Genomic DNA, 72,089 nt, shown 5'->3' on the forward strand with positions numbered 1-72,089 from the left:
TAAATCGAAATGCAGCTTGTAAACTCTAGAATCACTCATCTCCATCTCAGAGAGCCAACAGACAATTTAAACACGAAGGCGAAAAACAACAGCAAAACAAAAATCCTGCAGATCCTGGTCCAGCTACGCTTGGCCTCATTAACCAGGCCGACACACAAAAGACCCGGGGAATTTTCTTTGTAAACACGGTTAGTCATAACCACATACTATGTTGATTGCTGTATGTCCGCTAGCCAGGTGCATAACACAAAACCATTTGAATGTCAACGAATGTCAAGTCTATGTATAAATTTAATATAATGTCTGATTTTATTAAAGTTAATTCTCTTTAGGAGTGGGGAAAATTTACTTCTTGATTTCATTTGTTTAGATCCAACCAAGTTTACATCCAGCTTGATTTTAATTGGATTAAACTTGAGAAAGTCTTAAATAATTGGAAAAAACTATCTGTTAGCATTTCCATCTGAATGGCTGTTGCTTGGCTGGCACATGATCTGACTGCATTTTGCCATCTGTCAAACTCACATTCTAAAGAAATGTGAAATGTTCAATATTATAAAGATATTTTTGCATTTTTTTAAACTTATTAGTGGACAAAGCGTTTTGAAATAACAGTCATTGTAAAAAGATGCTTTGCACCCAAATAATTGCATAGTTACAGTACACCATCAACCTGTGGGGTCTTATCCTAACCAAACCATAAGCGTTTGTCACAGTTGGTAATGCCGAGATCATGGGTTCAACTTTTATTGAACAGAAATACTGATAAATGTATTCTTTGATTTAGTTGTAAATCGCTTTAGATAAAGCATCTGCAACATGGTTTCATTTCCTGTGTTTCCAATGCAGAAAATGTGGTTGTAATGAGGTGAATGGTTGCTTATTTATGGGTTCCAGGACATTCATTGCAGTCTTTTATTAACCTTTATTATTACACAGCACTCTGAAATGCTTGATTTTGATTGATTTCATTACCAAATGATTAAACTACATCTTGGCTTAAAGCCACTAGTGTAGGGTTTGCATCAATGTTTTGTGTCTATGCTTATGTGGCAAGAAGCTGTATAATAAGCAAGTTAATGTACAACTATATAGCTGTTTATCACAAATAAATCCTTTTAGAGCAATTCAGGGCCCCAATAATTTAAGTCAGGGTCCTCCCTGTTGGGATAACAAATGGCTGTCTGTACGTGTTCCTCTATTTAATCCTGTCAATGGCACCCAAAAATGTAAAGGTGAGGCAAAATAACCACTTTACACATGACCTTGCAAGGCCTTTTGTAGACATCTCTCAGGCAAAGCTTGTCTATTTTGATCATACAGCAAAAGTATGTAGTCTGTTGATTTTTAGTTAGAAGCTTGGTTGGCCTCACAGTTCTCGAAGTGCACAAATACTGTAGGTTCGCCAAGATGAATGACCATTTGCACAGGTTAATATAACAATACGCTATGCGAGCACCATCATAAAACATTTGCATAGCTTGTTTTAATGTGTTTGGGAAAATTTGCGGCCATGGTTTGAAAAAATGCCTCAACATGGAAACTTTTACCTAGGTGGTCCCATTCTGTTGATACCAATTGTTTACTAAGCCCTGCTAAGGATCACAGTGCAGGAAGATGGACAAAAAAGACAAAGTGTCTCATTGCATAACCGCACATCAGCATGAGTACGGTACCACACACGCTCGCCCATGATTACCGTCAAATCCTGAATCTGAAATACCACACACAAACACTTCCTCCAAATTGTCATATGGTTTAAAGTCTTCCACACCTAACCACAACTTTCTATCATTCTCATCCTGACATCTACCTGTCTCCTGCCAATCTTCAGTCCTTGCCCTTGGATAGGACTGGGTGTGTGTTTACATGACAGATTGGGCCCCAGTGGGAACCATAATTGCATCATTTTATGGATGCGAGTCAGGAGTGAAGATCCAAGACCTTGGAGAGAGTTTCTCTTCGAAGGAAATATGTCATATGCAATGTGTTAGAATGCTTGACAAATAGAGATTAGTTTAGTACAAGTGAATGTAAAGCATGAAAGAAATCATGGACTTGTTGAAATGTGGGGAATAACACAAACTTCCATTTTGGTTTAATTCTCAAGAACTTGTGGCCATGGAGAACAAATAAAATTGGAGAGCCGATGCACATTTGCTATGATTTTGAGGGTGCCTTATGATCCATAGCTTCTTCTGGGAGTCTCTGAGGGGAATCAGACTGCCTCCGACATGACCACACACACTTCGGCAGTAGTTCTCAATGACTCACATAAATATATGAGGTAACAGAATATGCTGCTAAAGCAGGGCTGTGATAAAAGTAGATGTGTGTTCTGTTAAATAGATTAAACATGGTTCCTGGAAATTCATCAATATGTATCCATATATACACTATATTATCTATTCTTGTCATTATGCTATCTTAACCCATTATCTGTCAGAATAAGTCTATTCTGTGTATGCAATATAATAAGTATGCTTTCCAGCTATCTGAGTTTCACAAATATTTAGTATACAGACTTCTCATGTTTATGCTGAGTGCCGGGTTACACTGTTTATGAAATATAGCCAGGCAAAAGCCCTTTGGGAAAGAGAAAGAAAACCATTCCAAATGAAAAGTAATGATTAATGCCACAGATAGTATATAAACTAAAATACACCGATTGGTTCTTAACAAGGCACGAGCAACTTAGTATTGCGTTACTCTAAGTACATTGAGGTGACTATAGTGATGTGGGTGGTCCTCATTCATTATAATAACGACCATTCAGGCTGATTGATGTTTGGAGGTGGAATATAATAACGTTATCAACCTTTGCTCGTTAAGCATCCAGTAAAGCTTTACAGAAGTCGGCATTAAACATTCTGTGTTGTTGTGGGGGTACCACGCAACGCCTTTATTTGCATGTTTGTAAGTCCATCTGAGAGCAGTACGTCAGAAGTGTTACTCTATGATGTTTGGACATTGGGAAATGCTGGGCTATGAGCCATGTTGACCTCCTTGGCATCTTCTTATTTTGGCATCTTTTTTTCTCTTTGACATATAATTATCCATTTCTGATCCTGATGAAAAAGGCGACACAAACATTATGTATCATCATGGTCACCTGTGTGAAATATAAATTTACCTGGCACTTTTAGATACAGACCCATTGATGTTAATAAAGATTCATGCAGGACTCTAATCTTCTATGAACAAGTCTACTATATATTCGTAAAAAGCATTCAATAATTATTCATACATATACACTACTGGTTTTGGAACACTCACTTGTTCTTTATTTATATTTTTTCACATTACAGAATAATAATAAACTCATCCAAACTATAGCATAACACAAATGTAACTGTGGGAATTATGTTGGTGAATAAGAGCATCCATAGTGCAAAAAATATGCAGCAGTTCAAACAACTTGGTTTTGCAAGTCAATTCAACCTACTATTTTAAGTTTTGTCTTAAAAAAGTTAACAATTTATAAATTCAAGTTAAAATTAACTTTTTTTTTATTAAAGTAACATAAAAATGTGTGTTGATTTGACAAAAATGCTGCAAAATTTGTACAGTGGCAAAAAAAAAAAAATCTGTTGTATGTTATCCTCTGAAGTGCAGTCACCCTTTGCCTAGAAATTGCAAAACCGTACCCGTGTCATTTTATCACGAAGCTTCTTGAAGTTTCATCAGTAGGATGAATTTTAAAGAATATTGAAGGAGTTCACATTTAATCTGCACTGTTAAAAAATCTTTGCTGCCTTAAATGTTTTATTGAATCAGATTTCCAAGTCATGTAAACTTACTATTATTTATCTTGACAAGAGATGAGTTGCTACAACAAAGTTGACTTTTTTTCAACTATATTTTATAAGTTATAACAACTCATCTCTAGTCAAGATAATAGTTGAAATGTCTTGGAAATCTGAGTTGATTCAACAAAAAAATTAAGGCAGCAAAGAATTTTTGCAGTGTTGGCTCTTATTGGCTGCTTCCCTTTCAATACTCCTCATCTATTTTAGTTTTCTAATAGCAGAAAGTAATCTGTTTGGCACATGTATATTTTTGTCTACAAAAGTAATTTTAAGCGTTTAACTATTCACTTTCAGATTAAATTATATTTAAGATCATAGTTAACAATTCAGTCAAGTGTTTCAAAACTTGTGACCAGCAGTATGATTTTAATGTGCATAAATGTGGAGTTTGCATGTTCTCCTTGTGTCAGCATGGGTTTACTTGTTTCCTCTCACAGCTCAAAAACATGCAAGTTTGTGTTAAGATCAACTTAAATAAATATAGGATGCTGGAATGGTGTTAATAAATGAATAAGAATTTTAACTAATAAAGGATGAGGATTAATCCCAGCTGAAAAGCAGCATGTCACACATAATCAATTTAGATCAGATTTGATAGAAATAAGGTAAAGGAGTCTTTTATTTAGTTTTCAATCATGCTATAGACTTTAATAAACATATTGATATTTCCGAGAAGAACCCAAGATAGCCCTACTTTTATTTACAATAAATGATCATATTTCTTCACATATAACAGTAAGAACATTGTAGACAACTTAAATAGCTTTACGGTGTTACTACTTAAATAATAAAAGAAAAGGGTTACTCTATTCACACGACACCTTCCCAGCAGCTCCAATGCAGATTTCACATTAAGTGCTAAAATTATTGAGTAGATTTACAGCATGAATTCCTTACACTTACTGTAAGAAAGAATGTTAAAAATGCACTGTAGAGAACGTAATAAACACATGGGGTTTGCTGTTGGTATACTTATCTTTGGGAGAAACAATTATACTAATAACACTGAATAAACCTAACTATTCTAGAGGTGACAGTAACACTTCAACATCAAATTACTCTTACAAGAAGCACACAAAAAAGGTTGAATTAAACAGAAATATTGATGACTTGGCTGGTTACAAATTAGCCTAAAGCTGATTGACATAATGTACTGTTTTATTTTAATTTCAGACATTTATATTCAGTAAATATAAAAACAGCTTATGATTCTATGAGGCAATATGATGAGTTATGTAAGTAAACAAAAATCGATGACAGCATCATAAAGTATCTTTAGTGACACTGTATTCATTCATGTGTTTTTGAAAAAATAGCCCTAAAATTATAGCTTTAGCATTTTAGAGAAAAGCAAAAGTTGGAAAGAAAAATCTATGTTTAAGTTTTTTTGTGTTTTTTTGATAGAAAGTGTACAACAAGTAGATTCTTATAGACGTCATATTTTCAATGGAACTGTGTTAAGCATGTGTACGTCTTTACGTACTTAATGCAAAATTGCTATTACTCTCCTCTCCCATATATTATTCCTTAAAAAAATAAACCTTCCTCTATCAAATAATGGCAAGTCTAATACGTATCTCAGTACAGTACTATATGAAATGTACACCAGTCACCAGCCTTGTTCCCTTTTTTAAATGACAAAACTGAATATAGTCTGGAGTTTATAAAAAACAAAGCAAAACTGTTGAATGGAACAACAGATCAAGCTTTTTCTTTGTGACAGACAAATCAACATTCAAAGTGATAAAAGATTGTTGCAGTTATTTGTTTAAAATCATCTTACAAGGATCTTTCACGTGAAAAAAAAAAGATTTCTGTGCTTGACATCACACAGATTACGAACTAGATATATAAACATTTTAAACTATAGTAAGATATACAATTCGCAAATGAAAGCAGCGTGCATGGACATGGACAACTATAAGAAAATAATATAGCTGTTACTGTAGCTTTAACCAGAGCAGTATCCTCTTTATGATTTCTCTGCAAACTAGTTCAAAATTTTCATCTCCAACATGTCATGTGTATTAAATTAATGCGATCAAAGTGACTGTGAGAACATTCTTAAAGATTTACATTTCACTTTATGTGATCTAAATGAAACATCAATGGGATACAACCAATATTCAGTTTAGACTTTGGCGGATCTCCATTGATTACTGTATTTCAGCTTTTATATCAAGAAGATCAATGGCATTTTAGCAGATCCGTTTTATAAACTGCATGCACTGTAAACTGGCATCAAGTCCCATCCAATGACTCTCCAGTTATACACAGACCTGCTAGATAGTAGTCTGTTGTGTGGTTTTGATTGCATTTACTAGTCTGGTGTTACCTCCCTTATTCTTTGAGCAACATGTGAATCCCAAGACAGTAACTTATTTATGGTACAATTCAGTTTGGTAACTGTCCATTTGACTTCCCTAAATGAGCTGTTTGTTGATCTTGATGTGCAGCAAGTCCCTAAAATCCCAATTTGTCTTCCGTTTTTAGAGTCCTGTAGTATGAACGGGTGCCCACGTGGGGTCGGACCAAGCGTTCAGGTTTGGTCTCATATGGGGCGTCCAGTCCTTTATGAGTCCTTTGACAGTTATTGTTGCTAGGACAATTGACTTTAAAGTAGACCAGACTTTAGACACCATACCAGCAGTAGAAACTGTGGGTTGCAGCTTGCAGGACAACCTCTATGATACTCTTGACTCCTGCGTGGTACCTCCAGCATGCGACCCCTTTCAGCTATGCGAGGTGAGGTTCTGTTGGCCACTCTGTTATTGTTTTCTATGTGTATTTGTGCATAGGGATGGGTAGTGCAGATGGTGTAGGGGAACTTGAAAATCAAAAGCCTGTGGCTCATGAAACAGAACAGTGGTGGGAGAGGAAGATCAGGTGAGGGGAGGTTGAAGATTCGGGATGGTGAAGGCAAACTCTGAAAGGCCCCCTTAACGTTCGGTCTGCCAACTGCAGAAGAGCGCTGTATCACCCTGAACTGCTCATTATACAATGTAACTGGTGAGGTCCAGCAGGTAAGAGGTCATGTCAATGATGTGCTCCAGTATGCTGTCTTTCTCACCATCTCCTCGTGTCCCACGCTCACCTTTCTCGCACTGTGCCCCAGAGAAACCTTCTTTGCAGAGACACTTGTTGGGCTCCACACAGACCCCACCGTTGCGACAGGCTGGTTCACACTTAGCTGAAAAGTAAAAGCAAAAACTAAAATCAGTTGGAAAACAGAACAAGATTTTGTGCACCCAGTATAATTTCTCTTGCAGGTATCAGCATTACACACATTTCAGATCTAAGACAACAGGAAAGTGTGTGGAGTACTGTTCTGTACCTCGTAAGCAGAAGGTGCCCTCCCAGCCCGGGATGCAGCAACACTTTCCGGTGGGTGTACAATGACCGTTCTTGCATTCACGAGAACAAGCGGTGCTAAGCATCTCTGGATCCTCTACTGGCCTTCTACACTCCTTGGGGACCTGTGGCCTGCGTTACACACATAACATTGATGGTCAATTGAGAGATTACTTACACTCAATGCTAATCGAACACAGCTCGGTCAGTTTAGATGCACCTGGTTGTTTGGGCTACAAATGTAATGCTACTTATAGGATTTATAAGCCCCCAAATCCTTATGAGACCAAAGCAATCAAAAATGTAAACTTTAAGGGTCACTCTGTCCTGTTTTTCCTTCATTCAAAATTTCCACTTTGCCCTTCAGCTAACAAATAAAACACTTGCCAAACATACAAACATGTATTAATCAGAGAAATATTTAGTTTTTGTCAAGATACACAAACATGCATACATATGGAAAACTTGTGTTTAGAAAGAAATTAAGCATCCTATGACAGGGTGACGTCATGCTGTTTTAGCATGGCAATGTCTGGAAACAATAACGCTTTTGTACGCAATGGATTTTGAATGCAAAACATTAGTGTCACACAAAGTGGCTTGTGATGAACCTGTCTGAGGTTCAGCTCTCCAAACATCCTTATACCTCACTAAGCTAAACATACTGCCTAATGAGCCAAACAAATCTCTTCAATGCTGTCTATTAGTGAGCAGCAGGGCTGTTGACATACCCAACAGGCCGGCACACACACATACAGGCACTCACACACACAAACACACTGTAATTGGACTCCAGTGAAGCAGTAACTGTATGGGAAACAGGCTGGAGAGCTCTTGGTGAGTTCACATCCTGTGTTTCTCACTAGACCTGGTGTATGGGAAAGTTAGGTGGCCAATGATTTTGTTTTAAGAGCTTGAGGGTTGTGGAAAGCATGGGGGTGGAAGCTTGCAAATCAGATCGCCGATGAATCTCAAAGTCTCAAACTGTGCTGAAATTGACACAAAAATCTACAAGAAAATAATAAGTCTAAGCCCAAACAGTTCTTCATCAAAATATCGAGGCTGTGCTGAGATACGGATATTCATTTTATAGCTGTTTATACAGTTACCATATGTCAACAATCGACTAATTGGTGTTTATTTTAATTTCTGATAAGAAATCTGTTGATACAGTGGAAGTTAACCATTTAACCATTTAATTATAGCCTTGGGCATGGTACAAAGTATTACTCCACTTGTCCCCATGCAATTACATTACTGACATACCTTCAGTTGCTATCTCATGCTAATATACAAGGCTACAGATACCATATGTCAAATAGTCACAATTAAGATATAACCGGGCATTCCATTATTGACTGATGTTATACAGGCAATACATGTGTGTAGTTCATGAAGGCCTAGGGTAGCAAACGTGTCTATGAGAAAAAGTGGGATGCTGAACCTCTGAGTTGCCCTGACAGCTTCAGTGACTGATGGCAGGGGTAGGGTGGTAACAAGGGAATTCTGGCAGGATGCTCTGGGGGGTCTAGTGGGGGAGCGGTTCCCATGCTCCCTTTTTCTGCTTTCAGCACCCATATCAGGTCTCCCCTTTCTCTTATCCACACTTTGGTTTTTTTTGTTGTTGTGACAGGCTGTTACGTTGTTAAAAAAGAGACAGAAAAGATGAGGGAGAGAAAGAAACAGAGATGGATAGTGGAAAAGAAAGAAAGGGAGGGAGGGAAAGAGACGCTCCCCAGAGGATTGGTTTAACACTGTTAATGATGCCGGGTCAGCGGCGCTACTAAACAGTTTGCATTACTTGCAGGGTGGCCGTGAAAACAACACCTGCTGCCGTGGCACTTGACAAAGACAGCTGGGTCAACAGGCACTGTGGGAATGTATCAACTCTGTGTGGCTACTTGCATAAAACACAGACTGATAAAGGATGCCCCAGCTTATTAGTTTAACACTGACTGTCCTGTGGCTTGCCTGTTTCTGCATGGGAGGTAGAACCTTGTCCAACCACTCTATTTGTGAACCGAAACAGTGTTTGACATAAAATCTTAGTTCTGATCAAATTTTCCCACGTTATTCTGCATTATCTATCTAGCCAGAAACAGATTTGATCACATACATTGGGTAACTGAGGCATCAAAGAGCTTCAGGTATATATCATGTAGTCATGGGCAGCCCTTGATGTTAATTTTTTTTGGGAAAATCTGTTGAATTCTATGGAATAGATTTAGACATGGTAAATTTCTGTAGATGTCCTGTGAAGTACGGTACGTACAGATTTTCTGTTGCTCATTGATAATGATTCTAGTAGTTGAGAGATTTTCTTAAAGAGACAGTTTAATATCTCTTGGCTTAACTCACTGATCGTAAGAAACATCTGAGTTATTTGATGCCAGAGAGAGCACAGGGACGAGTGGGAAGAGCTAAGGGGTGTTCAACTAGCCTGGCAAAAAAGCTTCATCAAGGCTCTCTGTGTGATTCCTCTGTGTTTTTGTCATCTCTCACTTTTGTTAGCAGCTCTTTGTGGTGACATTGTATCAAAAAATTTACTGTGTATTGTAGCAATAGGCTATTCAGAATGACTCCTAAGGGCCTTTGTTAAGGAAAGGAACACAGTTGTGAGTGGGAGATTTAGGACAGACCATGAAATAAAGGAGCCTTTGGGTGAGAGATACGGACTGTGCAACCAGGGATTGTGAGCACTTTATAAAGTGTTTGTACATAAAAGAACATTTCATTGCTCAAAGGTTGCCTTTCATACCTTTCGAGAGTTCTCAGATATGCTTTTTTAAGTATTATCAAATGGAAAACTGACAAAATGAGACAACTGTTGGCATACAGTAAGAATATGTCTAATATATAAACTAATAGTATAAAGCTATATTAATGATGTGGATGGGATATCTAAAAAAAATTGGCCTTAGAATCTCAATGGTTTTATAATTTATTAACTTTGCAAAATAACTTTCTGAGCAGTTTGTGACATTGTTGAGATCTCATTAGAAAATCTTGAGATGCTGTGAGTTTACTAAAGAGCAGGAGACTTCTAGAAGTAGTCTGTGCAAAGATATAACAATAAACACTATGAACAGGAAACAATGCAATGCTGAATATGGCCGCTCTGGTAACGGAAGTCCCGCCTTCCAGTTAAAAGAATCAATCATCATTCAATAAAGACTCACAATTTTCTAAAGGAGGGGCTCTGTACAGAGTTGCATGAGGGGCTTGCAAATCTGTGTGCATTTGCACACTCTAAATTCTGCTGGGTTATTTTTAACCCAGTGCCTGGTAAATATTGGACAGAACACATGTTGGGTTATAAATAAACCCAACCATGAGTTGAAACAACCCAGCACTGCATTGAAACAATTCAGCATAGTTTTATTTATTAGCCCAACATGTGTTCTGACCGATATTTACCCAGCATTGGGTTAAAAATAACCCAGTAGAATTTAGAGTGCAGTAGTTAAAGCAACCTGTTTTTAGTGCAATTTGAGATTTAGAAACCAAGATTGATACAGTTAATGCTAGGTTGAATTGTAGGTTAGAAATATGTTGTTTAAATGTGATTTTAGAGATATCTGTCTTTATTAAATGACCGTATTTTCCTGACTATAAGTCGCTTGGGAGTATAAGTCGCATCAATCAAAAATGCGCCATGAAGATGAAAAAACATATATAAGTCGCAGTGGACAGCAGTTTGTGACACTGACATACGCACACAGAACAGCAGGCTGAATAGGTGTCCATACGTTTACATAATACAAACAGTATATTTATAATAGCATCCTGAACATACCTGGAAGGCTGAATAGGCTAAATGAACAGAACAACCCAATGAGCATCAAGTTCACATGCTCGTCATTCCACATCACTGAATTCATTGAATTACATAAATACAGGAGCAGCATAATAGTGACTGCTGTAGACAGCTCTTGGTTCATATATGTCAAAATTAATTCATACTTACTTACAAGTTGCACCTGACTAGAAGTCGCAGAACCAGCCAAACTATGAAAAAAAGTACCGGAAGTTATGTGCGGACCACAACAGCCGCTTGTTTATGTTGTTACTGCTCAAACGGTCTATAGTCCGCAAAATACTGTACGTAGATATGACTTTCGTTTTGCATGACTGAAATAACTGCCCCAGAGGGATTGCAAACACTGCAATTTAGCTGCACAACCTCTCTAAAGAGACTTAGGTCTATGTTAGCTCTATATTAAATCTCATTGCTAAGGGAAACAACTTAGATATTAGTCACATCTGGATTGTGATTTTTCTGATATTTCCTAGTTTTGATATATCGATGGACCCCAGAAATAAAGATTTGGGGATAATTTGTAATACCACAGAAAAGGGCTCCTAAACCCAGCCAAAAACTCAATAAGTCATGGAAGATACAGGTATATGCCTTCTTTTTAATATATTTTCATGTTCCACTTCACAGGTTGATAAATCCTGTCTGTTTTTGCAGTTTAGCAGTCATTAAAGTAACATATAGAAACACTTTTCAGTGTAGACGCTACAAGAAATTATTTTCTCAGATGTGTTCCTCAAACTTTTATGTTGTCAACACACAGATATCCAAATATATTGTATATGAAACACTTTGCTAAGAAGGGTTAAAGGGTTAACCATTAAATGCATGAATGTTTCTGCAGTCATTATTACATATTCAGGTCTTTAGCGATCCAGAATGTATATCTAAATATATATACATATATATTATATATACATATATATTATAGTATATCTCCCACCCACCTTAAATATGGACTAATATTTTTGGCAAAGTAGCCAAAGAAGTCAAAAGTATTTTTCTTTTAAATAGTTCCTTCCTCTGATTGTTTGTTAATAGCCAATAAACAAAGCTACAGTTGCTCCCTTGTCCAATGTACACTTATACACATTTCAATGTTTTATCATGCCTTATTTATTATTCTGTGTTAGCAGATGCGATGTGCTCCACCTCAAAGTTCTATAAGCTGAAAACACAATGTGGTCAATCAAAATCAAAATATAGTGTGGCCATTTTAAAGTCCTCAGCTCCAGCCAGAACACAAGAGACATTGCAAATGCTACAAGGCGTAGAAGTGCAGGAAAGTTGTAAATGTAAGTCCATGAAATGTAAATGCTGGACCACCCTACTTGACAGTGCTAATCATCTCAGAATTGTCATATCACCTCCTTTATTTGGTAATTAGATCACAAAAACTGACAGGATGTGTAAAACAGTGAACCCAACACCGCAGGTCTGACAGACTAAACAACTCCAATCAATGTTGGAAAGAATTGTTCTTTGGAAAAATGCAGCAATGCCAAAAAACATAAATAAAGTAAGTTGGAGGGGCCTTGTTTAGGAACCTCATGGAAACATCTGTGGTAATTAATAGCATTAGACTTGGGTGGCACTGTCGTCACCTGGGTATACAGTGCCTTGCAAAAGTATTCAAACTCTCAAACAATTCTCTCTCAATTCTTACTGTGTTACAAATCTTACATTTAAATCTGGTTCCTGGCAATATTTACAAAGCAATCACATGCAAACTTAATGTCATTACAGTAAAAATACGTTTTTGACAATAAACTAGTCCTTAATTTTATATTTTCAAAAGCCACCTTTTGTAAGCAATCTTGGGCCTATTCTTCCAGAAATATTTGATCCAGGTTCTGCAGGTCACATGACACTATCAGCAGACTTTTTAAAATACTGCTTCATCTTCTCATTTGGTTTGAGAAAAGCACTTTGACTGTGCCATTGCGCACACTGAACCACTCCAGTCTTATTACACTATGTCCTTTAACCAAATGTTTTTTGGTTTAACCTACTCTGCTGGCCTAAACACTATCTGAATCACTGATTTTCATTTTAATATATTTTTCCATGAATGTGTATTAAATGAATCCCATAATAGTCTATAATCCTATTTTCATAGCTTTTATCTTGGTTGAGCTGCTTCAAGTAGTGTGTATTTATGATAGAGCAATTATCCAATCATATTTCAGCCAGTGGTTGCCAGGGTCAAAGAAATCTGCCTAGGCCTCAGTGGCGGCCGGTGACTTCTTTTTCGAGGGCGCACAATGAAGCTCGTCACAACATGCATGTAGACCATCATGTGTGTGGTTCGTCATCTTCAAAATATGTGTTTTGTGCGTCAAGTGAACCTATGTGCATCAGGTGTCATGTCAAAATGGGGGTTTAATAAAGGGTTTATGATAAAAGAGACGCTCACATTTGCCATATACTCGCATAATCTTATGCGTAATCAGAATTTGACGCGTGTGCAGCAGGCACTTATTTTGACAAGACACATGATGCACATGGTTCACATGATGCAACAAACACATATTTTGAAAACATGAGCAACACACATGACACTTCTAACACATATTTTGAATTCGTGCCCCTCAGAAGAGCAGTCACCAGCCGCCACTGCTGCGCCTTCAGAACGAACAGTGCGGGCGCCTTTAGCTTAAGATAAATGGCAACGCATTACGCATTGAGCTCGTTTACATGCACACCAATAATGCGATTATTTCCAATAATGCGAGTAAGGACTTAATCGCAGTAAGATGTTTACATGACTGGAGCTCACCTCTTCACTCCGGTTTACATGCAGTTTTTATTTTCGGATTATTTACACATAGCCCAATGCAGAGCACAAATGATGACCACAAATATATGGTCCACTGTTTTAATTTACTTATGTTAAATGACAAACACGTTGTTATGGATGAATTTCATTATCCGGTGCCGTGATGAAGAAATATTATGACAGTGCCTGTAAAGGGCGTTCATATTAAAACGATATAAATATATAGTTTCAAAATAGTTTTATATTAAAGATAATAGCAGAGTTCACACAACAACTATAACGATAGCGATTTTGGCACATGATGAACGATAAACCATTGATAGCCAATCAAATCTATTTTAACTTGAAGTGCACGCGCACTTAAATGCAGTAGAAAAGCTCATTCATTGCTGAGGTCTATAATATAAAATTACCTCAGTTATCCAATGCTGATGCAGTTGCTGTGAAATTCAATACTTAATGCTTTTTCTACCACACTGACTACACCAAAAGATAAGATATTATTTGACAAACTACTACATTCATTGTTTAGTTACGCAAAACGCAGCGAGTTGAGGACATCTGCTGGTTTACCGCTGTGTAAATGCAAAAACAGCATATTTACATATTCAGTGACATGTAAACAATTGCAAAAAAGTTGTTATTACAAGAAATATCCAATATTAGGTAATGCCGCGCTCGTTGAGCGAATTAGCATTAGCATTATGATGTGGTCACTAATATATTTATCGTTATAATGTCCCTTAAAGGTTTTATACACTGCTGTCGTGTTATTTGAGCTGTTTCTGAATGAAGGCAGACTGCTGACAGCGAGTTGTTTTGGCAGAGTTCATGTAAAACTTCCTAATGTAAAGTTTAAAACGAATTTGTGCTTAAGGTGCGTGACTAAAACACACGCGCACTTCAGTTGGTGTGGTATAAATGCAATTAAAGCGTTTACATGGACGCATACTGCGATTATAAACGGCGTATGCCACCTCTTTTAATGCGGTTATACTTACTGCGATTATGAGCTTAATCGCATTATGTTTATCGAATTATTGTGTTTACATGAGGTAAAGTATAATCGCAGTATTGCCAAAATCCCATTATAATCACATTATTTTTTAAGAACCATTTATGCAATTTCTTTTGTAAAAAAAAACCCTGTTTGCCTTCATTTCAAATACCATCCAAATAAGTTTCTGTATTTTATTCACTTTATATATTATATATTATGCATCTCGTTTTGTAGTGTTTTTTTAAATAAAATATAATTTTACTGTTATTCCTTGAGGTGTAAAATGCAGTAATTTCTATTTTACTTTACAATTTAACAGTTGACTTCTTTCTATTGCCCTGACATTATAATGACAGTATTACGAGATGAATTAATTGAAGTATGACAGCACTGAAGGCCTAGGTGTGAAATGCACAGCCCACCACTGTTCATTTGTTTTCATTGTAACAAGATGTCCAGTCTCTACTGCTAGAACATGACATCCCAGCAAATAACCAGCATAATTCACTGTAGGTATAGTGTACTTTGAGATGTGGGCAGTGTTAGATTTGCCACATATGCTGCTTTAAATCTTGGTTTTATCTGAACGCAATAGGTATTGTAAGTACTGTATACGTTATAGTATGTACCTTGTACATATATGGTAAATATGTTGTACTTACGGACACATGTATGGTACTTACTTTTGAGTACATGGTAATTAAATTGTATCATTACTGTACTTATGAGTGGTACATAATTGGTAGTTAGTATGTAACTCTAGATAAGTAATGAGTAATACCAGATACATACTTATATTGTAGGTATACTGTAACTAACAAGAAACACTACTGTACTTACAAATGAATGTACATTATAAGTATTTAGTACTGGATTAATTGTGTTTGTATACTGTAACTAACGAGAAACATTACTGTGCTACAGTAGTGTTTCTCATGAGTTACAGTATACATACACTATATGTACCAGTCATTAACTTACACTAGCCTCTATGTACTACACACATACCATGTACATACAATTTGTAAAAACAGTAGTGTTTCTTATTAGTTACAGTAAACATACATTATAAGTACCTGTTATTAAACTACACTTGCTGGTAAGTACTAAATACTTATATTGTACATTCATTTGTAAGTACAGTAGTGTTTCTGATTAGTTACACTATACATACACTATAAGTATGTATCTGATATTACCCATTTATTATCTAGAGTTACATAATAACTACCAAGTTACCACTGGTAAGTATAATAATGATACCATTTAATTAACATGTAGATACTCAAAAGTAAGTTCCACACATTTGTCTGTAAGTACAACATAAATACCATATACTGTACGTACAAGACACGTACTGTAAAATATTAAGCTACCCTTTATACTGAAGTTTCAAATCACTTCACCTTATAATTGAGGATAATTTATATAGTCCCTTTGTCTGCGAAGGTCCTATAAAAAGATATTGTATGGGGAAGAAAGAACGAAAACAAGTTTCATGAGCGATTGGTTTGAATTAAAATCTTGACAGATCTGCCCGTCTGTGCCTATTGTAGTGATTTTTATCTGATCTATTAAAAATGCAAGGATTTTTGCACATGTTATGTGAGAATTCCTATGCTCATTTCTAATAGATGATATTTCTTACATGCACTTGGCTTGGTGAGGGTGACATATTTTTAAGATGTACCGTAAAATGGCTTTTAGTGGTACAAAACATGCGGGTTAAATTACTCTGAAATAGGCTCACGAGCACTCATAAATGATGAAATCCTTTAAGCAACCTCATTCATGTGTTGAATTTCTCACCATGAACTCTATGAACACGTGCACTTGTATGTCAATGGAATAAATTCTGTTCTGCAGCAGATTCGCCAACATGTGAATGCACTCAAGGTTCTCAAGGAAAACATTTCCTCTGTTAAAGACAGGTGCGCAAGTCCTGTCAAAGCAAGAAAAACACACAACCGACCACACAGGCTCCCTAGTTAACCGGTGCTGTCCGAGCCACCTTGACTGTGTTGGTGTTAGAAACACGTTACACTAACATTTGGAAATGGTATGCTTACTCTCCAATTATGGTTGAGGTTTGTGTTGGCTAAGACAGGCAGTTGTGTGACGACTTGTTTAAGCTAGCGAAAGTCTTCGTGCATGTACGTGCGAGAGAAAGATAGAACCGTGTTCCAGCTCCGACTCTCTGAGAACCATCTTGTCTCTCTTGGTATGAACTGACCACAGATGTTCAAGTCATAGCACGTTAGGCGATCACCGCGGGGTTTGTAAAGCAGAATAAAAATGGAATTAATTATGTGAGTTTCAATATTAGCATTGCTTAGCGGTAACGTCATAAATTTCACATGAAAAGAGCAATGGAGACCGAACAACTGAGAGACAAGATGATTGTTGCATAAATCCTATTGTATACAATAATTTGTTCTGTATATATGGAGCTCAATGTACCTCTTGGGGTCCACCAACTTGTAGAGCTTTCCACTGTGTGATTGTGTTGCCATGCTTTTGCTTGATGCAAGAATGTAGACCTCACCTGCAGAGAAAAAAATACACATAGGTCTTTGAGGGATTTCATCCTCTCTAAACTTACTTCTTGTTGCACTTGACACTGGTGCATGAGAGGGTTTCATAAGGGGGTCATTAAAACCTCATGCAAGTAATTTAATGAGGAGCAAGCCTGCAGTACTGTGTGCAGATTGTAAACATGTGTCAGAAGACTGCCATGTGGGTCTCCAATGCAGCCTTCCAATGAATCCCTTTTACAAATCAGCAACAAATGCTATCTCTCCCTCACAGAGGCCCAATCTTGGCACGTTGCGAGATTTATTCCCTGTCTCACTTGACCTGGTGTTTGGGTTCGAGAGTTTATTTTCCCTGTGATGCACTGAGCTGTGGGGATATTACGTGGTTGCAGAGATTGTATCTTAGCAGTGAGTGGCATTACTTTGTCAGAGGGGTTGGCATGCAGTTTAAACAAACTAACCCATAACCATGCCAGTGAGCCAACAATCAGTTGTTACCAATGATAAGTATGTAAGTAGGGAAACAGAGAAGACTCTAGATATAAACTCTATGTGCTGACAAATTGAGCTAACCTTTGATATCCAGTCAGTGGTAAAATGGGGAAATAATTTGTCAGAAATATGGTTTCATGCTGAAATATTCCTTGGAGGAAAGATATTTTGGGAGTGGGAGTTGGTAAAGGAATTGATTTTCCATTTTGACCTTGGTGATCTTTTCTGTTCTCTATCATTCTGATGAATATTGAATTTGAGAGGCAATTTAGTTCTCCCTGTGACATCATGGTATGGTATATATTAGTAAAACGATCGTTTCAACATCAGATTATGTCTTAACCAAACAGATCGCTTGTTTTTTGCCAAAGTATTAGTTCTTATTGAGAAATCTGTGTATATCAATTCTTTTTGTGTCATATCAGTTTTAAACAAACTATGACAACGATACGAATAAAGCCTCTCTGAATTTGCTGTGAAATGAACACCATGGGTGTCTCACTAAAGTTTTTGGAGAGTTCACTAACCTAATTCATCTTCGCCAAACCCCAGGATGTGGCCTACCAGTGAGGAACCACAGGAACTGCTGCTACCAAGACAAAGAGGTTTCTCCTGCCACAACCTGTCTTCTGAAGGTCTCTGGAGAATTCTGAAGTTCCTGAAACAATCATGCAATCGGGATAAATACACCACGTTTCATATTGGTGACAATTTATTTGTGTCCTTCTTAACGACTTGAACAATGAATAATTAAAGAAAGAGAGGATGAATTTCCAACTTACGCAACATGTGAAAACACATACTGGGCCGGGTTTCCCAAAAACATCGTAAGGCTAAGTAGATCGTAAAAACGATCGTACGAATCATCTTAGAATTACGGGCTGTTTCCCAAAAGCTTCGTAACTTAAGTTGCACTTGAAAATCATCGTAGATCTACGAGTGCTCTGGAGTAATCGTTCATTCATAAGGGCATCGTAAGACAACAGAGTTACAAGGTCACCTACAGGACAACCAGCAAATTGCACTCCTGCAATGACGATAATGTAATGTTTTAAATGTTTATTTATTTATTGGGTTCTTCTTTGTTTATTTTATATTAAATACTGTATATAATATAATATATTTAAAATTCAAATGAGAAATCAAATTTAAATGACTAAACATAAATTAATAAAGAAGGAAAACGTATTTTGTTGTTAAAAGTTTTTTGTATTTTGGTAAAAGTTGGTATAGCAAATAGATAAATGGTTCATACCGATTGCTGCTATAATTCATCTAAACATTGTTTTGAAGGAAAATGGCATCTAATTAAAGAAACCAAAAAAAATTTACGGTACAATGCAATAATCCATAATAATAAATAAACATAGATAATAAACAACAAATTATAATAATAATCTAAACTATAATAGAAACGCATAAGGCATTTCGCAGTGGGACGAGTCCTAACTAAATACGGAAAAGAATATTTAATAAATTATTAAAACATTTAAAAAAGTCATTGAACAATAATGAAAATATATTATAAAAAATATAAGTGCACATCAGCTGAAGATCATTAGCCTAAACAAGCTTCTGCTACAAATTCGAGTCATTCAATTGGTGACATTTCAGCACTTGACAAACGGATAGCGACTCTTCACTAGCACTTAAAACCCAGCTGCGAGCGATCGTTTTATGTGCATTTTGGGAAACACACGTAAATGAACAACGAATGTTCGTTAGGTAGCTCGTAGAAAGCGCTTTTAAGTGCTAAGTTCAATCGTTATTGGGAAACCCAGCCCTGGCCTGTTGTGTATGGTGGACGTGTGTGTGTTGGCACAATCAAAACATAAGAAAGACTGTAGTTTCAATCAAATGGAAGCTAAATATCTAATTTTATGTTTCTTTGAAACAAAAGCTTTCTTTCTCTGACTGTGTTTAACTGAAGACAGTAATAAATGGCACAAAAGGAGGCATTTTTCAAGTAGTGTTTTGAAAATTAAATATCATATAACAATAAAGTTATAGAACATACCCATTTCTGTCTCCAAATACATAACTTCCATAAAGTCGTCTTGACTGACATCCCCTGTAGATGAAACCACCAACTGGTGTGGCACCTTCATTTGACCCCAGGTCAAACATAGATGGCTCATTTTCTATAAGGAAACAAACACACCATTAACTTACCAATAACTTAAAATCAAAAAACAATGTAACTCAGCTGGATCAGGTAAGCAAAGATGAACAAATCCTTTTATTATTTAGCATTATTATTTCATTGTAAAAATAATCCATTTGGTTTTAACTTAAAGATATTAAAAAATCAAAGTCCACATACGCCTGAGGTTGTTAATTTTACAGTACACGTTAATTTTTACAGTATGAATACTTAATTTAATAATTTAATGTTATGCGTTTGACAAACTGAATGCCTCTTTTATCACTTCAATCATCATCCTATAGTGCATGTGTTGTACAATGACGCAATGTTGATTTATCCCTATAATAACAATTCTCTTTGTTTGTGTAAGAGATATCCACAGTCTGTCAAGAGACCATTAGCTTTTCATACAGGGTGAGTTTAATTAGCTTCTCCCTAGACGGTTATAAACACTATGTAAACTTAACATGGAGGACCGTGTTCGTTTCACTAAATGTCCTCATTAACATTCCATTTGAGCGCTGTTAAAATCACATTATATCTTTTCAAATTAAGAAATGGACAAGAGTGAAATGGAGAAAGGGTGAGGTAATCCCACAATTACAAATGAGTGCATGTGTAAATGTGTGTAAGTTTGTATGTCTACAAAGATTACAATGGTTTAGAGAATGGCGAGTATTATAAAGTTACAGTCTAAGGCCCGTAAAACAATAAAATGTGATTTAATCAACTAACTCACTCACCGTGGTGTTGCTTTAACGTCTTAAATGGCCTGGTGTTTGGAGTAATTGGTAATTGTTTTGGGGTTTAAATGCATTGGCTGGGAGAGAGACATCTTTGTTTGCTGCCAATGTGTATGAGGGTGTATAAGAAAGCTAATTCATCACTAAGACCATAGAAAATTATATTTATTGACTTCTGGTAGTGATTTAGGGTCTCAGTTGTCACAGCTAAGCGACGGACTGCCATGATGGTCGTTTTGAGTTTCAATAATGCACTAAATGACCATATAAATACTCTTGGACAGTGCTAAATTTAACTTCCACTAAGAATAACAAGTTTATATGGGAGGATATTTTTTTGTAATAGTATGCCTAAATACAGCATTAAATGAAATGTAAAATGTTTTTTATTGTTGTTGTTCTGTTTTAGCCTAAAAGCTTAACATTAATTCATGATGCATACAGTAGACTGACATAATAATTTATGCTTTCTGAAATGCAATACAAGGACTCTTGAGTTGTTATCTGGCTGAAACAACTGCTTGGCTGGTTCAATAGCCTTTTTGCTTGTTCACTAATCCATCATGTTTTGAGTAATCTCCTAACAGACATACCATAGTCTTTCCCTTTGATAATCTGCAGGATCCTGCCTGTGGTTGTATTTTTGCCCACGGTATCCGTGCACAGGATCAGTAGACTTCCATTGATGTCCATGCGGAGCTTATCCACTGTACACCTACAACAGGAAGGAATTGAGCGGTTTTACAACGGAGTTTGGAAATGCAACTTGGAAATTTCATGATGATGAAAGTACTTTTAAAAAATGGGTCCCTACCTCCCTGGATCATGCAGTCCATGTGCAAATATTTCTGGGGGCTGGTTGGTGCTGTTAAAATAGGGATTGTTTCTGGGTATGGAGTAGGGAGTGTTACAGCAATCTGTATCAACGTCCACTCTAAGGGCAGAACCTGTGAAATCACTGAAACACAGAAAAACATTTCTTAAATACCTCTGACACCTAAATGTTAATTTAAATCAATTTCTGTATTGACCCATATCTTAAATTGCTGTGAAAAGCTTTAATTACTCTTTACTAGGCATGATCTTTTGTGATAGCCTTCCCCATGAATGTTGTTTTTACATTATATAAGGTAAGCAGTCACAAACCTGCATACCATAAATGCAAGGTATATATTTACAACATTTTAAAGATGTGATGACTGGAATTCACCTGCAATTTATATGAAAAAGTCTCTGTTTTCTGAATACAGTTCAACCATTTAGTTAAAATCTGCCTTAAATACTGTGTTGACCCTTGATTGAATGTATGATAGTGTGGTTGTGCTGTTTCCAATTTTATTGTACATTCAACAGTTAGTCAGTGCAAAAATGTGCTGATACTGGAACAGAAGTTTTGTTTGGAGGACAGAATACCCAAAATTTGAGGTGAATGGGCAAATGGTATGGGATTATTTGTGTGTCAATAAAAATGAATGCAAATCCTAAAGACATGAACAAAGATGTAAAATAAAAACGAATAAAAATAAAAACTCAAAGACATGGATTTTAAATAAACTGCATTCTTTCCATTTGTTTTTAACTGTTTAAGCATCTTTTTAGCAAATCAAGATTTATTCATTCATTGCCAAAGTTTTCATTTACAATTCGCAACTTTACGTTAAAGCAATAAGCCCCAAGAAGCAGTGGGTTACCAGTGCATTTTATAACAGCTAAGGGGCGTTGTTAGGCACGACGTGAAGCAGAATGCCTAAACCCCCTTAGCTGTTATAAAATGCACTGTTACCCCACTGCTTTGCGGAGGTTATTGCGTTTATAATATGGTTACTTCGTATGCATAACGTTAGCAGGATTTTATAAAATGAAACACAAATAAGTTGTAATTATATTAGTACAAATAAAATATATTAGTACAAACAAAGTATTTCCTCAGAATCAAGTGTGACTGAAACAGAGTGCAGTTCCCAACCAACACAGACGTAGCAAAGACACAATGAAAATATGATTTAAGACTGTGGTGTTTATTTTTATAAATCACCATTCATCTAATTTATACATTAACATTTATATTGTGGAACTGTTGAAGTGATGATCAAATATGCTTGGAAGCATGCTTAGCGTTAACTCTTTCCCCATCAGCTTTGCCACCCAGTTTTAGTTTAATGTCTTGCAGAAAAATTATCTTCTTTAACTCATTCACACATTGACGAGTTATCTCGTCATTTATGAGTTCATATTTAACTAATAAATATGCCTTTTTGGACGAATTTCAAAGTGAAAGTGTAATTATCCACTAGATGGCACCAGAACGAATTTATCAAAAACAGAAATTAAAAAGATTTAATGATTGATTTTAACTGCCTTTATGTTTGATAGTCATTCTGAGTCTGATCTCTAACATAAATTCCTTTACAAAAACGCAATTTTTAAAGCTTTTTGCTCAAAATGTTGTATTTTTGAAGAGAAATATCGATATTTCAGTGGTTAAATTAAGTAGAAAAAGTACATTTATAATGAAAGGTTTTTTCCCCATTTTGTTTGTTTTTTGTTTGTTTATTGTTTGTTTGAAAGGAGAGGGTGTGTTCTTTAATTTGATATAATTTGTATGTATATATATTTATAGAAAATGATTTTTCCTGCAAGGAATTTTGTGAAAATTTTGTTAAAATCACAAAAATGCAGGTGGGCAACTTTTCTCAAAAAGGCTGGCGGTGAATGAGTTAAATAAACATAAAATATCAAATGAAAGAAAAGACCATTCGCTTTAAAAACAAAAACAAAAAACAAACAAACAAAAAAACTTTTCATCCTACCTTCATTTGTTCTCTTATCACCTCTCCAATTTTTTAGCTAAAAGCGGAGATAATTCCATTTTTGTGAAGAACTTTTGTAAGAGATCAGATTCAGAGCCTGATCAAAACACGCTGTTTTTAGTGTTGAGTGAATGCGTCAGTGTTTAAGTTGGGTAAGATCGCCACCCAGTGGATAGCGGAAATATGAATTTGAGTATCTTAAGAATAAAAAGTAATTTGAATACATTGATAGTATTTAAATAAGGGGTATCAGAGCCAGCCAAAGTAGCGCATTTTAAAATAAAATTGACTTTAATCAAACCACGGATCCATGATAAGTTTTGTGATCCGTCTCGCCACTAGTGTAGTAGCACTGATCACTTTGAGGGGGGGATAAAATTGTAGAAAACAGGGAAAATACTGTATGCTCACAATGGGTTTAAAAAGAAAACTGGACATTTTTGTCACCCTTAGGTAAGGTAATGTAATTGAGATAATAAGTGCTAGAAGTGTTATTTCTGTACAGTATACAACAATGTTTTTGTTAAGTCAGTTTATTCCTCGCTGACCTGGTATTTCTTACAATAATCTATAATAGTAATTCATCATTTTATGTATTAGATATCATATTGCAATGTTGTTCCCAAAATGATTTCATCTTTATGATTGTCCATATAAAACAATGCCTAACAAAAATTATATAAAACACAGAATGAGTGTGAGGAGGATGATTTACCTTAAATCTTAATTACTAACTAATACACTAACTACATAAGTTACACAAACACAAAAACTATACAGAGAGCTGCATCCAGACCACTCTCCAAAATTCGTTTCACTAAAATCTAAACTTCCTGATCAGGGTGCTGTCAATACAAATCTCACTATCCAATAAGAGTAAGGTTAGGTCCCACCCACATGAGAGGGTCATGCCAGAATGGCGTAAACTTGTGAAGTGTAAATGAAAAGTCATGGCAGTTGAATGAAAATTCTGGCAGTAAATGAATACATTTTGATTAGCTAAAAAGTTGCTTAAAACATTTACATGAAGAATGCAGTTTAAAACATTTAAATGAAGAATGCAGTTTAAAATGTTGTATTTTTGCCTTTGAGTTTTTTTCTTATTTTATATCTTTGTTAGTTTCTTAAGTTTTCATTCATTTTTATTGGCACAAATTTAATCCCATAAAAGAGACATACAAAGGCACTGATAGAAAACAAAAAATTTTTCTACAGTTATTGGTAAAACTATCGCTGCTCTAATCAGTTGATCTATAGCATTTTCAGCCTTCAATCAATCATGTAATACTTGGTACTTTACCTCAGACCATCCATCTCTTCCATATCGTCCAAAGTGATCATACCATCGCCTAAAAAGATGTGCAGAAGCCCATCAGGCCCAAACAGGAGATGCCCACCCAGATGCTTCCGGTGGAGCTCCGCTACTTCCATTAAAACCCGGGCAGTCCTTGTGTCCACCAGGTTGGGATTTTTCCTAAAAGAAAACATTAAAATGTGTAACTTTTAATGATAAAATAGCTTACAAAAAACAAACAAAATTAGTGTTATAAGTGTAATTTACATTTGCTGTAATAATTAACTCCCAGATAACATCCGGAAGGCTAATACATTGTGTGATTAGGGCAAAATATATAGGCTATTTCAGTTTGTTTTGTCAATGCAGCCTGTTTTGAATTGCTGCTGGGAACTGAAACAAAATCAAAATGAATGTCAGCCTTTGTGGTAATTATATGTTTTGATTACATATCTCTATAAAACATCCATCATTGTCAGTAAAAGCATTGCATGAGGAGTTCAGATTCTTAAGACAGATCCAAAACCGCATTGAAAACAAACATTGTGCATGCATGTCCTTGTGTAGAATGTTTGATCCAGGGCCTTAACCACATACTGACATTGGGGGGACCAAATGCGTGGGTAGAGTGGGGTTTTGTCCCCACCAGAGAATTTCATTGCTCATTTCCATTCTTTTTTTTTTAATTCTACTGAGAACTATACATTTAAATCTTAATGACTTTTTATTCACATATTCATTGTAATTTAATCAAATTTAATGTTAATATGGCCTATAGCAGTTGTTTTCCCTAACTGTGTCTAGTCAAACTGATTTAGAAGTGTTGATATGCCCATTACCTGGACACTGTGTACTCTACCACGCGGAGAATGTGGTCGTGTGGTCCGATAGCCCAACGCTCCTGGCTGGTTGTGTAGGAGACGTAGAGCTTTCCGTTTTTCTTATAATTGGGGTGGAATCCAAGGCTTAGCAAGCCCCTTTCATCTCCGCCCTGCAAGTCAGATGGGAAGAACAAAGAATCTAGAAGTTTATTATGTCCCTTTTTTTTTGATTGGGATGGGCTGCAAAAAGTTAAAGACGGGCCTCCCCAAGTCTCCATTCCTGGCTTTCTTTTTCTATCTCAGTCTCTCTTCATATAGGGGCCAGTTACCACATGCCCTCTGCCCCCCTTGCTTTTTTACCTCCCCTCTCCTTGACTACTGCATTACAAATGATTATAAAACATTTGACTTCAAGCAAACCCCCTTCTACACCCACCTTTTCACCCACCCTGTCTTGGTTATAGGCGCTTGTATTTGGGGCCCGGCTCCTCTGGGATGCCCAGGGCCTCCTTACGGCCTCTATTGTGCAAGTGATTTGTGTGTGTAATCTTTGGGGGATATCCGTGAATGCAGTGCTGAGTGGCTGAAACAATTCATTAGCTCGCTCGCAGTTCATAGAGAGCACAAAAGTCCAGGAATCCTTCAGCCCCCCCCCCACCACAACCCTCTTTCCCTCTCTTTCTCTTTTAATTTTAAATCCGTGCTAAATTTTAGAGAGGCAAAAAAAGAATGGCCACAAAAAAAATCTAAACAAGGATTGATCTGCCAGCTCCCACTGTCTTGGCAACATGTTAGAAAACATTGAAATTGCATGTGTAATAGGTACAACCTCTCATCCCGGAGGCTACTACATGAGTTGTCACTACTCTGGTGGTCCACTCATCATAGTTCATGGTAATAAGCATCTATATCACTTTAGTTCCTGGGGAAAGTTGTAATGGTGGGCTTTAATCACTTTCATTTTTCCAACCTGGTTTTCTTTCTGGTAAAAGTAATGAAATTAATAGATTGCCAAGTGTATGGTTGAATAATCAAGAAAACAAATAAAAAGGTTTGAAACAAGTCCCTAAAAATTATTATGATTTAATGCTAAGAGATAAGACAATAAAGGCAAATTATTAACTACTCACATAAGCGATTAAGATAATAGTGGCTGTAAAATAAGTAAACAGTGTCCATGCTTTTAACTGGATGAACTATCTCTGCAACATTCTTTTTTAATATCTTGCAGACATTCAGCAACGAGTGGTCTTCTGTGGATTGCTCAAGTTAACGGTGTGGTACGACTCAGACAACAGGCCAAAACACACAGATCATAAATTGGTCAGAGCGGCTCTTTTGGGCTGTGCAGTAGTAACCCAGTTCGGATAGTCTGCAAGTGCTAGTGCTCCATCTCTGGAATGTTCTTTAGAAGTTTAACTGGATCTGCAGGAACACACATAATAACACCCAAGAGTCCCTTTGAGCAGACCACAAAGAGCAAAAGAGTTGGGAAAGTTACACATCTAGATTTGCCATGTTCACATGAGCAAAACTTTGTGGTGCCCATTAAATGCCTGTTCTGCAATAGTCAAACACAAAACAGTTCAGCTGATTTAACAACAGGTTGATATCATTTTTCCTTGCTCTGGATTTACAATAAGGTTTCGTATAAAGTACTTTCTCCCGTCAAACACTTATGTTGGACCCATATGTTGGACTGCTGATGCACTGACCTGAATCCCAAAACAAACACAGAAGCAGCAGGTCAAGTTAAGAATTCCACAGAATCGAATGATCACAGGTCAGAGACCACCAAGGAACAACTGTAAATGAACTGAAATATTAGCTTTTGCTAATGATCGTCCCTTCAGCAAGTAGACACACCCCTTAATTAATACACGGCTGTAGGAAGCAAACTTTATTTTTCCAACCCATTCCTCTGGGTGCTACCAAAAACATCAAGTAATTGAGAAAAGACAAACTCCATGATATCCCCCCTCAATCCATCATATTAGATATAGCGCTATGCTGTAGACCTACGCAGGCTTCCTCTGCTTAACTGCAATATAATTACACATTTCTTTATAGCAGTAAGCCCTACCCAACTCAGCCAAACTAATTACATTACACTTTTCATTGAAACATTCTTGGAGCCGGCTGATGTTTGAAACCACATATTTCTGCTACGACATTCTTCATATTCCTCTCTGCATTACCTGTTGCTTGGACAGCCCCCATCCTCTCTGAGAAAAGCAGAGAAAGATTAGGTTGCATATGCATCCGCAGACAGGAACAGAGAGCACTTTTGCCCCCACCTTGCTCCCCACCCCATCAGCAACTGCTTGCCTTACAGGCCTTGATGCATGGTCTGGCTTGAACATTGTTTCTGAGCACCTTTTGATTCTAATTGGCACGGGCAATCCTAAATAAAGAGGCATTCCAGCCGTGATGATTGGAGAAAAACTTCCTCAAAGCCAATCTGGAATGTTCACAGTCATTCAGAGCCCCATTTACTTCAACACAATGAATCCCAAGGTCCCAGTCAAATTCCCATCCTCCACCTGTTGATCCACATTAATCCTTTGACAGTTCCGGGGATCGCTTATTTTCAAACGGTGAAAAGAGCAGATCGAATCGTAAGATTACATTCACTCAATTCAGAGTCAGCTCTCTGGAGCAATCCACAAATCATCCGAATGGCTAAATCACAGGTGCTCCCAAAGTCTAAACCTTGGCCTGGAACTCAATACAGTGCAGGGGAAGCTATGTGAGATGACAGCAAAGGAGCTGTCGTTTCTCAAAGAGAACTGTTAAAAGAGTCACAGGAGAAGAGAGGAAAAGGTCCATTTGTCAAGGCTAGACCACTTAATTTTTGACAGAGTTGAGGGCCTTCCTGCTCGTCTACCAGAAACAGCTCAACAGCTGTGCGTGTCAAGTGACAGAATGCAAAACACGCTGTGATCAATTTTTTCAGCAAAAAATAGTTTTTTGCAGCTGGACCCCCTCGAGTTAGCTGATACACCACAATGGAACTGCGCTCACATTGCGTGCAGATGTCTTCATTGCTATGTCTAGCATGGACAACAACAGAGCCACACCATACTTGTGTACCCATTAGATCAACATGGATCAAATCAGAGCTTGATTTTTAATCTCTGTCTCTTTTACACAAATAGTTTATAAGATAAACACGTAAGGGCGCTGAAATCCTACGCTTTGGGATTTTGTTTGTCGCTGCACGCTCCAGACTTCATTCTGGCATCTGGAACATGTTCGCCAGTTTGCAAAACATCCCATAATAGTTAACTGGCAGTTAACTATTTAAGTATCTCCGCTGATAGTGTTATTATAGTACTTTGTCGAAACCAATACGTGGTCAGAAGCTGGGCCTGAAGACTAGGCCCACAGATGTGAGACTGTAATAAAGTAGTTTGCAATAAATCAACCAAAACCACAATTTAACATCTCGATTCCACAGCAGCTAGAGCAATCCACTTTGAGAGATCTAAGCCTCTATGATGTATGCTCAAAAGGTTAAGCCTTCTCCACCAGGCCAAAACAATGAAGAATAAGATTCGGGTGCTTGATCATAGATGTTGGTTATTTCATCAAAATGATAACACTTGTGATAAGATAAATGTCATAAAGGTGGGAAGGTTGAAAGTGGAGAGGAACAGAAAAGGTTCCTTCCAGAATTGCAGCGTGCAGATGAGCAAAGATGATGAGTTGAGGATTTAGAGCCTGTATTTGCATTTCATAAAACAAGACTTCTGGCAGGAACCTGAGAAGAGTAAGTCACAAAGAATATTTGATAATGTAACACGGGTGCGTGTGCACTGGTGGGTTTATGTGTATGTGCTGGGGGTGGTGAGTGAAGAGATAACGTTTCATCATAGAACACCCACAGTGCTCTGGGAGACTCCCTCAAGCAGACGCAGCATTGTTTCCAAGCAGTTTTGGTTAATTGACAGTGAGGGAATTGGGCTTAAAGGAAATACAGCACATTAGAATCAAAGTCATGATAAAACACTATCTTCCTCCTTCATGCCCAAGTTGGGTCCCAGAGAGCCTCAAATCCTTCCATGGGCACAAAGGTTACATGTCCTGTTGATACTTTAAGTAAACACTGCCAGGTTGGAATGATAACGGCCAAACTTGACAGAATGGCACTCTTGGGGCAGAGCTTAAGCTTACTCTAATTGTCATAATGATTGTTTTATCCACAGCCGATTATGTTTAATGATGATAAGGCACACTGGGGGCTTTCCTGTGGGGTTGTTGCATGCTGATTCCATAATGGGTCTTTCTCTCTTTTTAGAATAAAGCAACAAGAGGTATGCAACATATATAAACTTCCTCTTTAAAAGCAAGTCTCTTCTTCCATCTCCGGACGCTTCCTAAACTAAATGCTCTTGATAACAGAATGCCTCCGTTCTTGTGGGGGCAGATAAACATCTGTTGTGACACACGCCATAACTACTACTGACAGACATGCATTTAAGCAAATGCTACAGCTGACAACATTTCGCCCCTTTTGTACTGATCCTCAGCAACTGAACATAAGGTTTTATTTGCTGGCAGTCGAGCTGAGATCAAGCAAACCACACACATAGAAGCCCACATACAGAATACATTTGTATAATAAAATAATTGTTGTGCCAACACTTTTTCTGGCTTTGGCATCAACCTCCATTCAGGTTTTGATTTGTGGTGGGAGGCAAGGAAAAATGCAAGTAAATCCATAGAATTCGTTATTGTGCTTCCTTAAGATTCTATTCTGTAAGGGGGCTTCACCCCACAGTATTCGAGAAGGTGCCAAACCAGACCGATGAACAACAGATATTATAGGTTTCAGCAAGGCTTCTTAAATTATGTAAAACAGACTTCTCTGATGGTGAGAGATCAGGCTGCATGAATTTCAAATAGGTGCTATTTCCTCCTTGGTTGTACAGATATGCACGCTGCTTTTTTTCTAAAGGATCAGTGCCAGGTCTAGAAACTGGTCCAGGCTTAACCCAAAACTAATCATTTTGAGCATGTCTAACACTAAATACTTGTATTTTACTCAAACCAGATCAGCATTGTAGTCACCACCAGGAAAGAATAAGACCTAATTCTTCAATCACTGAAATATGTGTTCACATTAGAATGTACATTCGATGGTTTTAAAATTGTACTGTATTTCCGATGAATATGCTGCATTGTCTAATAAGAAATGCAGCACATTTAATAATATATCTTACATTAAATATATAAAAAGTTGCTTACTGACAATACAGCTATCTTAGCAAAATAGTGAATAAACTAAAATTAAAAAATGGAGTGATTCTTACCTTTATACCGCTTTGGACTAGCTTATGTATGTCCAAAAATGGCTCCTTTAGGAGCTCCAAGTCATGTGTTAAGATCCGGACAAAGCCCTCCTTCTCAAAAATAAAAAGACGCTGGGATCCATCTCCACAATGCACCACACCGACAGGCTGTCGAAGACCACTGAGGATCTCCTGAGTACAGTAGCAGTTGTGCTTATGTTTTCTGTATGTAATGGAAAGATCAGTAATTTAGTTAGATTAGTTTATGAATCACATTTTAGTATGCAACACTGTCTAGACAATAGTCCCAAGTGCTCCTTTAACCACAATTCACATTTGATGCTTGGAAACGCTAACGCACAATATGCTATAAGTAAAACACATGGGTGTGGGTGCTATCCTTTTCCATAGTTGTAATAGGGGTGGACTGAGACTAAATGTGTGTCTGATATTCATATACTGAATAACATCAGTCTGATATGGTTACTTTCCTCGATCAGATGTGCTGCTTTACTAGACCTTCGTGCTGGGAGGTCTGATTAAGAATTATGTTTCATTTAAAACAACTGTGGGCACAGTGCCCTTTCAAAACACACAGTGGATTCACAGTTCATAATTATTCAGCTCAGAAGGTCAAACAAATACACTGTAAAATCAAATAGTATACCTTATTATAAAAATGCTAGTATGTTTACTTATTTTTAACTAAAATGTTGAGTTTACTTAAAATTGCTAATTGTTGTTTAAATGTTAAAACATAAAGTTCACACAACTGAACCAATTTAAGTAAAATGACACAAAATATCCAAGACGATCTATTGAGCATACGCATTTGAGTGCAACTCCCCTTCTCCACACCTGTTTCTAATTTTTGATTTTGATGAGTCTTTTTTCTGGAGAAAGTAATACTAAAATGAAGAAGAAAGGCAAAATATTAAATATAACAGATGAATACAGCAAAATCCCACTGTTTAATTAACACGTAATCAAAAGTCAAATGGACATTTACCACAAAATGTATCACATTAAATGTCCAGTTTGTGTTTTTGTTATGGGTTCATTTGAAGTCACCATTTTCGTGATTACTGTTGCCTTTAGTTAGACATTTGTGCCTTGACTTTCTGTGAACTAATTCTCCTCTTATAGCAATTGTTACAGTGTTTTAATAAGACCTCTTGTTAATTGCTTGATATAGGAGATAAGCCTTTAAGATCATCTGGGGTTGTTAATAAATATTATATTGTGCTAAATTGTTAATATAGCATTTATTTATAAATAAATGGTAAAGAAAATAAAGCACATGAAAATGTTGCTCATATGGCACTTTCTGGAAAAAAACCTGCTGTAATGCTTTAGGTTTTTTTTATTGCTTAAGACAGATATCATGATTTTTGATACAAATCTCAATGATGGTGAAGGTAAATGGTAAGAAAGTTGCACAAAAAGACATCTTTCACTCTGTCCCATCACAAATGGTCAAATCTTTCTGGCTGTCACTGGCAGAGCTCATGCAGTATAAGCACTTCCTTTGTATTCTGAAAGCTGGATAAACTTGCTTTGGACACAAAGCTTTGGCTTAGAAAGGGGGGCAGTGGACCAGTCAGTGAGTACATGCAAGAATGTTGTGACACGAAAGATTAGTCAGGCGTATCTTGTCTGTAGTGACCTTGTTGAGACTGCCCTGATGACCTAGTCTAAGCAGGCCAGCCATACTGGGCATGACTGACAGGAAGTTTCTCTTACATGTCCAGTATGTCTGATGATGAATGTAATTACAGTACATGCAGAATTTAACCCAAGTTTCAGGACTTTTCAATAGTTCAAGTGAAAATGAAAAAAAAGTTCTTATTTTTATGACTTTTAAATGGAGCAGCATTTAAAATAAATGCAAGAGAAAACACGGAAAATGTATTTGTACTCCTATTCATGTGTGTGAAACCGAATCAAGTATACCTGTTTAACACTTCAATTTTTTCATCTGACAGGTAGTTGGAATCTCGGTGCAATTGTTTTCGATGGAAATCTGGAAAGCACAGGCCTCCGTCCTTCCTTCCATAGTATTGGCAGAACTCATCCACGTCAGCTTGGAACAGTTCTGAAAAACACAGACAGACATACAACTGGTCTCAGCCTGGGGTAGACACCACACAGGGTTGACAGGATGATGTAGTCACCTCCAAACCAACTAAATTCAAGCATGTCCTTAACCATCACATGCCTTATTGTGTGGGTGGTGGTATTTGGTGGTGATTCTGGGAGCAAGCCTCATTCCCATCTTGTATATCATTGCTGTTGGGTGGAAACCTTGTATGCCCAAAACTGCTACTTTTCAGGAGATGAAAAAACACTGTATTCTTTAAATAATTAAACCCTGTGTTGTCAAAGTGGATGCTGTGGCTTTATATATGGTCAGATACTTGCATGTGTTATTATACTGTACTATTATTATCATTTTACCAAAATCAAGCTGAAATGGATTTTCAAGGTTTTGCCAGAAATATGTGTTTTGTCTATGATTAGAATGGCCACATTTGCAGTAAGTTCACTGCTTTACGTTTTCGTCAGCTTACAAGTTATAAAGTTTATTGTAGCTATGTTGGCACACATTTGGCCAATATATACACTGTATTTATGCATACTCTTTGTTAAGTAAAGAAAGTTTAATATAAAATATATTAAATAAATAAAAATATCACAGAATAAGGATTTGCAAGGTTTCCGCTGGACAATGAGGATATTTTGCATTTATCAAGTTTCACAAGAACATGTTGGCTGAAGTAATTAAAACCGATCCAGACCCATTTGTGATAAACTGATAAACCATAACTTCTGGAATCAGAAAATATTTGATGGTTAAACAACAGTACGTTATTATAAACTGTTTCATACATTTGTGGCCCGTATGTGGACATTTTTAACAGCTACTTTATTTAAAACCAAAACGCCAACGTTTAACTTTTTTTTACAGGAGATGCAGGTCGAGTCCAAATAAATAATAAGCACACAACCAGACTGATTACACCCAAACACCCTTATTTATGTCTCCAAAAAACTCCAACACTATTCAGATATCCAAAGTAGAAATGCATCCAAAAACCTAAAAAATTAAGTGTGTGGCAGTGCTTAAATCACATTTGGTTTCTAGGAACAGTTGTCCTCCGCCTGAAATACAGATTGGTTGTTAAAACGATAGGGGAGAGAACAGTTCCTGGTTTGGCAGCCCCACCGTGACCTAAAAACAACTATGCTGATATGGTAACCCCCTCAGCTTAACCCTCTTATGGGGAAGAGAAGAGCAAACACAGCAGTGATAAAAATACAAACACACTCTCCTCGCTTTCATCTTCAACGAGCCCCTATGCTGCCTGAAGAAGGGGCCTGCGTGTGGAAGGGAGGTGGCCGGACCAACAACAGAGGTGATAGGATATCCCTAAACATCTAAACACAACAGTGAGATCAAACGCACACCCACCCACCTCCAATAACAACTGCCATGCCACCCAGACGCCAGCCATAATGGTTATCTTGGGCTATCTGCTGAGGTGAGATGCAATGATCTGGGAATTGTTGTCAATGGTAGCTGAATAATACTGTTAGAGGTCAGAATTCTCACAATAGGTCTGTGGGGTCACAAGAAGTACTGCATCATCTGGTATGTTGTGGGCTGTTCATATACACCAGTAACACAGTTAAAACTACGTTTTGGGGCTTTTGCATCTTTGCGCAATGTCTGTCAGCAACAGGCAGAGGTCCTGATTAAATTAAAATATTGAATTGAAAGTAGCTAAGTATATTTAAAGTCAATTTATATCTTCTTTTATTTTTTAGCTTTTAAAAAAACAATGAATAATGCAACTAAAAAAAAATTTATCCTAGGGATTAAACGTAAATGCCATGAGGGTATGTTTGCTTCAGTCTTGCAAAAGATTAAAAAAACATCTTGAATAGACAGGGATTGGAAGAAATGGATTGCATGTAATGGGATTATGTAATCAGGATACAAAATAAAGTAACTGTAATCCATTACATAGTAATTACATTACAGTTACATTTTATAAAAATTACTTTCAGGGTTACAAGGGTTTCACTTAAAATTAAAAAATATATATATTTTGGCAAATTAGCTATCATTTTTTATGCACTGTTTGACTGTACAGTAGTTCATGTTTTTGTTGTCTCGCGTGAGCCACCTGCTGATGCAGGCGCAAACAACACACGTCTACAATCTCCTCAGACAGACTGAATCGCAGCTAGTTGAGCCAATGCTCACCGCAGAGAAAATTATGTTAGCTAAAATGTTGTGTTTGTTAGTGCTTTAAAATTCTGTGGTTGGTATGATTGCAGTTGCAAGTTTTCTAGTGGTTACGGAAACTGTACAAATTAACAAGAGTAGTCTACTCACATGTCACTTTTCAATCACTTCTTGCAGAGATGTTAAAAAAAGATATTATCCGTATAGGTAGGAGAACTACCACCGCCAATGTGTGTGTGTGTGTGTGTGTGTGTGTGTGTGTGTGTGTGTGTGTGTGTGTGTGTGTGTGTGTGTGTGTGCGTGGGTGAGTGTGTGCGTGTGTTCGTGTGTGTGTGTGTGTGTGTGTGCGTGTGTGCGTGTGCGCGTGTGTGTGACCTTGTAGGAATCAAAAAGTAATCAGATTACATTACTTTTAGATTTTGATCCTTGAATTAAGTAACTGAATACTTTTTAATGAAGCAATTTGTAAGTGTAACAGAAAACATTTTAAAAATTACCCTCCCAAGTCTGAATATGGAAATGAGGCACCACAAAGGTACACAGTACTAAATTACTTAGCTGCAAATGTGCAAGTGTGTGCATATATAAGTGTGAATGTAGAGTAAAGATGTGTAAGTGTACATTATGTACAGTGTAATATAGTGTATGAATGTAAACATGGTTAAAATGTGCTGGCAGTGTATGCATATATATGTGTATACATATAAGATAGATACAAACATTTCCTACATATAAACCTAGTTTACATATAAAGTGTCTTAAGGCATATTTATTTAATCTTAATCATTCTCATATGTCTATGAGAATCATTTCTGTGTACTTCTGTAAGTGTCTAATTTGAACAATTTATAACTTCTCTAAACATGCCAAATCACTTTGTAGCCTGAAATACTGTGTCAGGCTCTCCACAATACGTTTTGGTTTTATTGTACTGGCTTATGAAAAACAATGACAGAGGGAGAACGAGAGAGAGAGAGAGAGGCAGAGAGAGAGAGAGAGAGAGAGAGAGAGAGAGAGAGAGAGCAGGAGTCCACATCCTCAGCACTATAGTTATGCTTCCATCTGGTTATCTTCCAAAGCAACCTGGGTGGCCACCCAAAGCACTTGACATCTTGATGCACTTCAGCAGTTTTACATATACACAACCTTTGTAGAAAAATAAATGTGTCATTCGTCACCACATATGCTGATTCGGGAGAAGGAGAGGGGAGAGGGAAAAGTCTGTTGGCCCCAGTTCCCATCCTCTTTGCAGAGCCTTTACCGCAATTGTTCTATCTTTCTTCTTTAAGCTTCTTCCCTCTATCAATAGCAGACTGCACACCCTTATTTATCTGTTTCACAGATGAAGACCGAGATGTAAATTGTATGTATACAGTGTCTAATTTGTTGGTCTGTTTGTATCTCCGTGTGTGTGTGTGTGTGTGTGTGTGTGTGTGGTGTATGTGCGTGTGGCTTGCGTTTACTGGAGTCCGTTCCCTGTTTGCATATCAGCCCCCATCTAATCTGTTATGGCTGTGTTGATAGGAAGAAAGTTTGGTCTGGCGGCCAGCATCTGCATACCATTCCATCTGATGGAATGCATCACGCAGTGAAACGCTACAACACTATACAGCCACACACCCAAGCACAACTATTGGATGCTAGCTCCTGATGTCATTCGTATTATGAAGAAAATACAATCCTCATGATGGCTTCAGAGCTTTTCAGGTCTTTGGACTCCTCCCCGCTACCATCTGTTTTCGCCCTTATGTTACAGAGGCCTTAATGTTTGTCTTTTCGATGAACGAAAGCTACCACCAAGAAAAACAAACTGATTATGTGTGCATTACCTCAAATGGGCCTTGTTTTACGCTGTTTCCTGTGAAGCGTTTGTATGTTCTGTCGGTGAGTCAGGATGCGCACACACACTCTCAAAGACAGACACACACAATTGCAAAAACACATCTTGGCAGGCCGTGCCGATGAAAAAAGATGCTCGCCAAAGAACAAAGTGTAAGAAGTGGGTCAAAAAAAATTTTATTTACATTTGAGGTTTTGTTTGGGGTGTGTGTCCACTAATGGATATGTTTACATGTGGGGTTAACAATTATAATAGAGATTGAAAAGTTTTTTCTGGATCTAAAAAATGAATGATTAAAACTTATATAGCTCTAATAATAATTGCTTCAAGGTCAGATTTTGTGCTTGAAATAATAAGGCGTGTTTTTGGATGTCTAATGAGTTACAATAATTTGCTTTTGGGTTAGTTTGTTTTCAACAAGCCTGTGCAACTACAATGATTGAACTAAAGGCAAATGTTTGCAGCAATCAAAACATTTTTGTTTTTAAAAAAGCCACAAATACCCACTATTATTATTTAATGCTTTTGGCAGATCTGAGCAAAAATAAAGAAACAGCAACAAGTTGCTACTAAATAGCTGTTGATGGGTCAATAAATGAATGGTCTAGCTGCGTCCCAATTTGCCTGTTAATACTATGCCCTAATACTATGTACTGCATTTGTCTTTAAAAACTACCTATTTTGAGTGCAAAACATCACAGTATGCACAAACTGGCACATACAGGGTATTAACGTGAAAGTGCCTGGACAAGCTCTGGAAATCAAACACCAGAATACAACTCTTCTTTGCATTTAAGCATCTTTTCATCCATTGATTATCATGTAATATTTACCCTGTCGTTTAATTTATTGATTCAGTGACGCATCTTTTTTTTATCTGTTAATTCTTCTGTGCAGCACAACTAAACTCGACCCTCTCTGATTTTCCCAGATCCACATCAACAGATATTTCAATTTATCTTACAATGACACTTTCCAGTCTGATTTGTAGTGTAATGGTCACTTGCTCATTAGTGCAAAAAAGTGCAAAGTTGTGAGTTATAATGTCTTTATATGCAAGACACTTGCATGTATCTCGTTTGTTACCTGGAACATGTCCCCGACAGGTGTAGTAGAATTCTTGGCAGTAGTCATGGCATAAACGGGGTAGGTCCTGTTCTCTGTGTGACACTTTGTCAAGTTTGGGTGAGTGGAAGAGCATCTGGGCATTTGGTGAACAATGGGCACACTTAATCTCCTCCAGCAGTATAGAACACTCTGTGTTATTGGTTGAAAAGATCTGAGGAGCAAAAGCAACCAGCAAAAGTTAAAACTGTGGAAATAATCACTAATTCAAATATGCAGGTTATGCCACAAAGTTGTTCTTATTTAAGAGACGCGTACATCTTCAAATGAAACTATGTGATTTGACATACATTTTTTGAATTGCTTTTGTTAATTGGAGGCCATTCACTGTCTAAAAATCTCTCGTAACAAACACCACACATCCATGTGGACTTGATTTTTCTTGATTTGTTTATTTGGACTCACAAACAGCTAAGCCAAAATTGCACCTCGCATGGCAGCTGAACTCATACTGAAACGAAATGAGGATATTCAAAATATTTCCTAAGTCACCAAACAAAAGTAAACAACAGATTAGGGCCGAGAAAATGAACAGACTTATTTATGTAACAAATTAGCTGTAATAAAACAACAATGTAATCTGCTCCCCTCTCCAGACATGCGCCTGTGCTGCAGCAGTCTGGTAAAACTCCCTCTCTCTGTGTGAGGTCCGTGTGTAAACACCAATTTACAGATAGACGGGCACATCATTCCTGAGCTGGTATCAACAAATTAGCAGTCTGTCCAAGTCAATTAAAACAGTACACCCAGCAGACAGTGTCGGCCGTCCACCTTCAACCCTAAATACTGCTCTGCATAAACCATTCGGACAGATATCTTTGATTCAGAGTCTTAGACATAAAGATGTTTCGAGTGAATCTAAAACATCCTTGTGCATGTAAGATAAAATGCAAAGATGAAAAAAAAATGAAATTTTGTATCAGCACTCCCCTCCCATGGTCCCCTATTTAGCATGTTGTTTTAAGTGAATCTTTAAGCTGTCTTTAGTCTTGCAGTGGTTGGTCTGTTACCCTGGTCTGTGAGTGGCAACTCTCCTGCTTTAAATTGCCCATTGATTTGGTGAGCCATGGACTGGCACATGGTCCATGGAGAGAAGCATTTGTGTGCGCTCAACCATGCACTCTTCCCATATGTTGCTGGGATGGGCTCCAATGTTGCCATCACCCAAACCAGTAACAAGAAGACCTTCGTTGTTTGTGTTCTTCAAAAATGCCAAAAGTTGTTTAAAGCTGAAAATCAGCCCGTGGTCTACATCATAGCCTTCTTAGGCCATACGCAACTACTGTTGAGATGTGCCAGTGCAAATAAGAGACACACAAGTCTAGGTCCAGGTCCAACTCTCCATTACTTAACAAAATTATTACAGTAGGAAGCTATTTGAATGTCCTTAGTGTAGTGTATACACCAAGTAAATTTTGAAAATTGTAATCTGCTATTAAAAAGCCACTGAAGTTTATAGTGCAATTTGAGCAGCTTTTAGGATTATGTAGCCTACACACTGAACAAACATCAACACATATTAGTTACTTACTGTATATTAATATCTTCAGTTATAATCTTACTGAGGTGTCAGAAACAATATAAGTCATATTGCATAATATCCAATAGAATGTGTAAAGGCTCACAAATGAATTATCTAAGATTTTAAAACATTTAGAGGATTAAAAAATGATCTCATGAAAGGATCACCTTACAAATCTTTCACACAATCCACAGTTTAACCCCCCAAAATAAAACCACAACTAAACCAACTCGCCCACAAAAACTGCAAGGTTCTATTAAACAGCTTAAGTGAAACAATTTTGACCCTCTGGGAATTGGTGTAAGTTTGTGAGGGGGTGGGGAGCAGGACAAATAATCTCTCAAAGGCATTAAAACTTGGACAGAGCAGAGGATTGGGGGAGAACGATGTTCTCCAGCTTCACCCATTAGTGAAACTAACAAACACAATGGTGTTGTTGTTATTCTTTTGCCATAAGCAAAAAGACTCCGTGTGTGGGCAGTGTAGTGGGGAGGAGGAGATGTCGACTCCTTTTTTTGTTCCATTCAGCCTTGCTCTTATTTGCATGACTTGAGCAAATTAAATGATGCAATATGGCTTTTTGTCACAAACCGAAGTGCGATGCCACCCAGCCGCATATGCGATCTGCGGAGGTTGTTTACATGAGAAAAGAAAGATATTTATCAGCAAAGAATGAGCTCATTCATAAAACTACGAAGCCAACTATTGAAATTAATTCCCCCTTTTGCCCATATAACTTAAATCCCCAGAAAGGTGCGATTAATTGCCGATCAAGATCAAATGACGGTTTTGCGTGCAAGAGACATTCGCTTTCCATTTGTTCTATGTAAATATCCATCACCACTAAAATCGCATGCTGTCACTGAAACATCACGTTCATTAATATTGTTTGAATATATCACTTCTACAGTACATACAAACAAAATGTTCGTAAGGAGTCAGGAATACATTCAAAAAGCGAGTTTGATATTGTAAACATTAATATAACAGCAGAAACCTTGCACGCGCTACTTGGCGACACAGGTTGTGCTTGCGTGATCCTGGTCAGCAGATCATCCCGATGGCAACACCGCAACCCGTTCACTAAGCCTGATACTACGTACATTCTCTCTTTAAATATCCATATGTTCATGAAATTCTCTCTCTTACCAAGCATAAATATACGACGCACATCTTAAACTCACTTGTTATAACAGGGCAAAGCTTCTAACAAGGACAAGGTATGCATTAGAATGAAGACATTGATTTGGTTATAGAAACTACACGAACATACCCGAGCATCTCTCCGGTGAAGTATCTGATACGGAGCCCTCCTGGACGGACAGCAAGACACACGCGGATAGAGCCTGTGACAAACCTCCCCTCCGCCGCTTCCCTCCAGTGACAGCTTTCGCTCCTTCTTCTTCAGGCGTTTCGGTAGACTTCCATCGTAACATCTCCTCCTCCTTGGACTTAATTCTCCTTTCTCGCCGAATTTCGCATCACCACATTCCCAAAAATTGGCCGCGATGGCCAACAAGAGCACAAATTTCAAATGCTTCATTTTACAGGGGATTAAACGAAAGGCGAAACGCGGCTGCTCTGAAATAACGGGGCTGCTGTAATACAGTCCCCACACGTCAATAAAAGTTTCCTTAAAATAATAAATTCAGATTGATTAAGCAATTATTCGCTAATAAAGTACTCTGAATTGAATGCTAGTAAAGATAAATATAAAAAACACTAATAAATTAAGACAAGTGCTGGTTATATTGTTATTACATTGGGGAAAAACATTTAGTATATGTATGCGAAATTAGGAAAAGTAAAAAAAACTACAAGTGATCAGGTTATATACAGAAATCGAAATTAGTTTCCTTGCTCAAAAGTTAAATCCCGTTGATGCGTGTGATCAAAAGTTGCACTAAGTTGTCTGTTGTATGCTCTTCAGTGCACTCACATGTTTCTCTAAGCTCTTTCCACCTTCTTTTTAACCAGCGCGCGAGAAGGGGAACGCGCACGATGACGTCTATGCAGTTGTGAACGCGCATTGTCTTTTGTGAGTTGAAATTGATTACTTTTAGGGAGTGAGAAGAATCAATAGTAAAATCCAGAATGTTGAAAAACCACATCTTTAATATTCCTGCTATAAAGTCAAACACAGCAGTGGCCGGTTGCATAAAACTTTAAGACTAGCTTTAAAAGTTAGACATGAATTTTTTTCTTCACGACTGATCATAACTGTTTTAAGTATGTTACATAGAAAGGTAGATTGGTCTAATTTAAATCCAAATAATAAGACTGATTAGCCCTAACTAATTGCTAGTTAGTCAGAATCATACTTAAGACGCAGTCTTAACGTCACGGCTATGTTTATGCAACCGGCCACTGTACTCACCTTAGATTTGGAGGCAGCATTAATGAATTACCTAAATGCAATAAATGTAATCTTTTTAATATTATCTCTTCTTCACTGTTTATTTTTTGTTTGTTTTCTATTAGTTGCCATCAGTTGGCTGGGACCATAAGGACAGTCCGTTGATTAGAATGTCCAACAGTGTTATGTTAACAGGGTTGTGAGAATGTCTGGCATTCTTACCCTTCAGAGGCTTTCTGATAAGACTGAGCCAAATGCAGGACAAGTCCTCTTTTCTTCTCATCTACAGAGAGATCTTTAGATTGAAAGTGCATGAGGGAATGTCCTCTCTGAACAGACCTCGGTTGCATTAGTTGCAATCAGCTGCATTACCGCACCTGTTCATCCCTGGGGGTCTAGCACTGACCAGAGCACTGCCTGATTATCAGCACAGATCAGCAGTTGTAGGAATCCACAGTGATTGAACTGTTGGGTAATTATGGAAATGGCCAAAAGCTCTAAACAGCCATATCCAGTAAGGGCTGTATTGAGAAGCAATCCCGACATATTTTATCTTCTCACATGATAAAAATGACAATGACACACAATGCAGTACAGCAGAGGCAAAGTTGAGGATTAGCGTGAGAGAAGGACTGGACTGGTTTGTGATCAGTCAGGTGAGGTCACATTGGCGAGTGACATGAAAACGTGGGATACAGCTGTGGTTTGGGTCCATGTACTTGGATTTATATAACTGTCCATTGTGTAGAGTTCCATTATTCATCCACTTGCATCCTTATAAAGCTTTGATATTATAGCTACTTATCCATTTCATATCAGAAGGCAACACACATTGACATATTTTGTAAAGGTTTTAAACATAGAATAACAACCTGTTGCAAATGTTCAGTCTATTTCTCTGTAAGAAATTACGAGCTCCATAAATATGCATTCAGCCTTCATTTTTAACACTGCTGTTTTAATAAACACACTCTGACTATTTATCAAATGTTAACCATTCTATTAAGACATTATGGGTGATTTGTAACCCTTTCCAGATTTAGTTTCAAACAAGCAACAGATGACGGTTTAAAAAACTCTTAAAATGTTGATTTCTAGGAAAACCGCAATTTCACATATGCTATGATTTAGTACTGAAGACATAAGAACAATATGCATTATTCCTTTGGTTTTATATGAAATTTTCTAACCATAACCTAATATACAGTCATCAATTGAGGTTGGAAATTGTAAAATATTTTTTTTGCTTTTTCATTTGGGAAAGTCCCTGCATGGGTAAGATCTGTTGTCTCACTCAGCAATAACAAGGCTCAACTATGGTTCAATAGCCCTCGAAGAAAAATACTCTATACCAAAGAGTGGACAGTCCCTGACCACACAGAATCCAGTAAGACCCTTGAAATCAAGGATCAGAAGTGGCAAACCACACTTAAGCAAGTATCTTAAGAGGCATAAGAAAAGGTGACAACAGACCTGTCTACACTGATTTGTCAGTGTGCTTAAAGGATTAGTTCACTTAAAAAATAAAATGACATAACCCTTTACTCACCTTTATGTTGTTCAAAACATATTCTTTATTCTTTTGAACAAAGAGAAAAAATAAGTAATATTCAGTAAAGCAAAGAAATACAATTCCTTTTAAAGCCTAAAAAGCACTGTCAGCAGGCTGCTCTGCAATCATTTCTTATATTTAATCAGTCATAATGTCAGATCTGTTTTAGTGAAAAATAAAATGATATTTAAGCAATTTCACAGTTAAACCAATTAGACTGACAGCAGTACTTTTGTTAGACAATTATTAGTTCTTCACACATGCTTTCTTGCTATTGTTGGGTGTTAAAGTGTGAAAAAGTACATCCATTGTACTGAATAAAGCAGATTTTCATCAAATCATATATATATGTTTTTAGTTAATATACATGACCATGTATATTATTTTTTATTTTTTAGTTAATATACATGACCATGACCTTGCTAATATGTAACTGCGAACATATTTTGTTGTTTATTTTTGCAAAAATAATTAAATTACATTTTCATCTTAAATTTCGATTTCATCAAATGTAAAAGTAATCCAACAGTACAAACTTGAATTATTGAGAATAATGCCCTTTTTCAACAGTTTGAACACTATGAAAATTAAATTAAATCAAATTAGAATAATATAAGTTCTCAATATAATGCAACAGTATTAGCAGCGGAACAGAAGTAACAAGTGTTACTTTAGTCCTGACAGAAGCCCCTGACATTTAAACCCGATTTACTTCTATTTTGCAAAAACTCTGAGAAGGCGAACTTCAGGATGTGTAACAGCACTAAATAACCTGTAGTCTGATCAGAATTGTAACACATAAAAGAGAAACACAACGTGTTATAAGAAAAAAATTATCGCTTTAGGAATTTACTTATCATGCTTTCTGGACCTAGACGCGCAAAAATGGTGAACAACGGAATATTTGTCAGCTCTGTCAAGAGTTGCGTGCTAAAGATGCTGTCATAGTTTGGAATGCTAATGTAGTCAAAAAATCGCTTTGTTACTTTCATCCTGCGTTACATTCACCCTGGTTCTCTCCTAAGGTAAATCAAGTTCACTGGGATATACAATCATATATGTCATTGTTACACATAATAGGAATACAGTATATCGATGCATACATTAAACCTATTGCCAACTAACAATATAAAGAATATTGCCCAAAAGAGTGCATGTTCTTTACACTGCGTCTGGTGTGACTCGATTTTGCAACACGCGATACTAATTTTTGGGTGTGTTTATCTACAGGCAGCACTGCGCAGACCAACTGGCATCTAACTTGAAGCAGCATGTTGGTTACACTTTGTCACAACATTGTGATGTAGTGTATAACATCAAAGTAACTCAAGAGCAACTTGAGAGCTTCTGCAGAGTGTCTGCACCAAAGCTTTGATGACAACAAAACTGCTTAGTTGTATTTATACAACTGATATATATTTATATATCATGATATTATATGTCCTAATAAGTTGTTCTTCATACAGCCTCTGATGGTCAAACTTTGATACATCACCAGTGTTGTTTCCTTGCATCATTTGGGGGTTTCGGGTTCAATACACACCCTCTTCCAGGCGGGCCGACCGAGGTTGGTCAAGCCTTGGCCTATGTCCAAGTGGCATTTTGCGTTCCCCACACGTCACCTCTTTTCAGCCATAGCCATCTTGATGCCCGTTCTGCAGCCTCCATGCTATTACTGTATAATGTAAATTACATAAAAAGTTATATATTATGTATCCTTTAGAAAGGAAAAAGAAAAAAAGCCATGTTTACTGTTTCTATTTTACAGTTCTACTGTTGCTCCTCTGGTTTTGCTGTTTGAATGAAGATGTTATTAATATTGCCACCTGCTGGTGTTATTGCACCCACACGCAGGCACAGAAAGCACATGCTCGTTGGCGTATCAGCAATTGAGTATTTATTTTAAATAATGTTAAATTGATTAATTTAGTATTTGATTTTGTACTTACCAATTTTTGATGCAAATGCGAGACAGCAACACACTTGCAGAGAGAGCTCCGACTTGATTTTTGATTGACTTTGTCTGGTTGGGAAACAGTGTTATTAATAAGCTATGTTCCTACTATAGCAATACTCTAGGCAGATTAAGTAACATTTTTATTGCAACAGTTTTGCTATAAACAGCAGTTAAAATATATATGGTAACTGTGATGATTTAAGACTGGTATAATTTTAAATATCACAGTAAAATTATGGTAAATGTTTATAAGTAAAGAAGAAAAAACGAGACACTGCGACATCCCTGCGAGTCCAAGTATGAGATTTCACATATAGTATGAATTCAAAAGTGGGATTTATACTCTACTCACTGCCACTTTGTTTTGAATTAGAATGTTACCTTGAAAACAGCTTATACCTTTTATGATAAATTCTGCAAATAGTGTATACACACACACACACACACACACACACACACACACACACACACACACACACACACACACACATATATCTTTGCATTTAAATTGAACTTAATTTTAGGAAAGCGAACATTTTCCAAAATTAGTTTTGGCAAAATTACACTTCTCCTGTGAAAGGGCACTTTGTGAGGGGATTCATTTGTCCCTTTCGTTTAAAGTAAGACGCCATTTAAATTTCTCCTATGATTCCATATTTGACTGAAAGAATGTTCAGGTGCACTTCTCCTATTGGTCCTATGGTTGTGACATCATAGGGACTCCTTTTCTTTTAACTATCATTAAATCATGTGACTAACCTAGGCTCCTTTCAGAGCTCTTGAAAAAATGTAAGTTGTTTAATAGCATCCATTAATTCTTGTCAGATCTCTAATTAAGGGAGACAAAACATGACCTGTTCTGATTCATTCTTATCTCATCACTAATGGTAATTTGTCTAACATTTTATTTACAGGCTTTCATATTCAGAGAGAATGGAATGTGTTCATGGTGTTCTCAGCAGTTGTGACATGGCTAATGAGGTCTGGCCATCTGTTTATGAACATTCTGCAGAAAAGAGAGAGGGATTCAGTAGCTCCTTCCAGCAATCGGTGTAGGCCCTGGTTTCCACTTCAATGACTCTAAACACATAAGGATGTTTTAAGTGTGGTGACTTAGACAGTGAGCCAGCAGCTCCCAGTGAGTGTGTGTGAAAGTGAGTGAGTCATTGGTTGTGCTGAACCGCTGGGCTGTCTGCCCAGAATCAACAACCTCTAAATCATTGGCCTTCGCCATTAGACCACACGAAGTTTCCTTCCATTCGTGTCCTTTACCTCCGCTTCAGTTTGACTACTAGCCTCTGTCCATATCTCTCTTTTTCTCTCATTTGTCAAACTCCGTCACACCCAATTTCCCTATATCATTTCACCCTGGCATCTGCGTATCTCTTCTCTAATTTCCTCTGTTCTATCAATGTATTTATTTTCTTCTTTCTTTTAAATGCTTTCTGTCAGATTTTTATGGGTTGACTTTTCCTTCTTCTTAAGTAATTTAATCCCTCCCACAACGCATATTAGTTATTGATGTTGCAACAGGACATCCTACATGAATCCAAGCAAGTCAAGATGATGAATTAGTTAAAAAAACTTGACATTTAATTCTTCAGTGCCCCCCTCTTCATGTTAAAGCCAAAGTTTGATACTATTTGTTAGGTGCAAGGTAGTAGACATTGCTCTATGGATAAAATTGATCAAAGTGGCATTGAATTGCAGGCCTCCTGACCTAAAACTGTTGCTTGACCTGTGTGCAGCGCTGGGTGTTTCTCATAGAGTCATTCATTTACCACACATACGCACACCACAAGCCCCCACCTCCTCGCCACCCTATCACATGCAAACTCACACATGCCTTTCATCATCCATGATCATCGCTTTCTGATTCCTCTGCCGACCAGAAGGAACCTGCACCACTATGAGGTCTTGTGGATTGGATAATGTCAAATAAACCACATAATTTATGTCCATTTTATGCTTGAACTGCCAAATTTCATTCTGATCACACAAAGCTTCCAATCCTGAAAGGTTAGGGTAGGGTTAGCACACAGATGGATTTTTCTCTTTTTCTTTTTTCCTGTCCCTAGGCTAATTATTTGTAAACGGTTCCAGTAGGGGCCAAAGGCACTACCAAAAGTAGACCCGTAGATTTGCCTCCCATATGTCAGTGCAAATTGGGGCTTCATTGTGATTTTGCATCTTGTGCTTTACTGCAATTGAGTTGAAAGGGAGGAATGGGCTTTGAGCATGATGTGCTGTGTATAGCAGCATTGATGGTGGTCCTTCAACATGATCCCACCAGTGCCCCACGCCTCGCCCATCTGTTTCGACTCGGCCTCCTTGAATCGCTATCAGGAAGATGTCTACTGTTTAATGCAACCAATATTGGTGGTACTGTCTACCACTGTTGACTAAATTGAGTCTTTAGCTCCTCTGTATTAGATTACTCTGGTCTGAGGAAACTTCATCCACCTACAAGCCATCTAAGCCTGTGGTTAACTGATAGGAGATGTACACTGTGAAATTAGCAATATATATTTTACTTAATATTGCTCAAACAAGTCCAAATGCAAGTGAAATTATGTGCCCATCCATGCAGACAGCAGGTTGATCTTCAAAGGTTGACATTGACTTTAAAGTATGAGTGTTTGTACTTTAGAAGCAAAATTCATTTCAGCATGGGTGAGCCAGGAATATATCACATATGTCATGCTTGTGAATGTAGTATAATTTTAAAGTGGACAAGTTTGCAATCAAACTGACTTAACTGCCATGTAGTGCTGATCTACAATGTGTGTGGGAATCTGAAATGTGACATGGAAACAATGTTGACTCAGTCTGCTTTTTTCCAGTAAGAGCGGGTGCCCAGATCTGATAGTGCCGATAGGCTCAGATACACAGTGGGTAGGCATAGATTGGTCCAGTGTGCTCCACGTTGAGCTCTCACTTTCATCTCAGTTCAAAAGGTCATGTGTTTAATTGTCCCATGAAGGGTATGAGGTCTCCTTCGCAGAATAATATTTCCCAGCTCGGCCCTCTGGCTATTCTTTTATATCAAAAACCAAAGTGAAAACTTCCCTTTGACATGCATCTTATTACCAGGAATGACTCATTCCACTAGTAAGCTCAGCTTTCTATGTCCATATGTTTTTGTTATTAGTTTTTTTGTAAGGGCGAAGTTAAGTCCAACAGAAACCACAGAACAACAGGTTTGGCCTGTTTTTTCATCTTGCCACCCTGAATGAAACACAAACTGTGGTCGGTGTTGTATTTGCTGATACAGTCCAGGGTGGGTTTTTGGTTGCTGTTCCGAATGCCACACAGACAGCACAAGTCAAGCATTCACAATTTCGTATGTGCCCCCTGTGTCGCTCTGCTTCATTTGTTCCAAAATGTTTTCTTGCATACTTTGAAAAGTTGCTGACACTAACTTCTGGTTGTTCCTGCGTGTGGGTGTTAGTCAGGTCGGCCTGAAGGTTCTCATTAGTTCCCGGGTGACGTGGGTGTCAGGGTGTTCCTTCAGGTTCGCCTAGCAAGTGCTGGCTTGAGCCAATGTGATTGAGCTAGTAGGGCCGGGGACTTTTCCCAGCAGGGCCTTCACCCTTGCAGGCAGCGGGGTCATCACCCTGTCTAACAGCACATGTCTTCTCTCATTCCTCAACTGCATCATGGAGCCAGAGAGAGCCATGGGACAGTCTGTTCTGCTGAACCTCAGCAGGCATATGAGGACTTCTGTCCTTTAACACAATCATACACCCATGAAGCCAGGGGCCTTATGTACTTATTTTGTTGAGGGGGCACATTTTAATAACTTGGTAGTTCTTTACATGTAAGATGTAGTCTTCTTGTATGTAGTTGGATTTCTACATTTTACATTTAACTCTTTTTATCTACACTGTCAGGCAAAGCATTTGTAGTTAACCAATCAGAATGTGACAAAACACAGAAGAAGAAAGACAAATGTGGCACTGCTACCTCAAATCTCGACGACAACTCTATAGCTGGCTATGTTTTGTGCACACACACACTCTGGTGACCGGACATCACATGGCCGCGGGAAGTGGGGGTGCTGCGGGTGCTGCAGCACCCCCTGTTGGCAAGAGGGAGATTTTTAAAATTTTTTAGATGGGTTGCTCGGCGACGTCATTAACTGGTTGCGAGAGGCAGAAAGAAAAGACGTGCCTTGTGTTGTAGGCAAGCTGTGTCTGTAAGTCAAAATGCAAAGGAGTTGTTGTGTGGATAATAGTACCAACAGAGTCAGTGCTGGGTGCCTGATGTTAACATACCAGTATGCGACTATTACGTTAGCCCAACATTATAATTCATATACATGTATCACAGTAACACTGCAAAAATAAAGACAGAAAAACAGTTCCAACTAAAATCAAGTTTTATTTATATACAAACAATAAAGAACGCTTCAATAATTAAGGTTGTTGCAGTAGCGGATCAGCTCACCAATCGGGCTTTCTCCCTCCTGGATGCTCGCGCACCCTGTAATGTTTGTAAACCGGCAACCCCGTATATATATTACTTATAACTATTTTAGGAAATTATTTTTGACACACGTAGGTTATTACGTGTATTTTGGATTTTAATTTCATTACTGTCTGTGCCTACCCATCTCCGTGGCCTCATCCGAGCGCACTTCTCCGCCTTGCGTCTTTTTCTGGGTTCACACTCACCAGGACCCAGAAAAGACTCACACACCTTTGGTTGATGCATGCCCACACAGAAATTCTGAACTCCCTGGGCATTCGTCCCCTCATGAGAGACTTTGGACTTTATTATACAACCGGCGCAATGCGCGACGCGAGTGTCTTTTGCTAGAGTAAAGAGCGCATTGATAATATGCGCATATTAACGGGATGACAACGCGGGTTTGTTATCACATACATGGATGCGAAGCATCACAAACACGCCTTTTAAAGGATTAAAATGTAAAGATTATTATTGAGTCTCTTGGAAATAAATGATGACCGATTATGAGACGTTAGAAGGCGAAAAGAGCTGCTTCATCTGTAGCTAAGTAAATAAATGATTTTCTTTTAAACAAATGCATCTATTTTTAAATGCTTCCCCACGAATTTATTGTATAATGACTCTTTACCTGTGGATATGGTCAGGGCTGGACTGGTAATCTGGCATACCGGGCAAATGCCCGGTGGGCCGACGTCCTTGGGGGCCGGTGAATATAATATGATATATATATATTTTTAATTGGCCAACGACCGGCCTCATAAAGCATGGACAGCGGCCCATTGGTTAATTTTCCATACTGACACTGGGCTGGCCCAATCATCTCTTAACAAGCTCCACCCCTCCCCTTCTGTTTCTTGTGTCAGATGGAAACAGAGAGCGATGATCTATCTGACACAAGAAACAGAGCGCGTTAGCGCGAGTATCATACAGACGTATCATACATCTCGCACTATTTTGGTCTGACCAGCCCATAACACTCGTTCATCGCGCAACGCAGCCCGTTGCTTTCTTTCTTTGTTTTAATGTAATTCATTAATGGCGCTAAAAGGCACGGTGGCAATGTACTGCATTTTCCAAAAAAGTTAGCGTTAGATGTTTTTTTTTCCGGACAGACTGGCCCAGGAGACACCTAATCAGCAGCCCATTGGTTCTTTTTGATTTTTTTACATTTGGCTAGCCCAATAACAACTTTTAGGGCATTTTATGAAGCATGCAGCGTCAGTGTGCGTCTGTCAAAATAAGAGACGACTGAGAAGCGAGTTGACATGCGGTAAGCAGAACTGCTTTTAAAAAACTGTTGTTAGATATCCTCTTAATAAAACACAGTCAAAAACACAAATAATATATCAATGGCTGTTTGCAACATGACAGTGATTACACTGCAATAAAATACAGTGTGGGCAGAATTATTACATCAAACTTTTGATCACAGTTTTTATCAAACATATTTTACTAATTCTAAACCAAATAAATTTTAATAACTACCATTAATTTAGTAAATAAAGCATTTATAAGTAATACATTATTGTTAATGATGGCTGACTGGAGAAACCTTATATTCAAGTGTGCAGAATTGTTAGGCACATTTTCTTTTGCATTTAAAATGGACCAAAAATGTTTAACACACACTGGACATTCATTATTTATGTCCATAAGAAAGATGCCATGCATGGAAATTGCAAAATTGAGGTATGACCATTATACAAGAAATCCTGATTCGGGCAGCAAGGGCATAAAATAGGATGAAAGGTAATGTTCATGATTTAACATTAGTTAATGTATTAACTAACATGAACAAACCATGAGCAATACATTTGTTACAGTATTTATTCATCTTTGTTAATGTTAGTTAATAGAAATAAAGCTGTTCATTGTTTGTTCATGTTAGTTCACGGTGCATTAACTAACGTTAACCAAATTTTAATAAAGTATTAGTAATTGTTGAAATTAACATTAATAAAGATTAATAAATGCTGCACAAGTGCAGCTCATCATTAGTTCATGTTAACTAATGTAGTTAACTAATGTTAATTAATGAACATTATAATAAAGTGTTACCGAAAATATATATACAAAATTAATGTTTGTTATTAAAATTACTTTGGTTTGGAATTGGTAAAAGGTGTTCAGAAAAAAAGTGATCAAAATTTTCTGCACACACTGTAATGGGGCTTGTGGCTTGTCATTGTAACATTTATCTTGTCACAGTGTTATCATAAGGTGCACAACATTGGGCACTCACTGGCTTATACTATTATTTTTAAAACCTGCAAAGCCTTTTACAGCGCTTACATTTTTGTAATGTCACGTGTCAGCTCTTATACTTTTCTACTTAATCATTGTATGAAGTTATATTCAAGGTTGCACAAAGATTTGTGATCCTATGTAGTGGGCCGGTCTGGGCCAAAATGCCAGGGCCAATTTTTTGTCCCAGTCCAGCCCTGGATATGGTTAAATGATAACGTTTGTAAATTCTTTATCTCTTGTTTGTAACAAATAAAGTTTTTTAAACCTTATAAAGCCTAATATAAACCGTTCTAAAAATGTAATTATATAGCGTGTATTTCTTTATAAATGTATACAATATCAGAACTAAACCCATTATTATTTTTGTTCAATATGAATTATTTATAAGTTAAAAAAAGCCAGCGATAGTACTATTTAGTAAAAAAAGGTCTATATAAGGTATGTAATTGTGAGACTATTTTACCACTGTTAATCGACGTGTGATCCTAACTTAAAAACGAAAGTAAAATATGTTCGTCTAAACATTGAAAATTTTGAAGTTTATTTAATATTATATGTTGTTATAATATTATATGTTGTATGTAAATATATGTATGTAATGTATGTCTGAAGTTGTAACGAAAGTAATTTCCCCTGGAATTGTTATAAGTATTTCTGCTTCTGATTAATAGCGCATATATTAATCTGATGTCTGTGTGTTTCAGACGCTGCTGTGTGCACTAAAGTGTATATGACAATAAAGTAGTGTGAAACTCAATGTATTTATTTTTAAAATGTATTTTAAATGGGCCTATAGGCTCATAGGTTTTTTGTAAAAAAATATAAATTCACAGCACCCCCTGTTCAAAATGACTTCCAGCGGCCCTGGGACATCATGACAAATATGACAGGTCCTTTCAGTGATGACCTCTTGATCAGCATCTTTGCCTGAAAAACCTGTCATAAGTGATTTTGTGATGTCCGGTCACAGCTTTGTATGTGTGCGGAAACAGGAGAGAGTGTAGTTGTTTTAGGCTATACCGCTGTTCTGATTATAGGCTATAAGGGCTACCACAATGCATAAAACGAGGGCTACTTTTTAATATTAAAGCTTTTTTGTTTTACTTGTTGATTTTTCTTTACTTGTTAATATGTTTTATCATTATTTCCAATGTAAACATAAAATAAGCCAACTAAAATATGTAATAAATAAATATAAAAATGATTAGACTCCGTGCAGAGACCATTGGTTTAAACAGTAGCATACAGGATGTACAAAGAATGTCGCAATTTTTGTGTAAACCAAGCTGTGCCAAAGTCGCAGTAGTACAGTTGGTAACACTTTATTTTACGACCCGCAATGTACCGCGTAATTAAACCGAATTTACAGCGTACCTATTTTTGGGGTAATAAGGGGGTAAGAATATGGAAAATTATAAATAATTTAATCTCTAAGTATTTTACAATTACAGGGTACATATTGTAATATTACGTGGTATGTATGACTTATGTCTATGGGTAATATAGTCTATTGATTTTTTTTGTTATATTTTTTTCATATTTGCTTCTTACCTGATGAAAGTGTATTGTATAGCCTACAGTTGATGTCTACAAGCCACTTCGGCAAATAAAATATAACAGCACAATAAAAATGATAGCAACTTGTACCTCTTTGATCTGTATATGTATACAGGAGTTACCAGGTAAATTAAAGTGGCGCTTGTTACAGCCTTGTTCTGTGTATTTTCCAGGTAACTCTCATATTTGCGGGCTGTAAACTAAAGTGGTGCTTTGTTCATCTCTTGTTATAAAGGTTATAGGGTAAATACCATACACATACAGAATATTGTTATTTTTATTTTAAAACAACTTATTTCAAAACCTCTTTACAACACTAAGCTAACACTTAATTTTTATTAACAAAAAACTTTTATTTCAAATAAAAAGTCATGACAATTTTTTGTTGTTTTGCGGCTTGGCTTCCTCTGTTGGTGTTCTTGTCCACTCAGATGTTGAGTTAATGTCATCTCACAAATGCTGTTCTGAATTACATATAAAAAACATAAATGAAAGCCTTCAGTAAATGTTTCTTCACTGCTTCTTGACAAAAAACTGAGTTTTCTGAGCCAGTTATTAACTTTAGGCTAACTTATGTGCTACACTCTAAAAAAAAAAGGTTCCTTGAGGTTCTATATAGAACCGTGGGGTTCTATACTTGGCCAATAGAACCTTTTACCAAAAAACGGGTTCCATATAGAACCCTTGGAAGGCAAAGAACCATTTTTATTAAAATGGTTCTATAATTCACGTTTTGTGACTGAAGTGTAATCTAAAGATTACACAATAATTGCAGACCTACACAACTCATTTACAAACCTACACAACTCATTCACAAACCTTTTTGTGTCAATAGGTTGTGGTCAAATAAAGAGAGAGTCAACAAATAGGCTACTAATATTTAGTGTACACTGTAAAAAATCCAACTAATGAAATGTTGGACGGGCAAAAATATATAAGTTAAACCAATTTTTTTGTTTGAGCTAGTTGAGAAGATCTGTGTTTAAAATATTAAATGAATGGTTATTTTCAAATCCAGTCAAAATTCAGAATGGCTAGTGTTGACTGAACTAATTAAGACAAATCAGGTAAGTATGTGGAGTTATGACAGCTATGTTTCCTGACAACAAAATGCTCATAATATTACTGTTATTTGGTCACAAAATGTAATTGTAAGAGTTGTTCAGGCGTGAATGTATGTGCTTAAAGTTTAAATATGCGGTCGGTTAATAAAGATAGCGTCTATTTAAAAATGTGCTCGGACACTTTCGGACGTAGATGAGCTCCATATGAGCTCCAGAAAATCACAGACACTAAGCGCCCACACCCCGCCCAGCGCAGCCTCTCCTCGGCAAGCCCGACTGCTGGCTCTGATATCTCTGTGGCGTTTAAACATGTGATTTAATTCATTTTGATTTCTCATACTTAACAATGAAAGGGTTATGTTTTAAATCATATTTTAGGATTGCACTTAATTGATATTGCTGTTGAGTGATGTTTCATATCTTTTACATTTGTTATAACCGGACTGCATGCGAATTTGAACTTCAGATCTGAAGGAGCGAGTGGAGAAATAGTCCCAATATCATAACAATCTTAAATAAAACTTCTAAATATACCCGTGTGTGTACCCGTGTGCGCGCGCGCGTGCGCGCGACCCGTTTGCTCGCGCGTGTGTATGTACAGTATGTGCGTGAGTTTTTAATTTAAAATGTCTTAACTTAACTCGGAAGGATCTGAATCACAGGTCATTTCATCTGAGATCATTCCGCATGTAATCACTCACTGTTTCCCTCAACGACACGAGTCATCAGCCGTTTCCTCAAGGTCACGTCAGGTAAGTGTTTGTAAATAAATGTTAATTTTAGACTATATTAATTGGCAAAGATGCAAATACTCGACGTTTTTGTAAACATATAAGTTATATAAAGGTGTGTTATGTTATGTGTCCGAGTTAAAGTGTGTGTTATGTTATGTGTCCGAGTTAAAGTGGAGCTATTTTAGTTAAGATAATACCGGACAGGGTTTAGGACTCCGTCTTAATTATAATTGGGACATTTTTACAAACAAACCTTGTAAAATGCAATGCCCGTGTGCATTTTGAGACAAAACAATAGCACTCATATGTTAACAGATGTCAGTATTTTAGTCAGTGATAAGTCCTGTCCGAGAAAACCGCCCAATAGTGTTTAATTCAATTACGTGTGATGTCTGAGGGAAACTTGGCAATTTTAGGGTATAACATCTTTCACCGTCAAGCTTTATTATATTAAACATGTTATTTATGTATGTGTGTGTGTTTATATTCCTCTGTTTATTAAACCAGAGCGGTGATGATGAGAGGCAGAGACCACCACCATACGCGAAGATGAGCCTCGAGGCGTGACAGTTATTTTTTCAAACTGAGGAGTTCGGACTCCGGACCGTCATTTCTGCTTGTTTGTACCCTGAGGTAAGTAAACTTTCTACATTTTTGGAAGGGAAATTATATGTAAATGTTTGTCGCAGTTTTACACATATTCCGTGAGTATTTTTCGCTTGTTCACGAGTGTTTTATCAGGGTTGGAGCTAAATCTTGAAGGAAAGTGGAAACTGCTGGCCACAGTTAAGAACTTTCTGCTGGTCTGTATTATAAATGCACGATTGCAGTGCAGCGTTTGTATCCGCAAGTCTAGATATGCATGTTTTCTGTGACGCACACAAATAATTAATGTGATGGTAGCTGTTTAGACACTTACATTTAACATTCAAATGTTTTAAAAACCACACGTGTTCAGGTTTTTATGTGTATTTGGTTTGTGAAGTGTAGTTTATGCTTTTTTCCTCTCCCCCACAGATAACCATGGTTAATAAATGGTCAGACACGTCACTGGCTTTAAAATATAAACCCCATTGATGCAAAAAGGTAAGGTGCTTAAAAGGACCTTGTAAGACTTCGTCACTAATGTTCATTAAAGAGAAAATAAAAAGAAATCTGTATTTTGTAGCTTTAATGATAATTCTTACTGTATGTATTTCATTTAGAATTTAGCATTAAAGACTGTAAAGTGTTTGAGGATTTAATTTAAATTCTGTATATTTCACACTATTTTTTTATTGAACATTGTGTTTTGAAAAATACATCACTAGTCAATTGCAACCTCATTTGCATAGTCAATGTAAAGGTTCTAGCACCTTTAAATTGTATAAGTGAAAATATGAAAATAATGTTAGTATAAACTTTTTCCTTGTCATTGAAGAGTAAACTTGTTAATTAAGAGACGCTGGCTGAGAAAGAGTTAAAGTTTACCCACAAATTAAAATTGTCGTCACTTTCTTCAGCAGAACACAACAGAAGAAATTTTGAAAAAGTATGGTAATCGAACAACAATGGTGCCCATTGACCTGCATTGGTTTTGTGTCCATTAAATTGCTAGCAGAGTTGTTCGGTTACAGACATTCTTCAAAATCTTTTTTGTGTTAGTGTTCTGCTGAAGAAAGAAAGCTGTGAATGTTTGAAATAACGAGTGAGTGAATGAGTTTTCTTTTTTGAGTAAAATGTCCCTGTAATTGATATCTGTACCTAATGTACAATAATTTGTATCTTTGTAGGTCTGGTGAGGAATGCTGCACTTATGTTATTGCAAGCATTATTTCAAGAAAATCCCAGCTTTCTTTACTGTGTTAATAGTGTAAGTATAGTCTTCTGTAATTTAGTTAGCATTTGAGGCACTTTATTTAAAGTAACATTCAATGCAAATATAAAACTATTACTCTGTTTACCCTTAAATAGCATACAGCTCTACATCAATTATTATGAGTCTTGTTGGTTCGTGAGTGTCGCTTGCCTAGTTGTCATACTTTATTTGTGTTATTATGGGATAATTTTAAGTCTATTTGATGGCTTCTGTTAATTGGTAAAAAGCACTTAAAAGGTGAAATGTTTGTTTTACAGGAACCCAAAGGTCCCACACCAACCATAGTGTTCAACGGCTCTCCTGATCTTTTTAAATCTGAATGTATCAACTTTATAATGGACAATGTGAACTTAATATGTGGAAGACATTGACATCACAGGCTGTGGAATGACTGTGTCACAGGTCGGAGAAGCGGACCGCCCCTGTCGCGGATCACGCTCCTCCTAGTTCCACCTCGAGGAGGTCCCAAAGCACCCCAATGACCAGACAAACCAGAGGTAAGTAAAATATAGAAATAGAAACTTTATTTAAATTATTTAAAACTAAAGTGGGGAATGGGAAAGGGAATAAAAAAATCTCGCTTCTCGTCCTCAGGGGGAGTATTACGGGGCCAGGGACGTTGGAGGGGTTTCCACGTGACTCCAGCTGGAACACCGCTACAGAGCGTATCTGGGTGGGTTGGGCACACACCGTCGCGGCGGCCCCTGATGGCATCCACAAGGGTCCAAGACCCTCCTAAGGTGAGTACGGACGACAAGGACACAGCACAACACTTCAATAAAGCTTTGTGTATTTCCGTTTCAAGAGGTTCTTACTTGACTGTTGAACAGTGTTTCTTCTCTCTCCACAGCTCCTAGCCGTAGCAGAACTACGTATTTCAGCACCCGAAGGACTAACAACCCAGCCGGCATCTGCAGCGTATATCCAACGCGATCAAACTTCACTCTGACATCTCTGACATCTTTGTTAATGTTAGTTAATAGAAATAAAGCTGTTCATTGTTTGTTCATGTTAGTTCAGAGTGCATTAACTAATGTTAACAAGATTTTAATAAAGTAATTGTTGAAATTAACATTAACAAAGATTAATAAAGGCTGTATAAGTGCAGTTCATTATTAGTTCATGTTGACTAATGTAGCTAACTAATGTTAACTAATGAACCTTATTGTAAAGTGTTACCGTGATTTCTTTTCATCATTTCAGACACATGTAAAAGTTACTAAAAATTAATACTGCATATACTGTACAGTATCTATGCGTAAGGGAAATAACTTAAAAATTTTTTTTAATGTATAGTGTAATTAAGAGTTTAGCTGTTTAATACAGAGATGCAATTTATTTATATATATTATTTATATATAAACGTATGTATGTTTATTAAAAAGTGAAAATGCTTAATGGAAATAATTAAATAACTAAATGGTTGAATGTAATGGGACATTTTAAATGTAAACTAAAGTTTTGCTGTCTAATACAGAATAAAGAGATGTGATTTTAAGTAATTTTTATAGATTTATATTTCTGTATAATACAATTAATAAATAGTAAACTTTTATAATTTTCTAGATCGGTTATAATTTCTTATCAATAATAAATTACTCATAATAATAAAGAACCTTTAATGGTTCTAAATAGAACCATCTAACTTTGATTCAAAGAACCATTGGGGGTTCTTTTTAATGAACCCATTAAAGTGGTTCTATATTGAACCATTTAGGGGTTCCATATATGAAGCGGGTGATAGAACCATTTCTGGTTCGATATAGAACCATTTTTTTTAAGAGTGTAGCTTATCTGCTGCTACAGTTAGCTGGCAACTTTCTTGAAAAAACATTGTTTGAAATGCGTTAGAGCTAATATCTGCTGTTGTTTCATTCTGGTTTGCCATTGCATAAATTATATTTGGCTAAAATACTTGTGTTTACACATGTTGCAAAGTTTTATTCTACCAATGATAACACCTATTAAAAATAAACAAATAGCGTGCTGGCTGCTTTGTGGTCATTATTGTCATTATTAATTGTCATTTAAAATAAAAGAGTTTCAGAGTCAAAATTGCAAAGCACCACTTCAAATATGTCCGCAAATGTTAGAGTTTCCTGGTAAATATTGAATAAGTTGCTATTTTTATTGTACTTACCTTAAAAAAAAAGATAACCACATTAAATCAGCTGGACTTTTGTTATTAAAAGCATGTAATATAGGCTACTAAAATAAAAGTGATGTGCTGTTATGTTTATTTGCCGATGTGACTCATAGACATCGACTGACAACTGTTTACAACATTCAGTAGTCAATATGAAAAATTCACAATAAAATCATAAAAAAATAAAACATAATTTCCCCATAGACTTGACTAAGTCACATACCACGTAATATTACAATACCCTGTAGTTATAAAATACTTAGAGTATAAATAATTTATAATTCTTTATATTCTTAACCCCTTATTAACCCAAACTTAACATATTGTTCCCTTATACCTACAAGTACGTACTGTAGAGGTACCCTGTTGTTACAAATAGGTACCCTGTTAATTCGGTTTAATTACGCGGTACATTGCGGGTCGTAAAATAAATGAATGGATATTAAAAGGGCTGTCAAGACAGAGTATAAAAAGCAATGGAATGTCCATGTTTAATAGGCTATAAGATATGCATTTATTGAGAGAGTACATTAAACATGATGATTATATGCGGAGACGACGTTTTCCACATTATTATAGATCTTCTGCTATAACAAGTGAGCTTAAACGTTTTTGTTCAGTATTTTTCACCCACATATATATATATTTACATATTTTCGACCAAAGGAACAAATGATATAGCCCAATGTAAGTTGTTATGGTAGCCTTAGCTTGTTCTGAAATTATGAGAAAATTTAAATGACTAAAAATGTAGGCTATCTTCGAAGCTTTATTTAAATAATGATTAATTTGTTTTCATACTATATTTGTATTGCTATGTATTAATTTACATATAGGCCTACTGTGAAAATGCCCTATATTAATATGCAATGCCTTCTGTATGGCATGTCTTTTGTGGAGTTACAGGAGCACAAATGCTGCGGGCTCACTTTTACTTCAAGACACTGCATTGACCGAGGGTCTGTACATTTGCACTTAACAAGCCTAGACATGTGCTTTATATTAAATTAAATGATTTTCGTTTTACAAATTAATATTTGGCTGTAGATGTATTGTCCTAATAATTTAATTATAAAGGGAAAGACGTGTAACGTTAGCTTACCTTGCGTTTTACCTCATTGCTCCTCATTCTGCATTTACAAATAAATAAATAGGCCCACTGAATTTGTTTTTTAAACGGTCATATTTATAAAAAAGAATTCGTCAAGTCGTACAGTAAAATCTTGTTGTGTGTGACTGCGTCCAAATTATTTTCGCATAAACTCACTCGTGTCGTGTGCGAGAGCTCACGACGTTCCGACAGTCAGAATTCGCACCGTGTATGCCCAGCTTTAGCCTCATTATTTACAGTGGCAAGAAAAAGTATGTGAACCCCTAGGAATAAACTGGTTTTCCACAGTGATTTGCCATAAAATGTGATCTGATCCTCATCTAGGTCACAACAATAGGCAAACATAATGTGTGTTTTTTTAAACACCCATTAAACATTTACAGTGCTGGAGGAAATGTAAGTGAACCCATAAACTAATTACTTAAATAAAAGCTCATTTGTATCAGAAGCTGGCAAACTGGAGTCCAATTAATAAAATTAGATTAAAGGTGTGGTTTTGTGCAACTTTCATTGATTAAAGAATGCTCAAACATTTTTAGATTGCTAAGCATCAGCTCTTATGAACCCCGCCTCTCTAAATAGATCAAGAGTTGTTGCACTCAATAAGGCTGAAAAGGGATACAAAACAATCACGAAATGGTTAGACATTCATCAGTCTACAGTTAGACAAATTGTCTATAAATGGAGACAGTTTAATACTGTAGCTACCCTTCCTAGAAGTGGGCGCACAACCAAGATGACTTTTAAGGCACAATGCAAAATACACAATAAAGTAAAGAAGAACCCACAAGCCGGTGCTCTCCTGAAAAACATTGCTATTAGCCTGAAGTTAGTACCTTGGCAAACCCCGGTATATTTTATTGACTGATGAAACAAAAGTTGAATTGTTCGGGAAAAATACTATGGGGCAAAAAGGACACCATCAGTAAGCATTATCCCAACAGTGAAGTATGGTGGAGGGAACATCATGATGTGGGCATGTTTTGCTGCCTCAGTTCCTGGACCACTTTCCATCATCGAATGGAAAATTATTTCTCAAGTTTAACAAAATCCTACAGGATAATGTTAGAGTGGCTGTCCACCAGTTGCAGCTCAGTAGAAGTCGGTTGATGGAGCAGGACAATGACCTTAGTATCGAAATAAATCCACCACAGACTGGCTTAAGAAAAACAAAAAATGCACCATTTGGAGTGGCCTAGTCAAAGCTTAGACCTTAACCTGTGAAATTACCTCAAAAGAGCGGTTCATACCAGACATCATACAAATGTGTCTAAGTTGAACTTGTTTTGTAAAGTGGAATGGGTAAAAGATTATTCTGAATGATGTACAGGTCTGATTCAGAACTACTGAAAGTGCTTGCTTGAAGAATGGCTGCCAAAGTAGATTTAACAAGCTATTCAATCCAGGGGTTCACTTACATTTTCCTCCAGCACTGTGAATGTTTAATGGGTGTTTAAAAAAAACACAAGAAACTATAATTATTTGTGTGATGTCAGCTTATGCACAATGGCCCTCATTTATCATTCTTGCGTAGAAACGGGCGTATATGTTTGCGTAAGATTATGCTTACACTCCTCTCACCGCCTGATTTATGAAGCTGTGCGTACCTCTGAAATTCAGGTGTAAGCAATATCTGCCCTTCATAAATGCCACGGCTGAAAACGATCGTCATTAGAATAACACGCCCATATAAATTCAAGTCTCTACCTCTCCCACGCCCTCTTTTTACGACATTGACACATGGAAGACGGCAAAGAAGAGAAACCAGGGAAGTGGAAAGAAACAAAATTGTTTTATTTGGGAGTTTAAAGAGCGGGATTAAAGACACATTAATAATTGCATGACATTTTGTAATATTTGTATTATTATTTTTATTATTAATGACTGTTGCCTACATCTAAATTATATGTCTGCTTAATGGTTCGGTTAAGTTTTTTTTTAAATAATATTTTAAAATGATGTAGTAACTTTTGTAGTGTGTTTTTCTGTATTTACTTACATACAGTTGTTTGTTAGCTAAGATCCAGTTTGATACGGAGCTCCGGATATAATTCAAATTAACAATTTGTTTCCACGACATCCACGTTTACTAGGCTAATTCATAATTTGAAGTAATAATAATTGTAATAGTAATTACGAAATATTATAATAATTAATTCCAAGGAACAAACTGTTGAATATTGGGAACGAATTTTATATTTATGGCCATACTTTAGACTAAATAAGAAAAAGAAGTGTCCATAATGTAGCATAAAAGATAATTTGTGGCCATGATTTTGTCCGCATGTCATATGATCGGATTTATGGCTCCATTCAACACAAGCATTTTACCTTACCTATTCATGTGTAGCTATTTATTTATCATCGAATAGCTTACCTTTTTATGCATTATTACCATGTTTTCGTAGCACATCCTTGTGCTTTCTTGCAATGTGCCGCTTTAGATTCCAGGATGAATATTTGCTAACTTTTAAAGTCTCTCCGCACTTCCTTTCAATGTTTTCTTCCTGTCCAATCTTAACTTTGATTTTTACTTTACATTTATGTATAAGGCTTGAATTCCATAACTTATTGCTAGACGTTTTTACAGATTCTCAAACGAGCAAATTATCAAAGGGCGTTCTGGGTTCAACGAGCGGTGCTGAGCGAGCGAAATTTCGGAAAAAGGCACTCTGATGGTATTACTGCACTGCTCAACGCTCTGATCCGCTCACGTGCTCTGCCCTGAAACGGCTCGCAACTTAAGGAATACATATGAATACAAATCAAATGCTTTTGTAAAGTCACACAAATTAAACATTGAAGTTCATGTTGCAAAAAAAAAAAAAATTAAGTTTATAAATACTATTTGTTGTTTTTTTACAGTGGGTCATAATATATCATATACTATTTTAGTTTGTCAGTGCGTTTTGTTGTGTTAGGAATTTTTTTCTGTGCATTTCCTAACTCAAAACGTGCGTACACCACCTCCTGAGCAGGCGTAGGATTTGAGCGTGCCGTACGCCAACGTCCATATTGATAAATCTCAAAGTCACCATGGTTTTGGGTGTACGCCAGGTGTCCGCTGGAAATTTGGTGTACGCACTTTTGATAAATGAGGGCCATTGTGTTTGTCTATTGTTGTGACCTAGCTAGATGAGGGTTTATCTGCTCCGTTTCTGCTCCTTTTGCATTGAAAAGCTCATTATGTAATTATTTTACTGAACAAAATTAATTAAATGCCAACCTTAAAGTTTATCTTTAGGTAATTGAAAAGAAACAGTGCTGGGGCTTGTGCAAGGACAAAAATGTATTTAGTAAAGATGTATAAAGACTCAAATAAAGGGCTCTTTTGCTCTTTTGGCTTTCCATTTTTTGTCTGGACAGTAAGATCTGTGCTTCCTTACCAAAGTGTTCTGTCCCAGCCTCTGGCTCTTCTTTGTCTTTTAAAGGAAGAAATTTTTCTTAAAGAGAAAGAAACACATACACTCTGTTAAGCCACAGAAATAGCATATGTGCATATTTTGGCAAGTGAGTGGTATATGTTTTTGCATACAGTATTACATGTTACAGTTACCTAAGTGAATGTCAGTCTAATGGTGTCACTAGTGCAGCTGGTGCGTTTAGAAGAATGCGCAAGCTGTGATGCATTCTCTCAGGATTGTACCCAAACACACTAAGAGAAGAGTATGTAAAATGTGGTTTGTCATCACTGACTTAAGGCCCACCGTGTTGTGTGCCACACATGGGAATTTTCCAATGCATGGATTTCACTGAATAGGAAATAATATCAAGAATCAGCTAATGAAGCATAAATAACTAATCCAGAAGGTATTCATCTTGTAAATTGCAGTGGATCTTGGTCTGTGCATGTGGTTCCTACCAAACATCCTTGCAGTCTTGCAGTGTTTCTAATCAATCTTCAAATCATTGTCGCATTTGCATGCAGCCCTTTGATTCTCACCAAATTGAGGCCGTCTCTGCTGTTCTGTGTGCCAAGCAACAAGGCCCAAGGTGTGTTTTTTATTAAAAGTTTAATGAACTGAGACATTACAATCGGATGCATTTGGCCCACCAAGTTTGTGAAGTTCTCTCAGCGGATCAGCATTTCTAAGTTCACACAGCTCGTTTTGATGCAGCAACAAAGCAGCCGATTGATCATCAATCACTGCTGTGCGCAGCAGAACTCTCAAAGACCTTTCAACACTTGTCTTTCCTTTGGGAGAGCCTTTTTCTATTACTCTCAACCTGCGGTTTCCACGCCGCTTTAAGGGATAGTCGCCTGCCAAATATGAGCACTTTGCAGTTTCCAAATATTTGTATGGTCAATTGGACAGTGTACTGTTGCGGTTGCAGGCCACGAGTCATGTCCAAACACTCTTGAGCTTTCTGAATTTCAGCTCTTTGAATTACATGTCACAGACAGATAGCGGCTATAGATGTAGATTTAAGCAAGTTACTTGACTTATTACATGACCATTACGGAAATTTAAGGAGGTTTTTTTTGCTCTGCCAGATTTTAATGTTTAGGAAGAGTAAAGACAGAACTATTTGTAGCCATGTTTAGGATGAAGTTGTTGCTGTCATTATGAAATTTTGTCTTTCTTTGATGTTAGTTTATGCAAACCATTTGAACTAAAGGTGAACTGTTTGACGTGGTAGGCCTCACTCTAAACTCCTAACTAAAAGTAAGATATGATGTTAATTGTAGTGGACTTCAAAGTCACGCCCTGTGTTGAATGGCAGGTGGGGCCTTCCCGCACATACCATGTAAGGATCACTTGCCTTTCCGCCGTTCTGCTTGAAGACCCCACAGTGCACAGGAATGTGTGTATGCCCTGATGCACTATAAACCCGGAGCATTGTTATAAATTCAAATTGTATTTGTATGACTTTAAATGTATCATTTTGAGTAAATCTAATGGTCCTTTAGAGATAAGGAAATACACATGCCTCTCTGTTTAGAATATTATTTTCAACATTTGCCACAAAGAGGCAGAACAGTATACAAATCACGTCTCGACAAATGTTAAGCGAATTGTTTGGACTACCAATCTGTCACATCATCTTAGGGCTAACTAAATATTTATCAGATCAGTAAAAAGAGAGAGAAAACACGTCAGTTGTTCCATTGAATCTGTGTATTTGGACCTGGAGCACTGAAGCGGACCTCTGTTGGGGCAGAAGGTGATAATGTTTACTGTTTAGATGCCCCTAGATTAATAAAAGTGTTATTGACCCAAGAGCCATTGATGGCATGTTTGGTATCTGCTGAGTATATTTCAAGCATGAATCTGTACAACAGAGCCAATGATAGCGGTGGAAGGCCAAACAATACAATCCATCAGTCAAGGCAAATATCGGCTGCAAGTTAAAGGGAAGGGGGTGGCCAGTGGACCAGGAGAAAACTAACAAATCTGGCCATGCCAAGGGTCAGTAGCAGTGTTTGATTGTCTTATAAGGTGGGTGCCAATGTTGCTGTATAGCTAATGTGAGCAGAACAGTAAATGAATGTGTGGTTTGTTCATCTTGGTACCAACTCTGTGTTTATTTGAACGCCAGTGCACGCTTGAATTAATTTTATCTTCCAACCCATGTTTGTTCCACAACAAAACATATAGCTATGCTGTATGTCAGCTTCTGCAGGTAACCAGACTGTGTTTATTTGGAAGGTAAAGGAACATGACCAAACAATTTAAAGTCATGACTATACAGTGAAAATGGCAAATGATCCTCAGGATGGATGGATGGATTGTGTAGAAAGAAAGTGCAAGAGCATCAGTTCCATGTCAGTGCTGGAGTAATTAGGGTCAGTAGCAGTCAGTGCACTGTGGCTGTGCGAGTTTAGCTCCTCTTCAGACCACCGTGGAAGTGTTCTTCCCCTCGGCCATCCTGGCTCATTATTCGATCTGTACTGCTTATCCTTGAATACACAGAAAGCCTTATCACTCCAATTAAAGCTCACAGAATCACATGGAAGTTGAACTTAGACTATAGTTTCCATTGGATGACCTCCTAAAATCCAGAAAAAAACAGCACTCTAATCACCATTTACCAAAGCTTAACTCTCCCCCTTTAAGGAGCATGTCCTTCTAACCATAGTTAATCTCTTCTCTGCCCCTTTGTGTACAAGTGAAAGTACAGAAGATATATTTCTAGATGATTTGTTCGTAAGGCCAACAAGTATGTGGAATGTTAACCTTGCAAACTAGATTTGATTAGACTTTAATTCAATGTAACTTTAGTTTACACTCACTTTAAACCAAGACTCTATTTATTATTATTATCATCATCATCATCATCATCATCATCATCAGTAGTAGTAGTAGTAGTAGTAGTAGTAGTAGTAGTAGTATCCACGCAGTTACAGGTGCAGTAAAAACCTCAATGATCTAACAGGCACATGCAGATTCTCTCTGATTCTCAACTCTTAGTTGTCTGAAATATTCTACTTGAGATCAAGGTCTTATTGCCCACCCAGAGAGGTTATAGGCCGTTCCTACTGCCCTGTCTCTCCCCTAAGTGGGTGGTCCGAGGGGGTAAGGCTCAGGCACAGGTGGGGCATTGTAAGAGTGCACACAAATATCCCCCCAATAACAAGCTCTCAAGAACAAACACACACACATATGCACCATGCCAAACATTTCCTATGAAAAGATAAACCACATTTTGTAAGAACGGTTCATCAAGCACCGAAAGTGCAACATATAATGAGATACAAACTGCTTGTTTATTAATGCAGATGATTTTACCAATATAATTAGTTTTAATACTCAGAGTTACCAAGGGGGAAACATACCATGCACTGTTCTTTGTAAATAATTACAGTTCTGCTAAATGTGTTGTCCAAAGTTTACATGGCAGGTTCACTGCACCCTATCTGTTGTTTGGAAGTCGGAGAACCACCAGCAAGATGTTGACATATGGCCGCTCTTGTGCAGAGCACAAGGCATGACTTCGTCCTGACCATAATAAACAGTAGTATAAAGAGTGATTTGTGCAATAAAATCCATAACAACACACACACACACACACACACACACACACACACTCTGGTTTTCATGTTTTGTGGGGACATTCCATAGACGTAATGCATTTTATACCGTACAAACTGTATATTCTATTCCCCTAACCTACCCCATTCCCTAATCCCAACCATCACAGAAAACTTTCTCCTACTTCACATTTTCAAGATACATCATTCTGTTTGATTTATAAGCTTGTTTCCTCATGGGGACATCAAAATGTCCCCACAAGGTCACAAAAACACTGGTATTCCTATCTTTGTGGGGACAATTGGTCCCCACAACGTGATAATTACCAGGTACACACACACACACACACACACACACACACACACACATCAGACCACAAAGCTTCACAAATTCTCAACACTGTCTGTACAGAACATCAGGGCGACCGAGACAGTGTCTTCTCTGGTGTTTTGGGTGGGCTTCTTTGATTTGAGGGTGCAAGGCACCTGTTAAGTCTTGAGGTAGAATCTGAAATAGTATAGTAAGAAAAAGATGAAGGTTTAATTAACTTACAATTCAGCACTATCCTGCAAGTTTTTCTATATAGTCACAATAACATTGTACAACAAATACTCGTAGGTGACAAATTTTAACACAATCACAGTACTGATATATAGAGCTATTTTATTGAAGCTATTATAGTATTATAGTACTATTATATAAATATATTATAATATTCACTGAACTTTGTTAAAAGTACTTTTTTTGTTACTTTGTAAGCAATTGTTATGTTGCATTATGTTGCTTTGCTGTGATTATGGGATACTGAAAGAACTATCCAGATCTTCAGTCCCTGCCTCCTAAGCCTTCAGGTCTTTTTTAATTTGAGCTCTTTCACAGGGGCCACAATAGGGGCCACCTGTGACGTTTCACCTTTGGGATCTGCCATTCACACTACCGACACTGATACCATCTCTAAATAATAGCCTCTCTCCTGCCACAATCAAAGCTCAAGGCCTGCCTGTATAATGAGATGGGTGTGGTTGAGCCACCTAACACCAGCCATGTAGCTCTGAGGTCAAATGTCATCGTAAAATGTTTCAACCCCTGGGTCAAGAACTGCTTTGGCCTTCTCTAAAGATCAGGGTAGAATTACCTTTTTCCTTCTCTTCTATCTCACCCTTGCTCCATTCATTTTTCACAGAGACATACATGACGGACACATTTTCATTGGCCGGGAGGGCAGAGAAATTAAACAGGGATGCGAACGTAGTACAAACGTCTCAGAAGTAGAGTGGGTTTCATTAACTTTGCTTTAAGGTTAGCCAGACATATGCAACCAATTTATGTTGATGATTGAAACTGAGGCTTCATTTGCAATGTACTGTACATGTTATTGTATGTATCATAAAATATAATAATTTCATGTAAACTGAGAGTAATAGTGCTTATTAAAGAATGTTAATTGTAACAGATGATTGACACAGTAGTATAGTTAAAAAGTTCAGAAGTTCAGTTCAACTTCAGAAGTTTAGTGCAGCTCACTGTTATAGTTAATAGCAGTTTACTGGACTTGATTTAAATTGTCATCTGTTCCTCACACACAGCAGTCACATGCCTTTATATAAACTGAAATGGAAAGTATGGGTTGTCAAATTATTTTTGACAGAATTTAATTTAAAACTGATGCACACCCAAGCTTTCATTTTCACATTCATCCTGATGAATAAGATTTTTAGTTAAAGTAAAACTTCTTAACAACCTTTAGTAATACTGTAGCAATGTTTCTATTTTAGTTCAAATCAAAACTTTTATAATATCCCCATCATATTCTTAACATATTCATGTTCTTAACTTTGTCTACCTACTTATGTTTTACATGCAGTGTTCGCCTTAGACTTGTTTTTATCTTTCTCTTATTTCCTTCCATTCTGTATGATTTATTCTCTCACAAACTACTCTCATCCTCACTCCTTTGCAGTTCTGAACAAGCAAAGGAGGGTGGGGTGTGCTGGGGGTTGTACAGACTGGAAAGGTTTGTGTGTATGTGTGTCTGTGCTTTGCTTTACTCGTTCGCTTAGCTCTGGGTCTGCCTGCCTGCCTCCACCGCTGCTGCTACTTGTGTGGTCTCCCAGCAAACTTTATGATTTATTCAGCCAAAGGCAGAGGAGCAAGACCCCAGTGACCACAGAGAGAGCTCCGCACGTGGGTTTAATGATTTCACCACAAAAATGTCTGCTATGGCTGGGGCCGCTCTTTCAGAGACAGAGAGAGAAAGAGAGAGAGAGAGAGAGAGAGAGAAAGTGAAAAAGTCATACAGTACCACTGCTCACATCACTTGGTGACCGATTCGCACTTGTGCTCGGGTCGATTACCCAACATGGACATCATAAGAAAATAAGAAAAAAATATTGTTACGTTGTACACATATGAAGGTTCAACTGCTATGTATATTTGATGCTAATGGAACTGATTTATCTGTAGATGTTCTCTCTTTTGAGTTTTAAAGTTATCTCTGTTTCTTCTGTTCTTCTTTCAAGAACATCCAGTATGAGTGGAAGTGTAACTAAAGTTGACACAGTCAGATGATGTAACCAAATCATTGAAGGTCAGTAAGTGAGAGCGAGAGGTAAAGAAAAAACAGAGACATGGATCATGAAAAATAAAATTCAGAGAAAAGTTTATTTAAATGTTGATATGAATTAAGCAAAATGATATCCTGTAATATGTACATTGACCACTTTAGAATTTAATGAGTCTTTCATTTATACCTGTCAGGATCCTGTCAGAATCTTGTCTTGTTTTTAATGTCTAGTTTACTTTGACAGGGTCCTGACATCCCCGTATAGTTGTCTTGTGTCTGTGTGGAGAGTCACGTGCTCTGTGTTTATGTTTTGTGTACCGCATGCTCTCCTGTCTTTAGTCTTGACCCTGCCCTCTCGTTTCCTTGTTAATTATTCATGATTGGTTTATTCCCTTCACCTGTTTGTCATTGTTCCCTAGTTTAGTTTTCCTTATTTAATGCCATTGTGTCTTATGTCTTGTGCCGGTTCATTGTGTATCCAGTGATACTCTGTTGTGTGTGCTTTGTCTTGTCGTGGTTATTTTTCCAGTTATTTTCCTTGTTTGCCCCCTCAAGGGTATTTATGTTTTAATAAACGTCTTTAAGTTACGAGCTTTCTGCAATTGGATTCTATCCACCACCACATCCTGACAATACCGCAAACTTACAAGAGGTGAAAAAGATGAGAAGTTTACAAATACAATCACACCTTATGAAAATGAACAATGTTTTTTGTGGTAATAGTGTAGTGACAATGTTTTTTGGTGTATTGATTACTATTAGCAAAACTATTTTACTACAGTAACCAGGGCTGGAGTGGGACTCATTTTCAGCCCTTGAGTTTCATGCCTTAGACCGGCCCACTTTAGTTCACAACTGACTATATTAAAATAATATCATTAAATCCTCAGTAAAGTTTGAAACATTGCACTGTTCTCTGCAGCCTTGCAATTCATTATATTTTTTCAATTCAGTGCATATGCAGTAGCCTAAACAATTATGCTTTTTTGCCATAATCGTGCAGCCATAATACCATAAGGTATTTTGATATGAATTAATTAAATTTATAAAAAAATAGGAACACATTATTTGGTTTTTAGCTGTAGTAAAACCATGGTCAATTTTAACATGTAAACAAAGCATTAAGCTGGACTGTCACGGTAGGAAATCCATTGTTTCCTCCGTGTCGTGTGTGTGTGTGTGTGTGTGTGTGTGTGTTTGTTTGTTTACTCACCGCTCTGACATGTGCTCGTTAGAGTGATCCCGCTCACCTGTGTGTTGATTGTCTCGCTCCAGCTGATCATCATTACATATCCTCCATAAATACTCACATGACTCTCTGTTCCCTGCCAGATTCTCACTCTTTGTTTGGTTCTTGTGTTGTGTGGATCATCGTGTCGTTCAGTGTATACGTGTCTTCAGTTGGATTGTTTATTGTCGTTGTTGTCTTCGTGTGGATGTTCCCGTATACAGTTTGGATCTTCACTAGTGATGGGGAAATGAAGCTTCGAATGAAGCACCGATACTTCTCTTACTGTTTCGAACCATGATTCGAAGCCTCAACGAGGGTGTCGAAAACAGCGCCATCTTTTGGTTAATAAAACATATAGCAGTTGCTTCTGGAAAAAGCTCCGTCAATGAAGCAACAAGCTAATGAAATTCAGATAAATATTAATATTATATGTACAAATAAAGCTTAGACAACAGGTCTGTGAATGGTCAGTATATTAAATGCATTTCGTCCCCTTGGAATTATAAGGTTCTATCTGCGTTCTGAGCAGTTTTGAGATATTGAGCTTCAAAGTTTTTGCATTACATATAGGAAAACTTACATGGGGAAGAAGTTTCTTTCAAACATGAAAATAACAGGGACCCTAAATGTATTCTAA

General features: G+C 37.1%; 1 protein-coding gene and 1 long non-coding RNA gene across 2 annotated transcripts; one reads left to right on the top strand and one right to left on the bottom strand.

Moving 5' to 3' along the window:
* Positions 1-4,425: 4,425 nt before the first annotated feature.
* On the bottom strand, positions 4,426-41,588 carry hhip (hedgehog interacting protein). The gene is made up of 13 exons (XM_055205129.2): positions 40,903-41,588; positions 38,069-38,261; positions 32,844-32,985; positions 30,912-31,113; positions 25,615-25,766; positions 24,782-24,955; positions 21,486-21,629; positions 21,265-21,386; positions 19,800-19,923; positions 18,310-18,440; positions 17,217-17,301; positions 7,144-7,292; positions 4,426-6,999 (listed from the first exon to the last, which is right to left on the bottom strand). The coding sequence occupies exons 1-13, from the start codon at positions 41,170-41,172 to the stop codon at positions 6,803-6,805; spliced, it is 2,085 nt and encodes a 694-aa protein (XP_055061104.2). The 5' UTR covers positions 41,173-41,588; the 3' UTR covers positions 4,426-6,802.
* Positions 41,589-55,533: 13,945 nt separating this feature from the next.
* LOC141353337 (uncharacterized) lies at positions 55,534-56,816 on the top strand. Its single transcript, XR_012360402.1, has 3 exons — positions 55,534-55,587; positions 56,077-56,202; positions 56,587-56,816. It is a non-coding gene; the product is annotated as an uncharacterized lncRNA (long non-coding RNA).
* The last annotated feature ends 15,273 nt before the right edge of the window (positions 56,817-72,089 follow it).

The sequence above is a fragment of the Misgurnus anguillicaudatus genome, chromosome 3 (assembly GCF_027580225.2).
Source record: "Misgurnus anguillicaudatus chromosome 3, ASM2758022v2, whole genome shotgun sequence".
Classification (NCBI taxonomy): Eukaryota; Metazoa; Chordata; class Actinopteri; order Cypriniformes; family Cobitidae; genus Misgurnus; species Misgurnus anguillicaudatus.

Bases quoted from the DNA above. Each gene is read 5' to 3' on its own strand.
- hhip (XM_055205129.2), bottom strand. From the start codon at position 41,172: ATGAAGCATTTGAAATTTGTGCTCTTGTTGGCCATCGCGGCCAATTTT. The intron at 7,293-17,216 runs GTACATTGAGCT...TGTGTAACGCAG, and splicing joins AAGTTGGTGGACCCCAAGAG to GCCACAGGTCCCCAAGGAGT. The intron at 7,000-7,143 runs GTACAGAACAGT...TTTACTTTTCAG, and splicing joins GGGCACCTTCTGCTTACGAG to CTAAGTGTGAACCAGCCTGT.